The following is a 69975-nucleotide window of genomic DNA, read 5'->3' on the forward strand; positions in this document are numbered from 1 at the left end:
CGGGTAGTGGTCTCGAGCACAGGAGTCCAGCTCCAGACAATTGGTTTAGTGAACTCTGGGAGGGCCTGTGTCGGGTAGTGGACTCGAGCTCCAGACAATTGGTTTAGTGAACTCTGGGAGGGCCTGTGTAGGGTAGTGGACTCGAGCTCCAGACAATGGGTTTCGTGAACTCTGGGAGGGCCTGTGTCAGGTAGAGGACTCGAGCTCAGGACTCGAGCTCCAGACAATGGGTTTAGTGAACTCTCAGAGGGCCTGTGTCGGGTAGTGGACTCGAGCTCCAGACAATGGGTTTAGTGAACCCTGGGAGGGCCTGTGTCGGTTAGTGGACTCGAGCTCCAGACAATGGGTTTAGTGAACTCTGGGAGGGCCTGTGTGGGGTAGTGGACTCGAGCACAGGACTCGAGCTCCAGACAATGGGTTTAGTGAATACTGGGAGGGCCTGTGACGGGTAGTAAACTCGAGCACAGGACTCGAGCTCCAGACAATGGGTTTAGTGAACTCTGGGAGGGCCTGTGTCAGGTAGTGGACTCGAGCACAGGACTCGAGCTCCAGACAATGGGTTTAGTGAACTCTGGGAGGGCCTGTGTGGCGTAGTGGACTCGAGCTCCAGACAATGGGTTTAGTGAACTCTGGGAGGGTCAGTGTCGGGTAGTGGACTCGAGCACAGGACTCGAGCTCCAGACAATGGGTTTAGTGAACTCTGGCAGGGCCTGTGTGGGGTAGTGGACTCGAGCTCCAGACAATGGGTTTAGTGAACTCTGGGAGGGCCGGTGTGGGGTAGTGGACTCGAGCACAGGACTCCAGCTCCAGACAATGGGTTTAGTGAACTCTGGGAGGGCCTGTGTCGGGTAGAGGACTCCAGCTCCAGTCAATGGGTTTAGTGAACTCTGGGAGGGCCAGTGTCGGGCAGTGGACTCGAGCACAGGACTCCAGCTCCAGACAATGGGTTTAGTGAACTCTGGGAGGGCCTGTGTCGGGTAGAGGACTCCAGCTCCAGTCAATGGGTTTAGTGAACTCTGGGAGGGCCAGTGTCGGGCAGTGGACTCGAGCACAGGACTCCAGCTCCAGACAATGGGTTTAGTGAACTCTGGGAGGGCCTGTGTCGGCTAGTGGTCTCGAGCACAGGACTCCAGCTCCAGACAATGGGTTTAGTGAACTCTGGGAGGGCCTGTGTCGGGTAGTGGACTCGAGCTCCAGACAATTGGTTTAGTGAACTCTGGGAGGGCCTGTGTAGGGTAGTGGAATCGAGCTCCAGACAATGGGTTTCATGAACTCTGGGAGGGCCTGTGTCAGGTAGAGGACTCGAGCTCAGGACTCGAGCTCCAGACAATGGGTTTAGTGAACTCGGGGAGGGCCTGTGTCGGGTAGTGGACTCGAGCTCCAGACAATGGGTTTAGTGAACTCTGGGAGGGCCTGTGTCGGGTAGTGGACTCGAGCTCCAGACAATGGGTTCAGGGAACTCTGGGAGGGCCTGTGTCGGGTAGTGGACTCGAGCTCCAGACAATGTGTTTAGTGAACTCTTGGAGGGCCTGTGTCGGGGAGTGGACTCTAGCTCCAGACAACGGGTTGAGGGAACTCTGGGAGGGCCTGTGTCGGGTAATGGACTCGAGCACAGGACTCGAGCTCCAGACAATGGGTTTAGTGAACTCTGGGAGGGCCGGTGTCGGGTAGTGGACTCGAGCACAGGACTCCAGCTCCAGACAATGGGTTTAGTGAACACTGGGAGGGCCTGTGTGGGGTAGTGCACTCGAGCACAGGACTCCAGCTCCAGACAATGGGTTTAGTGAACTCTGGGAGGGCCTGTGTCGGGTAGTGGATTCGAGCTCCAGACAATGTGTTTAGTGAACTCTGGGAGGGCCTGTGTCGTGTAGTGGACTCGAGCTCCAGACAATGGGTTTAGTGAACTCTGGGAGGGCCTGTGTCGGGTAGTGGACTCGAGCTCCAGACAATGGGTTCAGTGAACTCTGGGAGGGCCTGTGTCGTCTAGTGGACTCGAGCACAGGACTCGAGCTCCAGACAATGGGTTTAGTGAACTCTGGGAGGGCCTGTGTCGTGTAGTGGACTCGAGCTCCAGACAATGAGTTTAGTGAACTCTGGGAGGGCCTGTGTCGGGTAGTGGACTCGAGCTCCAGACAATGGGTTTAGTGAACTCTGGCAGGGCCTGTGTCGGGTAGTGGACTCGAGCACAGGACTCGAGCTCCAGACAATGGGTTTATTGAACTCTGGGAGGGCCTGTGTGGGGTAGTGGACTCGAGCTCCAGACAATGGGTTCAGTGAACTCTGGGAGGGCCTGAGTCGGGTAGTGGACTAGAGCTCCAGACAATGGGTTGAGGGAACTCTGGGAGGTCCTGTGTCGGGTAGTGGACTCCAGCTCCAGACAATGGGTTTAGTGAACTCTGGGAGGGCCTGTGTCGGGTAGTGGACTCCAGCTCCAGACAATGGGTTTAGTGAACTCTGGGAGGGCCTGTGTCCGGTAGTGGACTCGAGCACAGGACTCCAGCTCCAGACAACGGGTTTAGTGAACTCTGTCGGGGGCCTGTGTCGGGTAGTGGACTCGAGCACAGGACTCGAGCTCCAGACAATGGGTTTAATGAACTCTGGGAGGGCCTGTGTGGGGTAGTGGACTCGAGCACAGGACTCGAGCTCCAGACAATGGGTTTAGTGAATACTGGGAGGGCCTGTGTCGGGTAGTAAACTCGAGCACAGGACTCGAGCTCCAGACAATGGGTTTAGTGAACTCTGGGAGGGTCAGTGTCGGGTAGTGGACTCAAGCACAGGACTCGAGCTCCAGACAATGGGTTCAGTGAACTCTGGGAGGGCCTGTGTGGGGTAGTGTACTCGAGCTCCAGACAATGGGTTTAGTGAACTCTGGGAGGGCCGGTGTGGGGTAGTGGACTCGAGCACAGGACTCCAGCTCCAGACAATGGGTTTAGTGAACTCTGGGAGGGCCTGTGTCGGGTAGTGGTCTCGAGCACAGGAGTCCAGCTCCAGACAATTGGTTTAGTGAACTCTGGGAGGGCCTGTGTCGGGTAGTGGACTCGAGCTCCAGACAATTGGTTTAGTGAACTCTGGGAGGGCCTGTGTAGGGTAGTGGACTCGAGCTCCAGACAATGGGTTTCGTGAACTCTGGGAGGGCCTGTGTCAGGTAGAGGACTCGAGCTCAGGACTCGAGCTCCAGACAATGGGTTTAGTGAACCCTGGGAGGGCCTGTGTCGGTTAGTGGACTCGAGCTCCAGACAATGTGTTTAGTGAACTCTTGGAGGGCCTGTGTCGGGGAGTGGACTCTAGCTCCAGACAATGGGTTCAGGGAACTCTGGGAGGGCCTGTGTCGGGTAGTGGACTCGAGCTCCAGACAATGGGTTGAGGGAACTCTGGGAGGGGCTGTGTGGGGTAGTGCACTCGAGCACAGGACTCGAGCTCCAGGCAATGGGTTTATTGAACTCTGGGAGGGCCTGTGTTGGTTAGTGGACTCCAGCTCCAGACAATGGGTTTAGTGATCTCTGGGAGGGCCTGTGTCGGGTAGTGGACTCCAGCTCCAGACAATGGGTTTAGTGAACTCTGGGAGGGCCTGTGTCGGGTAGCGGACTCCAGCTCCAGACAATGGGTTTATTGAACTCTGGGAGGGCCTGTGTCGGTTAGTGGACTCCAGCTCCAGACAATGGGTTTAGTGAACTCTGGGAGGGCCTGTGTCAGGTAGCGGACTCGAGCTCCAGACAATGGGTTTAGTGAAGTCTGGGAGGGCCTATGTCGGTTAGAGGACTCCAGCTCCAGACAATGGGTTTAGTGAACTCTGGGATGGCCTGTATCGGGTAGAGGACTCCAGCTACAGACAATGGGTTTAGTGAACTCTGGGAGGGCCTGTGTGGGGTAGTGGACTCGAGCACAGGACTCGAGCTCCAGACAATGGGTTTAGTGAACTCTGGGAGGGCCTGTGTCGGGTAGTGGACTCGAGCACAGGACTCGAGCTCCAGACAATGGATTTAGAGACCTCTGGGAGGGACTGTTTCGGGTAGTGGACTCGAGCTCCAGACAATGGGTTTAGTGAACTCTGGGAGGGCCTGTGTCGGGTAGTGGTCTCGAGCACAGGAGTCCAGCTCCAGACAATTGGTTTAGTGAACTCTGGGAGGGCCTGTGTCGGGTAGTGGACTCGAGCTCCAGACAATTGGTTTAGTGAACTCTGGGAGGGCCTGTGTAGGGTAGTGGACTCGAGCTCCAGACAATGGGTTTCGTGAACTCTGGGAGGGCCTGTGTCAGGTAGAGGACTCGAGCTCAGGACTCGAGCTCCAGACAATGGGTTTAGTGAACTCTCAGAGGGCCTGTGTCGGGTAGTGGACTCGAGCTCCAGACAATGGGTTTAGTGAACCCTGGGAGGGCCTGTGTCGGTTAGTGGACTCGAGCTCCAGACAATGAGTTTAGTGAACTCTGGGAGTGCCTGTGTCGGGTAGTGGACTCGAGCTCCAGACAATGGGTTTAGTGAACTCTGGCAGGGCCTGTGTCGGGTAGTGGACTCGAGCACAGGACTCGAGCTCCAGACAATGGGTTTATTGAACTCTGGGAGGGCCTGTGTGGGGTAGTGGACTCGAGCTCCAGACAATGGGTTCAGTGAACTCTGGGAGGGCCTGAGTCGGGTAGTGGACTAGAGCTCCAGACAATGGGTTGAGGGAACTCTGGGAGGTCCTGTGTCGGGTAGTGGACTCCAGCTCCAGACAATGGGTTTAGTGAACTCTGGGAGGGCCTGTGTCGGGAAGTGGACTCCAGCTCCAGACAATGGGTTTAGTGAACTCTGGGAGGGCCTGTGTCCGGTAGTGGACTCGAGCACAGGACTCCAGCTCCAGACAACGGGTTTAGTGAACTCTGTCGGGGGCCTGTGTCGGGTAGTGGACTCGAGCACAGGACTCGAGCTCCAGACAATGGGTTTAATGAACTCTGGGAGGGCCTGTGTGGGGTAGTGGACTCGAGCACAGGACTCGAGCTCCAGACAATGGGTTTAGTGAATACTGGGAGGGCCTGTGTCGGGTAGTAAACTCGAGCACAGGACTCGAGCTCCAGACAATGGGTTTAGTGAACTCTGGGAGTGTCAGTGTCGGGTAGTGGACTCAAGCACAGGACTCGAGCTCCAGACAATGGGTTCAGTGAACTCTGGGAGGGCCTGTGTGGGGTAGTGTACTCGAGCTCCAGACAATGGGTTTAGTGAACTCTGGGAGGGCCGGTGTGGGGTAGTGGACTCGAGCACAGGACTCCAGCTCCAGACAATGGGTTTAGTGAACTCTGGGAGGGCCTGTGTCGGGTAGTGGTCTCGAGCACAGGAGTCCAGCTCCAGACAATTGGTTTAGTGAACTCTGGGAGGGCCTGTGTCGGGTAGTGGACTCGAGCTCCAGACAATTGGTTTAGTGAACTCTGGGAGGGCCTGTGTAGGGTAGTGGACTCGAGCTCCAGACAATGGGTTTCGTGAACTCTGGGAGGGCCTGTGTCAGGTAGAGGACTCGAGCTCAGGACTCGAGCTCCAGACAATGGGTTTAGTGAACTCTCAGAGGGCCTGTGTCGGGTAGTGGACTCGAGCTCCAGACAATGGGTTTAGTGAACCCTGGGAGGGCCTGTGTCGGTTAGTGGACTCGAGCTCCAGACAATGGCTTCAGGGAACTCTGGGAGGGCCTGTGTCGGGTAGTGGACTCGAGCTCCAGACAATGTGTTTAGTGAACTCTTGGAGGGCCTGTGTCGGGGAGTGGACTCTAGCTCCAGACAATGGGTTCAGGGAACTCTGGGAGGGCCTGTGTCGGGTAGTGGACTCGAGCTCCAGACAATGGGTTGAGGGAACTCTGGGAGGGCCTGTGTGGGGTAGTGCACTCGAGCACAGGACTCGAGCTCCAGGCAATGGGTTTAGTGAACTCTCAGAGGGCCTGTGTCGGTTAGTGGACTCGAGCTCCAGACAATGGCTTCAGGGAACTCTGGGAGGGCCTGTGTCGGGTAGTGGACTCGAGCTCCAGACAATGTGTTTAGTGAACTCTTGGAGGGCCTGTGTCGGGGAGTGGACTCTAGCTCCAGACAATGGGTTCAGGGAACTCTGGGAGGGCCTGTGTCGGGTAGTGGACTCGAGCTCCAGACAATGGGTTGAGGGAACTCTGGGAGGGCCTGTGTGGGGTAGTGCACTCGAGCACAGGACTCGAGCTCCAGGCAATGGGTTTATTGAACTCTGGGAGGGCCTGTGTTGGTTAGTGGACTCCAGCTCCAGACAATGGGTTTAGTGAACTCTGGGAGGGCCTGTGTCGGGTAGTGGACTCCAGCTCCAGACAATGGGTTTAGTGAACTCTGGGAGGGCCTGTGTCGGGTAGCGGACTCCAGCTCCAGACAATGGGTTTAGTGAACTCTGGGAGGGCCTTTGTCGGGTAGTGGACTCCAGCTCCAGACAATGGGTTTAGTGAACTCTGGGAGGGCCTGTGTCGGGTAGTGGACTCGAGCTCCAGACAATGGGTTTCGTGAACTCTGGGAGGGCCTGTGTCAGGTAGAGGACTCGAGCTCAGGACTCGAGCTCCAGACAATGTGTTTAGTGAACTCTCAGAGGGCCTGTGTCGGTTAGTGGACTCGAGCTCCAGACAATGGCTTCAGGGAACTCTGGGAGGGCCTGTGTCGGGTAGTGGACTCGAGCTCCAGACAATGTGTTTAGTGAACTCTTGGAGGGCCTGTGTCGGGGAGTGGACTCTAGCTCCAGACAATGGGTTCAGGGAACTCTGGGAGGGCCTGTGTCGGGTAGTGGACTCGAGCTCCAGACAATGGGTTGAGGGAACTCTGGGAGGGCCTGTGTGGGGTAGTGCACTCGAGCACAGGACTCGAGCTCCAGGCAATGGGTTTATTGAACTCTGGGAGGGCCTGTGTTGGTTAGTGGACTCCAGCTCCAGACAATGGGTTTAGTGAACTCTGGGAGGGCCTGTGTCGGGTAGTGGACTCCAGCTCCAGACAATGGGTTTAGTGAACACTGGGAGGGCCTGTGTCGGGTAGCGGACTCCAGCTCCAGACAATGGGTTTATTGAACTCTGGGAGGGCCTGTGTCGGTTAGTGGACTCCAGTTCCAGACAATGGGTTTAGTGAACTCTGGGAGGGCCTGTGTCGGGTAGTGGACTCGAGCTCCAGACAATGGGTTCAGTGAACTCTGGGAGGGCCTGAGTCGGGTAGTGGACTAGAGCTCCAGACAATGGGTTGAGGGAACTCTGGGAGGTCCTGTGTCGGGTAGTGGACTCCAGCTCCAGACAATGGGTTTAGTGAACTCTGGGAGGGCCTGTGTCGGGTAGTGGACTCCAGCTCCAGACAATGGGTTTAGTGAACTCTGGGAGGGCCTGTGTCCGGTAGCGGACTCGAGCACAGGACTCCAGCTCCAGACAACGGGTTTAGTGAACTCTGTCGGGGGCCTGTGTCGGGTAGTGGACTCGAGCACAGGACTCGAGCTCCAGACAATGAGTTTAATGAACTCTGGGAGGGCCTGTGTGGGGTAGTGGACTCGAGCACAGGACTCGAGCTCCAGACAATGGGTTTAGTGAATACTGGGAGGGCCTGTGTCGGGTAGTAAACTCGAGCACAGGACTCGAGCTCCAGACAATGGGTTTAGTGAACTCTGGGAGGGTCAGTGTCGGGTAGTGGACTCAAGCACAGGACTCGAGCTCCAGACAATGGGTTCAGTGAACTCTGGGAGGGCCTGTGTTGGGTAGTGTACTCGAGCTCCAGACAATGGGTTTAGTGAACTCTGGGAGGGCCGGTGTGGGGTAGTGGACTCGAGCACAGGACTCCAGCTCCAGACAATGGGTTTAGTGAACTCTGGGAGGGCCTGTGTCGGGTAGTGGTCTCGAGCACAGGAGTCCAGCTCCAGACAATTGGTTTAGTGAACTCTGGGAGGGCCTGTGTCGGGTAGTGGACTCGAGCTCCAGACAATTGGTTTAGTGAACTCTGGGAGGGCCTGTGTAGGGTAGTGGACTCGAGCTCCAGACAATGGGTTTCGTGAACTCTGGGAGGGCCTGTGTCAGGTAGAGGACTCGAGCTCAGGACTCGAGCTCCAGACAATGGGTTTAGTGAACTCTCAGAGGGCCTGTGTCGGGTAGTGGACTCGAGCTACAGACAATGGGTTTAGTGAACCCTGGGAGGGCCTGTGTCGGTTAGTGGACTCGAGCTCCAGACAATGGCTTCAGGGAACTCTGGGAGGGCCTGTGTCGGGTAGTGGACTCGAGCTCCAGACAATGTGTTTAGTGAACTCTTGGAGGGCCTGTGTCGGGGAGTGGACTCTAGCTCCAGACAATGGGTTCAGGGAACTCTGGGAGGGCCTGTGTCGGGTAGTGGACTCGAGCTCCAGACAATGGGTTGAGGGAACTCTGGGAGGGCCTGTGTCGGGTAATGGACTCGAGCACAGGACTCGAGCTCCAGACAATGGGTTTAGTGAACTCTGGGAGGGCCGGTGTCGGGTAGTGGACTCGAGCACAGGACTCCAGCTCCAGACAATGGGTTTAGTGAACACTGGGAGGGCCTGTGTCGGGTAGTGGACTCGAGCTCCAGACAATGTGTTTACTGAACTCTGGGAGGGCCTGTGTCGTGTAGTGGACTCGAGCTCCAGACAATGGGTTTAGTGAACTCTGGGAGGGCCTGTGTCGGGTAGTGGACTCGAGCTCCAGACAATGGGTTCAGTGAACTCTGGGAGGGCCTGTGTCGGGTAGTGGACTCGAGCACAGGACTCGAGCTCCAGACAATGCGTTTAATGAACTCTGGGAGGGCCTGTGTGGGGTAGTGGACTCGAGCACAGGACTCGAGCTCCAGACAATGGGTTTAGTGAATACTGGGAGGGCCTGTGTCGGGTAGTAAACTCGAGCACAGGACTCGAGCTCCAGACAATGGGTTTAGTGAACTCTGGGAGGGTCAGTGTCGGGTAGTGGACTCAAGCACAGGACTCGAGCTCCAGACAATGGGTTCAGTGAACTCTGGGAGGGCCTGTGTGGGGTAGTGTACTCGAGCTCCAGACAATGGGTTTAGTGAACTCTGGGAGGGCCTGTGTCCGGTAGTGGACTCGAGCACAGGACTCCAGCTCCAGACAACGGGTTTAGTGAACTCTGTCGGGGGCCTGTGTCGGGTAGTGGACTCGAGCACAGGACTCGAGCTCCAGACAATGGGTTTAGTGAACTCTGGGAGGGCCTGTGTGGGGTAGTGGACTCGAGCTCCAGACAATGGGTTTAGTGAATACTGGGAGGGCCTGTGTCGGGTAGTAAACTCGAGCACAGGACTCGAGCTCCAGACAATGGGTTTAGTGAACTCTGGGAGGGTCAGTGTCGGGTAGTGGACTCAAGCACAGGACTCGAGCTCCAGACAATGGGTTCAGTGAACTCTGGGAGGGCCTGTGTGGGGTAGTGTACTCGAGCTCCAGACAATGGGTTTAGTGAACTCTGGGAGGGCCGGTGTGGGGTAGTGGACTCGAGCACAGGACTCCAGCTCCAGACAATGGGTTTAGTGAACTCTGGGAGGGCCTGTGTCGGGTAGTGGTCTCGAGCACAGGAGTCCAGCTCCAGACAATGGGTTTAGTGAACTCTGGGAGGGCCTGTGTCGGGTAGTGGACTCGAGCTCCAGACAATTGGTTTAGTGAACTCTGGGAGGGCCTGTGTAGGGTAGTGGACTCGAGCTCCAGACAATGGGTTTAGTGAACTCTGGGAGGGCCTGTGTCAGGTAGAGGACTCGAGCTCAGGACTCGAGCTCCAGACAATGGGTTTAGTGAACTCTCAGAGGGCCTGTGTCGGGTAGTGGACTCGAGCTCCAGACAATGGGTTTAGTGAACCCTGGGAGGGCCTGTGTCGGTTAGTGGACTCGAGCTCCAGACAATGGGTTTAGTGAACTCTGGGAGGGCCTGTGTGGGGTAGTGGACTCGAGCACAGGACTCGAGCTCCAGACAATGGGTTTAGTGAATACTGGGAGGGCCTGTGACGGGTAGTAAACTCGAGCACAGGACTCGAGCTCCAGACAATGGGTTTAGTGAACTCTGGGAGGGCCTGTGTCAGGTAGTGGACTCGAGCACAGGACTCGAGCTCCAGACAATGGGTTTAGTGAACTCTGGGAGGGCCTGTGTGGCGTAGTGGACTCGAGCTCCAGACAATGGGTTTAGTGAACTCTGGGAGGGTCAGTGTCGGGTAGTGGACTCGAGCACAGGACTCGAGCTCCAGACAATGGGTTTAGTGAACTCTGGCAGGGCCTGTGTGGGGTAGTGGACTCGAGCTCCAGACAATGGGTTTAGTTAACTCTGGGAGGGCCGGTGTGGGGTAGTGGACTCGAGCACAGGACTCCAGCTCCAGACAATGGGTTTAGTGAACTCTGGGAGGGCCTGTGTCGGGTAGAGGACTCCAGCTCCAGTCAATGGGTTTAGTGAACTCTGGGAGGGCCAGTGTCGGGCAGTGGACTCGAGCACAGGACTCCAGCTCCAGACAATGGGTTTAGTGAACTCTGGGAGGGCCTGTGTCGGGTAGAGGACTCCAGCTCCAGTCAATGGGTTTAGTGAACTCTGGGAGGGCCAGTGTCGGGCAGTGGACTCGAGCACAGGACTCCAGCTCCAGACAATGGGTTTAGTGAACTCTGGGAGGGCCTGTGTCGGCTAGTGGTCTCGAGCACAGGACTCCAGCTCCAGACAATGGGTTTAGTGAACTCTGGGAGGGCCTGTGTCGGGTAGTGGACTCGAGCTCCAGACAATTGGTTTAGTGAACTCTGGGAGGGCCTGTGTAGGGTAGTGGAATCGAGCTCCAGACAATGGGTTTCATGAACTCTGGGAGGGCCTGTGTCAGGTAGAGGACTCGAGCTCAGGACTCGAGCTCCAGACAATGGGTTTAGTGAACTCGGGGAGGGCCTGTGTCGGGTAGTGGACTCGAGCTCCAGACAATGGGTTTAGTGAACTCTGGGAGGGCCTGTGTCGGGTAGTGGACTCGAGCTCCAGACAATGGGTTCAGGGAACTCTGGGAGGGCCTGTGTCGGGTAGTGGACTCGAGCTCCAGACAATGTGTTTAGTGAACTCTTGGAGGGCCTGTGTCGGGGAGTGGACTCTAGCTCCAGACAACGGGTTGAGGGAACTCTGGGAGGGCCTGTGTCGGGTAATGGACTCGAGCACAGGACTCCAGCTCCAGACAATGGGTTTAGTGAACACTGGGAGGGCCTGTGTGGGGTAGTGCACTCGAGCACAGGACTCCAGCTCCAGACAATGGGTTTAGTGAACTCTGGGAGGGCCTGTGTCGGGTAGTGGATTCGAGCTCCAGACAATGTGTTTAGTGAACTCTGGGAGGGCCTGTGTCGTGTAGTGGACTCGAGCTCCAGACAATGGGTTTAGTGAACTCTGGGAGGGCCTGTGTCGGGTAGTGGACTCGAGCTCCAGACAATGGGTTCAGTGAACTCTGGGAGGGCCTGTGTCGTCTAGTGGACTCGAGCACAGGACTCGAGCTCCAGACAATGGGTTTAGTGAACTCTGGGAGGGCCTGTGTCGTGTAGTGGACTCGAGCTCCAGACAATGAGTTTAGTGAACTCTGGGAGGGCCTGTGTCGGGTAGTGGACTCGAGCTCCAGACAATGGGTTTAGTGAACTCTGGCAGGGCCTGTGTCGGGTAGTGGACTCGAGCACAGGACTCGAGCTCCAGACAATGGGTTTATTGAACTCTGGGAGGGCCTGTGTGGGGTAGTGGACTCGAGCTCCAGACAATGGGTTCAGTGAACTCTGGGAGGGCCTGAGTCGGGTAGTGGACTAGAGCTCCAGACAATGGGTTGAGGGAACTCTGGGAGGTCCTGTGTCGGGTAGTGGACTCCAGCTCCAGACAATGGGTTTAGTGAACTCTGGGAGGGCCTGTGTCGGGTAGTGGACTCCAGCTCCAGACAATGGGTTTAGTGAACTCTGGGAGGGCCTGTGTCCGGTAGTGGACTCGAGCACAGGACTCCAGCTCCAGACAACGGGTTTAGTGAACTCTGTCGGGGGCCTGTGTCGGGTAGTGGACTCGAGCACAGGACTCGAGCTCCAGACAATGGGTTTAATGAACTCTGGGAGGGCCTGTGTGGGGTAGTGGACTCGAGCACAGGACTCGAGCTCCAGACAATGGGTTTAGTGAATACTGGGAGGGCCTGTGTCGGGTAGTAAACTCGAGCACAGGACTCGAGCTCCAGACAATGGGTTTAGTGAACTCTGGGAGGGTCAGTGTCGGGTAGTGGACTCAAGCACAGGACTCGAGCTCCAGACAATGGGTTCAGTGAACTCTGGGAGGGCCTGTGTGGGGTAGTGTACTCGAGCTCCAGACAATGGGTTTAGTGAACTCTGGGAGGGCCGGTGTGGGGTAGTGGACTCGAGCACAGGACTCCAGCTCCAGACAATGGGTTTAGTGAACTCTGGGAGGGCCTGTGTCGGGTAGTGGTCTCGAGCACAGGAGTCCAGCTCCAGACAATTGGTTTAGTGAACTCTGGGAGGGCCTGTGTCGGGTAGTGGACTCGAGCTCCAGACAATTGGTTTAGTGAACTCTGGGAGGGCCTGTGTAGGGTAGTGGACTCGAGCTCCAGACAATGGGTTTCGTGAACTCTGGGAGGGCCTGTGTCAGGTAGAGGACTCGAGCTCAGGACTCGAGCTCCAGACAATGGGTTTAGTGAACTCTCAGAGGGCCTGTGTCGGGTAGTGGACTCGAGCTCCAGACAATGGGTTTAGTGAACCCTGGGAGGGCCTGTGTCGGTTAGTGGACTCGAGCTCCAGACAATGGGTTTAGTGAACTCTGGGAGGGCCTGTGTGGGGTAGTGGACTCGAGCACAGGACTCGAGCTCCAGACAATGGGTTTAGTGAATACTGGGAGGGCCTGTGACGGGTAGTAAACTCGAGCACAGGACTCGAGCTCCAGACAATGGGTTTAGTGAACTCTGGGAGGGCCTGTGTCAGGTAGTGGACTCGAGCACAGGACTCGAGCTCCAGACAATGGGTTTAGTGAACTCTGGGAGGGCCTGTGTGGCGTAGTGGACTCGAGCTCCAGACAATGGGTTTAGTGAACTCTGGGAGGGTCAGTGTCGGGTAGTGGACTCGAGCACAGGACTCGAGCTCCAGACAATGGGTTTAGTGAACTCTGGCAGGGCCTGTGTGGGGTAGTGGACTCGAGCTCCAGACAATGGGTTTAGTGAACTCTGGGAGGGCCGGTGTGGGGTAGTGGACTCGAGCACAGGACTCCAGCTCCAGACAATGGGTTTAGTGAACTCTGGGAGGGCCTGTGTCGGGTAGAGGACTCCAGCTCCAGTCAATGGGTTTAGTGAACTCTGGGAGGGCCAGTGTCGGGCAGTGGACTCGAGCACAGGACTCCAGCTCCAGACAATGGGTTTAGTGAACTCTGGGAGGGCCTGTGTCGGGTAGAGGACTCCAGCTCCAGTCAATGGGTTTAGTGAACTCTGGGAGGGCCAGTGTCGGGCAGTGGACTCGAGCACAGGACTCCAGCTCCAGACAATGGGTTTAGTGAACTCTGGGAGGGCCTGTGTCGGCTAGTGGTCTCGAGCACAGGACTCCAGCTCCAGACAATGGGTTTAGTGAACTCTGGGAGGGCCTGTGTCGGGTAGTGGACTCGAGCTCCAGACAATTGGTTTAGTGAACTCTGGGAGGGCCTGTGTAGGGTAGTGGAATCGAGCTCCAGACAATGGGTTTCATGAACTCTGGGAGGGCCTGTGTCAGGTAGAGGACTCGAGCTCAGGACTCGAGCTCCAGACAATGGGTTTAGTGAACTCGGGGAGGGCCTGTGTCGGGTAGTGGACTCGAGCTCCAGACAATGGGTTTAGTGAACTCTGGGAGGGCCTGTGTCGGGTAGTGGACTCGAGCTCCAGACAATGGGTTCAGGGAACTCTGGGAGGGCCTGTGTCGGGTAGTGGACTCGAGCTCCAGACAATGTGTTTAGTGAACTCTTGGAGGGCCTGTGTCGGGGAGTGGACTCTAGCTCCAGACAACGGGTTGAGGGAACTCTGGGAGGGCCTGTGTCGGGTAATGGACTCGAGCACAGGACTCGAGCTCCAGACAATGGGTTTAGTGAACTCTGGGAGGGCCGGTGTCGGGTAGTGGACTCGAGCACAGGACTCCAGCTCCAGACAATGGGTTTAGTGAACACTGGGAGGGCCTGTGTGGGGTAGTGCACTCGAGCACAGGACTCCAGCTCCAGACAATGGGTTTAGTGAACTCTGGGAGGGCCTGTGTCGGGTAGTGGATTCGAGCTCCAGACAATGTGTTTAGTGAACTCTGGGAGGGCCTGTGTCGTGTAGTGGACTCGAGCTCCAGACAATGGGTTTAGTGAACTCTGGGAGGGCCTGTGTCGGGTAGTGGACTCGAGCTCCAGACAATGGGTTCAGTGAACTCTGGGAGGGCCTGTGTCGTCTAGTGGACTCGAGCACAGGACTCGAGCTCCAGACAATGGGTTTAGTGAACTCTGGGAGGGCCTGTGTCGTGTAGTGGACTCGAGCTCCAGACAATGAGTTTAGTGAACTCTGGGAGGGCCTGTGTCGGGTAGTGGACTCGAGCTCCAGACAATGGGTTTAGTGAACTCTGGCAGGGCCTGTGTCGGGTAGTGGACTCGAGCACAGGACTCGAGCTCCAGACAATGGGTTTATTGAACTCTGGGAGGGCCTGTGTGGGGTAGTGGACTCGAGCTCCAGACAATGGGTTCAGTGAACTCTGGGAGGGCCTGAGTCGGGTAGTGGACTAGAGCTCCAGACAATGGGTTGAGGGAACTCTGGGAGGTCCTGTGTCGGGTAGTGGACTCCAGCTCCAGACAATGGGTTTAGTGAACTCTGGGAGGGCCTGTGTCGGGTAGTGGACTCCAGCTCCAGACAATGGGTTTAGTGAACTCTGGGAGGGCCTGTGTCCGGTAGTGGACTCGAGCACAGGACTCCAGCTCCAGACAACGGGTTTAGTGAACTCTGTCGGGGGCCTGTGTCGGGTAGTGGACTCGAGCACAGGACTCGAGCTCCAGACAATGGGTTTAATGAACTCTGGGAGGGCCTGTGTGGGGTAGTGGACTCGAGCACAGGACTCGAGCTCCAGACAATGGGTTTAGTGAATACTGGGAGGGCCTGTGTCGGGTAGTAAACTCGAGCACAGGACTCGAGCTCCAGACAATGGGTTTAGTGAACTCTGGGAGGGTCAGTGTCGGGTAGTGGACTCAAGCACAGGACTCGAGCTCCAGACAATGGGTTCAGTGAACTCTGGGAGGGCCTGTGTGGGGTAGTGTACTCGAGCTCCAGACAATGGGTTTAGTGAACTCTGGGAGGGCCGGTGTGGGGTAGTGGACTCGAGCACAGGACTCCAGCTCCAGACAATGGGTTTAGTGAACTCTGGGAGGGCCTGTGTCGGGTAGTGGTCTCGAGCACAGGAGTCCAGCTCCAGACAATTGGTTTAGTGAACTCTGGGAGGGCCTGTGTCGGGTAGTGGACTCGAGCTCCAGACAATTGGTTTAGTGAACTCTGGGAGGGCCTGTGTAGGGTAGTGGACTCGAGCTCCAGACAATGGGTTTCGTGAACTCTGGGAGGGCCTGTGTCAGGTAGAGGACTCGAGCTCAGGACTCGAGCTCCAGACAATGGGTTTAGTGAACCCTGGGAGGGCCTGTGTCGGTTAGTGGACTCGAGCTCCAGACAATGTGTTTAGTGAACTCTTGGAGGGCCTGTGTCGGGGAGTGGACTCTAGCTCCAGACAATGGGTTCAGGGAACTCTGGGAGGGCCTGTGTCGGGTAGTGGACTCGAGCTCCAGACAATGGGTTGAGGGAACTCTGGGAGGGGCTGTGTGGGGTAGTGCACTCGAGCACAGGACTCGAGCTCCAGGCAATGGGTTTATTGAACTCTGGGAGGGCCTGTGTTGGTTAGTGGACTCCAGCTCCAGACAATGGGTTTAGTGATCTCTGGGAGGGCCTGTGTCGGGTAGTGGACTCCAGCTCCAGACAATGGGTTTAGTGAACTCTGGGAGGGCCTGTGTCGGGTAGCGGACTCCAGCTCCAGACAATGGGTTTATTGAACTCTGGGAGGGCCTGTGTCGGTTAGTGGACTCCAGCTCCAGACAATGGGTTTAGTGAACTCTGGGAGGGCCTGTGTCAGGTAGCGGACTCGAGCTCCAGACAATGGGTTTAGTGAAGTCTGGGAGGGCCTATGTCGGTTAGAGGACTCCAGCTCCAGACAATGGGTTTAGTGAACTCTGGGATGGCCTGTATCGGGTAGAGGACTCCAGCTACAGACAATGGGTTTAGTGAACTCTGGGAGGGCCTGTGTGGGGTAGTGGACTCGAGCACAGGACTCGAGCTCCAGACAATGGGTTTAGTGAACTCTGGGAGGGCCTGTGTCGGGTAGTGGACTCGAGCACAGGACTCGAGCTCCAGACAATGGATTTAGAGACCTCTGGGAGGGACTGTTTCGGGTAGTGGACTCGAGCTCCAGACAATGGGTTTAGTGAACTCTGGGAGGGCCTGTGTCGGGTAGTGGACTCCACCTCCAGAGAATGGGTTTATTGAACTCTGGGAGGGCCTGTGTCGGTTAGTGGACTCCAGCTACAGACAATGGGTTTAGTGAACTCTGGGAGGGCCTGGGTCGGGTAGTGGACTCGAGCACCAGACAATGGGTTTAGTGAACTCTGGGAGGGCCTGGGTCGGGTAGTGGACTCGAGCTCCAGACAATGGGTTTAGTGAACTCTGGGAGGGCCTGTGTCGGGTAGTGGACTCGAGCACAGGACTCCAGCTCCAGACAATGGGTTTAGTGAACTCTGGGAGGGCCTGGGTCGGGTAGTGGACTCGAGCTCCAGACAATGGGTTGAGGGAACTCTGGGAGGGCCTGTGTCGGGTAGTGGACTCGAACTCCAGACAATGGGTTTAGTGAACTCTGGGAGGGCCTGTGTCGCGCAATGGACTCGAGCACAGGACACGAGCTCCAGACAATGAGTTTAGTGAACTTTGGGAGGGCCTGTGTGGGGTAGTGGACTCGCGCTCCAGACAATGGGTTTAGTGAACTCTGGGAGGGCCTGTGTCGTGTAGTGGACTCGAGCACAGGACTCGAGCTCCAGACAATGGATTTAGTGAACTCTGGGAGGGACTGTTTCGGGTAGTGGACTCGAGCTCCAGACAATGGGTTTATTGAACTCTGGGAGGGCCTGTGTCGGTTAGTGGACTCCAGCTCCAGACAATGGGTTTAGTGAACTCTGGGAGGGCCTGTGTGGGGTAGTGGACTCGAGCACAGGACTCGAGCTCCAGACAATGGGTTTAGTGAACTCTGGGAGGGCCTGTGTCGGGTACTTGACTCGAGCTCCAGACAATGGGTTTAGTGAACTCTGGGAGGGCCTGTGTGTGGTAGTGGACTCGAGCACAGGACTCCAGCTCCAGACAATGGGTTGAGGGAACTCTGGAGGGCCTGTGTCGGGTAGTGGACTCGAGCTCCAGACAATGGGTTCAGTGAACTCTGGGAGGGCGTGTGTCGCGCAATGGACTCGAGCACAGGACACGAGCTCCAGACAATGAGTTTAGTGAACTCTGGGAGGGCCTGTGTGGGGTAGTGGACTCGAGCTCCAGGCAATGGGTTCAGTGAACTCTGGGAGGGCCTGAGTCGGGTAGTGGACTAGAGCTCCAGACAATGGGCTGAGGGAACTCTGGGAGGTCCTGTGTCGGGTAGTGGACTCCAGCTCCAGACAATGGGTTTAGTGAACTCTGGGAGGGCCTGTGTCGGGTAGTGGACTCCAGCTCCAGACAATGGGTTTAGTGAACTCTGGGAGGGCCTGTGTCCGGTAGTGGACTCGAGCACAGGACTCCAGCTCCAGACAATGGGTTTAGTGAACTCTGGGAGGGCCTGTGTGGGGTAGTGGACTCGAGCACAGGACTCGAGCTCCAGACAATGGGTTTAGTGAATACTGGGAGGGCCTGTGTCGGGTAGTAAACTCGAGCACAGGACTCGAGCTCCAGACAATGGGTTTAGTGAACTCTGGGAGGGTCAGTGTCGGGTAGTGGACTCAAGCACAGGACTCGAGCTCCAGACAATGGGTTTAGTGAACTCTTGGAGGGCCTGTGTCGGGGAGTGGACTCTAGCTCCAGACAATGGGTTCAGGGAACTCTAGGAGGGCCTGTGTCGGGTAGTGGACTCGAGCTCCAGACAATGTGTTTAGTGAACTCTTGGAGGGCCTGTGTCGGGGAGTGGACTCTAGCTCCAGACAATGGGTTCAGGGAACTCTGGGAGGGCCTGTGTCGGGTAGTGGACTCGAGCTCCAGACAATGGGTTGAGGGAACTCTGGGAGGGCCTGTGTCGGGTAATGGACTCGAGCACAGGACTCGAGCTCCATACAATGGGTTTAGTGAACTCTGGGAGGGCCGGTGTCGGGTAGTGGACTCGAGCACAGGACTCCAGCTCCAGACAATGGGTTTAGTGAACACTGGGAGGACCTGTGTCGGGTAGTGGACTCGAGCTCCAGACAATGTGTTTACTGAACTCTGGGAGGGCCTGTGTCGTGTAGTGGACTCGAGCTCCAGACAATGGGTTTAGTGAACTCTGGGAGGGCCTGTGTCGGGTAGTGGACTCGAGCTCCAGACAATGGGTTCAGTGAACTCTGGGAGGGCCTGTGTCGTCTAGTGGCCTCGAGCACAGGACTCGAGCTCCAGACAATGGGTTTAGTGAACTCTGGGAGGGCCTGTGTCGTGTAGTGGACTCGAGCTCCAGACAATGAGTTTAGTGAACTCTGGGAGGGCCTGTGTCGGGTAGTGGACTCGAGCTCCAGACAATGGGTTTAGTGAACTCTGGGAGGGCCTGTATCGGGTAGTGGACTCGAGCACAGGACTCGAGCTCCAGACAATGGGTTTATTGAACTCTGGGAGGGCCTGTGTGGGGTAGTGCACTCGAGCACAGGACTCGAGCTCCAGGCAATGGGTTTATTGAACTCTGGGAGGGCCTGAGTTGGTTAGTGGACTCCAGCTCCAGACAATGGGTTTAGTGAACTCTGGGAGGGCCTGTGTCGGGTAGTGGACTCCAGCTCCAGACAATGGGTTTAGTGAACTCTGGGAGGGCCTGTGTCGGGTAGCGGACTCCAGCTCCAGACAATGGGTTTATTGAACTCTGGGAGGGCCTGTGTCGGTTAGTGGACTCCAGCTCCAGACAATGGGTTTAGTGAACTCTGGGAGGGCCTGTGTCGGGTAGTGGACTCCAGCTCCAGACAATGGGTTTAGTGAACTCTGGGAGGGCCTGTGTCGGGTAGCGGACTCCAGCTCCAGACAATGGGTTTATTGAACTCTGGGAGGGCCTGTGTCGGTTAGTGGACTCCAGCTCCAGACAATGGGTTTAGTGAACTCTGGGAGGGCCTGTGTCGGGTAGCGGACTCCAGCTCCAGACAATGGGTTTATTGAACTCTGGGAGGGCCTGTGTCGGTTAGTGGACTCCAGCTCCAGACAATGGGTTTAGTGAACTCTGGGAGGGCCTGTGTCAGGTAGCGGACTCGAGCTCCAGACAATGGGTTTAGTGAAGTCTGGGAGGGCCTATGTCGGTTAGCGGACTCCAGCTCCAGACAATGGGTTTAGTGAACTCTGGGAGGGCCTGTATCGGGTAGAGGACTCCAGCTACAGACAATGGGTTTAGTGAACTCTGGGAGGGCCTGTGTGGGGTAGTGGACTCGAGCACAGGACTCGAGCTCCAGACAATGGGTTTAGTGAACTCTGGGAGGGCCTGTGTCGGGTAGTGGACTCGAGCACAGGACTCGAGCTCCAGACAATGGATTTAGTGACCTCTGGGAGGGACTGTTTAGGGTAGTGGACTCGAGCTCCAGACAATGGGTTTAGTGAACTCTGGGAGGGCCTGTGTCGGGTAGTAGACTCGAGCACCAGACAATGGGTTTAGTGAACTCTGGGAGGGCCTGTGTCGGGTACTTGACTCGAGCTCCAGACAATGGGTTTAGTGAACTCTGGGAGGGCCTGTGTGAGGTAGTGGACTCGAGCACAGGACTCCAGCTCCAGACAATGGGTTGAGGGAACTCTGGGAGGGCCTGTGTCGGGTAGTGGACTCGAACTCCAGACAATGGGTTCAGTGAACTCTGGGAGGGCCTGTGTCGGGTAGTGGACTCGAGCACAGGACTCGAGCTCCAGACAATGGATTTAGTGACCTCTGGGAGGGACTGTTTCGGGTAGTGGACTCGAGCTCCAGACAATGGGTTTATTGAACTCTGGGAGGGCCTGTGTCGGTTAGTGGACTCCAGCTCCAGACAATGGGTTTAGTGAACTCTGGGAGGGCCTGTGTGGGGTAGTGGACTCGAGCACAGGACTCGAGCTCCAGACAATGGGTTTAGTGAACTCTGGGAGGGCCTGTGTGGGGTAGTGGACTCGAGCACAGGACTCGAGCTCCAGACAATGGGTTTAGTGAACTCTGGGAGGGCCTGTTTCGGGTACTTGACTCGAGCTCCAGACAATGGGTTTAGTGAACTCTGGGAGGGCCTGTGTGGGGTAGTGGACTCGAGCACAGGACTCGAGCTCCAGACAATGGGTTTATTGAACTCTGGGAGGACCTGTGTCGGTTAGTGGACTCCAGCTCCAGACAATGGGTTTAGTGAACTCTGGGAGGGCCTGTGTGGGGTAGTGGCCTCGAGCACAGGACTCCAGCTCCAGACAATGGGTTTAGTGAACTCTGGGAGGGCCTGTGTGGGGTAGTGGACTCGAGCACAGGACTCGAGCTCCAGACAATGGGTTTAGTGAACTCTGGGAGGGCCTGTGTCGGGTAGTGGACTCGAGCACAGGACTCCAGCTCCAGACAGTGGGTTTTGTGAACTCTGGGAGGGCCTGTGTCGGGTACTTGACTCGAGCTCCAGACAATGGGTTCAGTGAACTCTGGGAGGGCCTGTGTCGCGCAATGGACTCGAGCACAGGACACGAGCTCCAGACAATGAGTTTAGTGAACTCTGGGAGGGCCTGTGTGGGGTAGTGGACTCGAGCTCCAGACAATGGGTTCAGTGAACTCTGGGAGGGCCTGAGTCGGGTAGTGGACTAGAGCTCCAGACAATGGGTTGAGGGAACTCTGGGAGGTCCTGTGTCGGGTAGTGGACTCCAGCTCCAGACAATGGGTTTAGTGAACTCTGGGAGGGCCTGTGTCGGGTAGTGGACTCCAGCTCCAGACAATGGGTTTAGTGAACTCTGGGAGGGCCTGTGTCCGGTAGTGGACTCGAGCACAGGACTCCAGCTCCAGACAACGGGTTTAGTGAACTCTGTCGGGGGCCTGTGTCGGGTAGTGGACTCGAGCACAGGACTCGAGCTCCAGACAATGGGTTTAGTGAACTCTGGGAGGGCCTGTGTGGGGTAGTGGACTCGAGCACAGGACTCGAGCTCCAGACAATGGGTTCAGTGAACTCTGGGAGGACCTGTGTGGGGTAGTGTACTCGAGCTCCAGACAATGGGTTCAGTGAACTCTGGGAGGGCCGGTGTGGGGTAGTGGTCTCGAGCACAGGACTCCAGCTCCAGACAATGGGTTTAATGAACTCTGGGAGGGCCTGTGTCGGGTAGAGGACTCCAGCTCCAGTCAATGGGTTCAGTGAACTCTGGGAGGGCCTGTGTCGTCTAGTGGACTCGAGCACAGGACTCGAGCTCAGGACAATGGGTTTTGTGAACTCTGGGAGGGCCTGTGTCGTGTAGTGGACTCGAGCTCCAGACAATGAGTTTAGTGAACTCTGGGAGGGCCTGTGTCGGGTAGTGGACTCGAGCTCCAGACAATGGGTTTAGTGAACTCTGGGAGGGCCTGTATCGGGTAGTGGACTCGAGCACAGGACTCGAGCTCCAGACAATGGGTTTATTGAACTCTGGGAGGGCCTGTGTGGGGTAGTGCACTCGAGCACAGGACTCGAGCTCCAGGCAATGGGTTTATTGAACTCTGGGAGGGCCTGAGTTGGTTAGTGGACTCCAGCTCCAGACAATGGGTTTAGTGAACTCTGGGAGGGCCTGTGTCGGGTAGTGGACTCCAGCTCCAGACAATGGGTTTAGTGAACTCTGGGAGGGCCTGTGTCGGGTAGCGGACTCCAGCTCCAGACAATGGGTTTATTGAACTCTGGGAGGGCCTATGTCGGTTAGTGGACTCCAGCTCCAGACAATGGGTTTAGTGAACTCTGGGAGGGCCTGTGTCGGGTAGTGGACTCCAGCTCCAGACAATGGGTTTAGTGAACTCTGGGAGGGCCTGTGTCGGGTAGCGGACTCCAGCTCCAGACAATGGGTTTATTGAACTCTGGGAGGGCCTGTGTCGGTTAGTGGACTCCAGCTCCAGACAATGGGTTTAGTGAACTCTGGGAGGGCCTGTGTCAGGTAGTGGACTCGAGCTCCAGACAATGGGTTTAGTGAAGTCTGGGAGGGCCTATGTCGGTTAGCGGACTCCAGCTCCAGACAATGGGTTTAGTGAACTCTGGGAGGGCCTGTATCGGGTAGAGGACTCCAGCTACAGACAATGGGTTTAGTGAACTCTGGGAGGGCCTGTGTGGGGTAGTGGACTCGAGCACAGGACTCGAGCTCCAGACAATGGGTTTAGTGAACTCTGGGAGGGCCTGTGTCGGGTAGTGGACTCGAGCACAGGACTCGAGCTCCAGACAATGGGTTTTGTGAACTCTGGGAGGGCCTGTGTCGGGTAGTGGACTCGAGCACAGGACTCGAGCTCCAGACAATGGGTTTTGTGAACTCTGGGAGGGCCTGTGTCGGGTACTTGACTCCAGCTCCAGACAATGGGTTTAGTGAACTCTGGGAGGGCCTGTGTCGGGTAGTGGACTCGAGCACAGGACTCGAGCTCCAGACAATGGGTTTAGTGAACTCTGGGAGGGCCTGTGTCGGGTAGTGGACTCGAGCTCCAGACAATGGGTTTAGTGAACTCTGGGAGGGCCTGTGTCGGGTACTTGACTCGAGCTCCAGACAATGGGTTTAGTGGGAGGGCCTGTGTCGGGTACTTGACTCGAGCTCCAGACAATGGGTTTAGTGAACTCTGGGAGGGCCAGTGTCGGGTAGTGGACTTGAGCACAGGACTCGAGCTCCAGACAATGGGTTTATTGAACTCTGGGAGAGCCTGTGTGGTGTAGTGGACTCGAGCTCCAGACAATGGGTTCAGTGAACTCTGGGAGGGCCTGAGTCGGGTAGTGGACTAGAGCTCCAGACAATGGGTTGAGGGAACTCTGGGAGGTCCTGTGTCGGGTAGTGGACTCCAGCTCCAGACAATGGGTTTAGTGAACTCTGGGAGGGCCTGTGTCGGGTAGAGGACTCCAGCTCCAGACAATGGGTTTAGTGAACTCTGGGAGGGCCTGTGTCCGGTAGTGGACTCGAGCACAGGACTCCAGCTCCAGACAACGGGTTTAGTGAACTCTGTCGGCGGCCTGTGTCGGGTAGTGGACTCGAGCACAGGACTCGAGCTCCAGACAATGGGTTTAGTGAACTCTGGGAGGGCCTGTGTGGGGTAGTGGACTCGAGCACAGGACTCGAGCTCCAGACAATGGGTTTAGTGAATACTGGGAGGGCCTGTGTCGGGTAGTAAACTCGAGCACAGGACTCGAGCTCCAGACAGTGGGTTTAGTGAACTCTGGGAGGGTCAGTGTCGGGTAGTGGACTCAAGCACAGGACTCGAGCTCCAGACAATGGGTTCAGTGAACTCTGGGAGGGCCTGTGTCGGGTAGTGTACTCGAGCTCCAGACAATGGGTTTAGTGAACTCTGGGAGGGCCGGTGTGGGGTAGTGGACTCGAGCACAGGACTCCGTCTCCAGACAATGGGTTTAGTGAACTCTGGGAGGGCCTGTGTCGGGTAGTGGTCTCGAGCACAGGAGTCCAGCTCCAGACAATGGGTTTAGTGAACTCTGGGAGGGCCTGTGTCGGGTAGTGGACTCGAGCTCCAGACAATTGGTTTAGTGAACTCTCAGAGGGCCTGTGTCGGGTAGTGGACTCGAGCTCCAGACAATGGGTTTAGTGAACCCTGGGAGGGCCTGTGTCGGTTAGTGGACTCGAGCTCCAGACAATGGCTTCAGGGAACTCTGGGAGGGCCTGTGTCGGGTAGTGGACTCGAGCTCCAGACAATGTGTTTAGTGAACTCTTGGAGGGCCTGTGTCGGGGAGTGGACTCGAGCACAGGACTCGAGCTCCAGACAATGGGTTCAGGGAACTCTGGGAGGGCCTGTGTCGGGTAGTGGACTCGAGCACAGGACTCGAGCTCCAGACAATGGGTTTAGTGAACTCTGGGAGGGCCTGTGTCGTGTAGTGGACTCGAGCTCCAGACAATGAGTTAAGTGAACTCTGGGAGGGCCTGTGTCGGGTAGTGGACTCCAGCTCCAGACAATGGGTTTAGTGAACTCTGGGAGGGCCTGTATCGGGTAGAGGACTCCAGCTACAGACAATGGGTTTAGTGAACTCTGGGAGGGCCTGTGTGGGGTAGTGGACTCGAGCACAGGACTCGAGCTCCAGACAATGGGTTTAGTGAACTCTGGGAGGGTCAGTGTCGGGTAGTGGACTCGAGCACAGGACTCGAGCTCCAGACAATGGGTTTAGTGAACGCTGGGAGGGCCTGTGTGGGGTAGTGGACTCGAGCACAGGACTCCAGCTCCAGACAATGGGTTTAGTGAACTCTGGGAGGGCCTGTGTCGGGTAGAGGACTCCAGCTCCAGTCAATGGGTTTAGTGAACTCTGGGAGGGCCAGTGTCGGGCAGTGGACTCGAGCACAGGACTCCAGCTCCAGACAATGGGTTTAGTGAACTCTGGGAGGGCCTGTGTCGGGTAGAGGACTCCAGCTCCAGTCAATGGGTTTAGTGAACTCTGGGAGGGCCAGTGTCGGGCAGTGGACTCGAGCACAGGACTCCAGCTCCAGACAATGGGTTTAGTGAACTCTGGGAGGGCCTGTGTCGGCTAGTGGTCTCGAGCACAGGACTCCAGCTCCGGACAATGGGTTTAGTGAACTCTGGGAGGGCCTGTGTCGGGTAGTGGACTCGAGCTCCAGACTATGGGTTCAGTGAACTCTGGGAGGGCCTGTGTCGTCTAGTGGACTCGAGCACAGGACTCGAGCTCCAGACAATGGGTTTAGTGAACTCTGGGAGGGCCTGTGTCGTGTAGTGGACTCGAGCTCCAGACAATGAGTTTAGTGAACTCTGGGAGGGCCTGTGTCGGGTAGTGGACTCGAGCTCCAGACCATGAGTTTAGTGAACTCTGGGAGGGCCTGTGTCGGGTAGTGGACTCGAGCACAGGACTCCAGCTCCAGACAATGGGTTTATTGAACTCTGGGAGGGCCTCTGTGGGGTAGTGGACTCGAGCTCCAGACAATGGGTTCAGTGAACTCTGGGAGGGCCTGAGTCGGGTAGTGGACTAGAGCTCCAGACAATGGGTTGAGGGAACTCTGGGAGGGCCTGTGTCGTGTAGTGGACTCCAGCTCCAGACAATGGGTTTAGTGAACTCTGGGAGGGCCTGTGTCGGGTAGTGGACTCCAGCTCCAGACAACGGGTTTAGTGAACTCTGTCGGGGGCCTGTGTCGGGTAGTGGACTCGAGCACATGACTCGAGCTCCAGACAATGGGTTTAGTGAACTCTGGGAGGGCCTGTGTGGGGTAGTGGACTCGAGCACAGGACTCGAGCTCCAGACAATGGGTTTAGTGAATACTGGGAGGGCCTGTGTCGGGTAGTAAACTCGAGCACAGGACTCGAGCTCCAGACAATGGGTTTAGTGAACTCTGGGAGGGCCTGTGTCAGGTAGTGGACTCGAGCACAGGACTCGAGCTCCAGACAATGGGTTTAGTGAACTCTGGGAGGGCCTGTGTGGGGTAGTGGACTCGAGCTCCAGACAATGGGTTTAGTGAACTCTGGGAGGGTCAGTGTCGGGTAGTGGACTCGAGCACAGGACTCGAGCTCCAGACAATGGGTTTAGTGAACTCTGGGAGGGCCTGTGTGTGGTAGTGGACTCGAGCACAGGACTCCAGCTCCAGACAATGGGTTTAGTGAACTCTGGGAGGGCCTGTGTCGGGTAGAGGACTCCAGCTCCAGTCAATGGGTTTAGTGAACTCTGGGAGGGCCAGTGTCGGGCAGTGGACTCGAGCACAGGACTCCAGCTCCAGACAATGGGTTTAGTGAACTCTGGGAGGGCCTGTATCGGGTAGAGGACTCCAGCTGCAGACAATGGGTTTAGTGAACTCTGGGAGGGCCTGTGTGGGGTAGTGGACTCGAGCACAGGACTCGAGCTCCAGACAATGGGTTTAGTGAACTCTGGGAGGGCCTGTGTCGGGTAGTGGACTCGAGGACAGGACTCGAGCTCCAGACAATGGATTTAGTGAACTCTTGGAGGGCCTGTTTCGGGTAGTGGACTCGAGATCCAGACAATGGGTTTATTGAACTCTGGGAGGGCCTGTGTCGGTTAGTGGACTCCAGCTCCAGACAATGGGTTTAGTGAACTCTGGGAGGGGCAGTGTGGGGTAGTGGACTCGAGCACAGGACTCGAGCTCCAGACAATGGGTTTAGTGAACTCTGGGAGGGCCTGTGTCGGGTACTTGACTCGAGCTCCAGACAATGGGTTTAGTGAACTCTGGGAGGGCCTGTGTCGCGCAATGGACTCGAGCACAGGACACGAGCTCCAGACAATGTGTTTAGTGAACTCTGGGAGGGCCTGTGTGGGGTAGTGGACTCGAGCTCCAGACAATGGTTTTAGTGAACTCTGGGAGGGCCTGTGTCGGGTAATGGACTCGAGCACAGGACTCGAGCTCCAGACAATGGGTTTAGTGAACTCTGGGAGGGCCGGTGTCGGGTAGTGGACTCGAGCACAGGACTCCATCTCCAGACAATGGGTTTAGTGAACTCTGGGTGGGCCTGTGTCGGGTAGTGGACTCGAGCTCCTGACAATGGGTTCAGTGAACTCTGGGAGGGCCTGAGTCGGGTAGTGGACTAGAGCTCCAGACAATGGGTTGAGGGAACTCTGGGAGGTCCTGTGTCGGGTAGTGGACTCCAGCTCCAGACAATGGGTTTAGTGAACTCTGGGTGGGCCTGTGTCGGGTAGTGGACTCGAGCTCCTGACAATGGGTTCAGTGAACTCTGGGAGGGCCTGAGTCGGGTAGTGGACTAGAGCTCCAGACAATGGGTTGAGGGAACTCTGGGAGGTCCTGTGTCGGGTAGTGGACTCCAGCTCCAGACAATGGGTTTAGTGAACTCTGGGAGGGCCTGTGTCGGGTAGTGGACTCGATCTCCAGACAATGGGTTTAGTGAACTCTGGGAGGGCCTGTGTAGGGTAGTGGAATCGAGCTCCAGACAATGGGTTTCGTGAACTCTGGGAGGGCCTGTGTCAGGTAGAGGACTCGAGCTCAGGACTCGAGCTCCAGACAATGGGTTTAGTGAACTCTGGGAGGGCCTGTGTCGGGTAGTGGACTCGAGCTCCAGACAATGGGTTTAGTGAACTCTGGGAGGGCCTGTGTCGGGTAGTGGACTCGAGCTCCAGACAATGGGTTCAGGGAATTCTGGGAGGGCCTGTGTCGGGTAGTGGACTCGAGCTCCAGACAATGTGTTTAGTGAACTCTTGGAGGGCCTGTGTCGGGGAGTGGACTCTAGCTCCAGACAACGGGTTGAGGGAACTCTGGGAGGGCCTGTGTCGGGTAATGGACTCGAGCACAGGACTCGAGCTCCAGACAATGGGTTTAGTGAACTCTGGGAGGGCCGGTGTCGGGTAGTGGACTCGAGCACTGGACTCCAGCTCGAGACAATGGGTTTAGTGAACACTGGGAGGGCCTGTGTGGGGTAGTGCACTCGAGCACAGGACTCCAGCTCCAGACAATGGGTTTAGTGAACTCTGGGAGGGCCTGTGTCGGGTAGCGGATTCGAGCTCCAGACAATGTGTTTAGTGAACTCTGGGAGGGCCTGTGTCGTGTAGTGGACTCGAGCTCCAGACCATGGGTTTAGTGAACTCTGGGAGGGCCTGTGTCGGGTAGTGGACTCGAGCTCCAGACAATGGGTTCAGTGAACTCTGGGAGGGCCTGTGTCGTCTAGTGGACTCGAGCACAGGACTCGAGCTCCAGACAATGGGTTTAGTGAACTCTGGGAGGGCCTGTGTCGTGTAGTGGACTCGAGCTCCAGACAATGAGTTTAGTGAACTCTGGGAGGGCCTGTGTCGGGTAGTGGACTCGAGCTCCAGACAATGGGTTTAGTGAACTCTGGGAGGGCCTGTGTCGGGTAGTGGACTTGAGCACAGGACTCGAGCTCCAGACAATGGGTTTATTGAACTCTGGGAGAGCCTGTGTGGTGTAGTGGACTCGAGCTCCAGACAATGGGTTCAGTGAACTCTGGGAGGGCCTGAGTCGGGTAGTGGACTAGAGCTCCAGACAATGGGTTGAGGGAACTCTGGGAGGTCCTGTGTCGGGTAGTGGACTCCAGCTCCAGACAATGGGTTTAGTGAACTCTGGGAGGGCCTGTGTCGGGTAGTGGACTCCAGCTCCAGACAATGGGTTTAGTGAACTCTGGGAGGGCCTGTGTCCGGTAGTGGACTCGAGCACAGGACTCCAGCTCCAGACAACGGGTTTAGTGAACTCTGTCGGGGGCCTGTGTCGGGTAGTGGACTCGAGCACAGGACTCGAGCTCCAGACAATGGGTTTAGTGAACTCTGGGAGGGCCTGTGTGGGGTAGTGGACTCGAGCACAGGACTCGAGCTCCAGACAATGGGTTTAGTGAATACTGGGAGGGCCTGTGTCGGGTAGTAAACTCGAGCACAGGACTCGAGCTCCAGACAGTGGGTTTAGTGAACTCTGGGAGGGTCAGTGTCGGGTAGTGGACTCAAGCACAGGACTCGAGCTCCAGACAATGGGTTCAGTGAACTCTGGGAGGGCCTGTGTGGGGTAGTGTACTCGAGCTCCAGACAATGGGTTTAGTGAACTCTGGGAGGGCCGGTGTGGGGTAGTGGACTCGAGCACAGGACTCCGTCTCCAGACAATGGGTTTAGTGAACTCTGGGAGGGCCTGTGTCGGGTAGTGGTCTCGAGCACAGGAGTCCAGCTCCAGACAATGGGTTTAGTGAACTCTGGGAGGGCCTGTGTCGGGTAGTGGACTCGAGCTCCAGACAATTGGTTTAGTGAACTCTCAGAGGGCCTGTGTCGGGTAGTGGACTCGAGCTCCAGACAATGGGTTTAGTGAACCCTGGGAGGGCCTGTGTCGGTTAGTGGACTCGAGCTCCAGACAATGGCTTCAGGGAACTCTGGGAGGGCCTGTGTCGGGTAGTGGACTCGAGCTCCAGACAATGTGTTTAGTGAACTCTTGGAGGGCCTGTGTCGGGGAGTGGACTCGAGCACAGGACTCGAGCTCCAGACAATGGGTTCAGGGAACTCTGGGAGGGCCTGTGTCGGGTAGTGGACTCGAGCACAGGACTCGAGCTCCAGACAATGGGTTTAGTGAACTCTGGGAGGGCCTGTGTCGTGTAGTGGACTCGAGCTCCAGACAATGAGTTTAGTGAACTCTGGGAGGGCCTGTGTCGGGTAGTGGACTCCAGCTCCAGACAATGGGTTTAGTGAACTCTGGGAGGGCCTGTATCGGGTAGAGGATTCCAGCTACAGACAATGGGTTTAGTGAACTCTGGGAGGGCCTGTGTGGGGTAGTGGACTCGAGCACAGGACTCGAGCTCCAGACAATGGGTTTAGTGAACTCTGGGAGGGCCTGTGTCGGGTAGTGGACTCGAGGACAGGACTCGAGCTCCAGACAATGGATTTAGTGAACTCTTGGAGGGCCTGTTTCGGGTAGTGGACTCGAGCTCCAGACAATGGGTTTATTGAACTCTGGGAGGGCCTGTGTCGGTTAGTGGACTCCAGCTCCAGACAATGGGTTTAGTGAACTCTGGAAGGGGCTGTGTGGGGTAGTGGACTCGAGCACAGGACTCGAGCTCCAGACAATGGGTTTAGTGAACTCTGGGAGGGCCTGTGTCGGGTACTTGACTCGAGCTCCAGACAATGGGTTTAGTGAACTCTGGGAGGGCCTGTGTCGCGCAATGGACTCGAGCACAGGACACGAGCTCCAGACAATGTGTTTAGTGAACTCTGGGAGGGCCTGTGTGGGGTAGTGGACTCGAGCTCCAGACAATGGTTTTAGTGAACTCTGGGAGGGCCTGTGTCGGGTAATGGACTCGAGCAGAGGACTCGAGCTCCAGACAATGGGTTTAGTGAACTCTGGGAGGGCCGGTGTCGGGTAGTGGACTCGAGCACAGAACTCCATCTCCAGACAATGGGTTTAGTGAACTCTGGGTGGGCCTGTGTCGGGTAGTGGACTCGAGCTCCTGACAATGGGTTCAGTGAACTCTGGGAGGGCCTGAGTCGGGTAGTGGACTAGAGCTCCAGACAATGGGTTGAGGGAACTCTGGGAGGTCCTGTGTCGGGTAGTGGACTCCAGCTCCAGACAATGGGTTTAGTGAACTCTGGGTGGGCCTGTGTCGGGTAGTGGACTCGAGCTCCTGACAATGGGTTCAGTGAACTCTGGGAGGGCCTGAGTCGGGTAGTGGACTAGAGCTCCAGACAATGGGTTGAGGGAACTCTGGGAGGTCCTGTGTCGGGTAGTGGACTCCAGCTCCAGACAATGGGTTTAGTGAACTCTGGGAGGGCCTGTGTCGGGTAGTGGACTCCAGCTCCAGACAATGGGTTTAGTGAACTCTGGGAGGGCCTGTGTCCGGTAGTGGACTCGAGCACAGGACTCCAGCTCCAGACAACGGGTTTAGTGAACTCTGTCGGGGGCCTGTGTCGGGTAGTGGACTCGAGCACAGGACTCGAGCTCCAGACAATGGGTTTAGTGAACTCTGGGAGGGCCTGTGTCGGGTAGTGGACTCGAGCTCCAGACAATGGGTTCAGTGAACTCTGGGAGGGCCTGTGTCGTCTAGTGGACTCGAGCACAGGACTCGAGCTCCAGACAATGGGTTTAGTGAACTCTGGGAGGGCCTGTGTCGTGTAGTGGACTCGAGCTCCAGACAATGAGTTTAGTGAACTCTGGGAGGGCCTGTGTCGGGTAGTGGACTCGAGCTCCAGACAATGGGTTTAGTGAACTCTGGGAGGGCCTGTGTCGGGTAGTGGACTCGAGCACAGGACTCGAGCTCCAGACAATGGGTTCAGTGAAGTCTGGGAGGGCCTATGTCGGTTAGTGGACTCCAGCTCCAGACAATGGGTTTAGTGAACTCTGGGAGGGCCTGTATCGGGTAGAGGACTCCAGCTACAGACAATGGGTTTAGTGAACTCTGGGAGGGCCTGTGTGGGGTAGTGGACTAGAGCACAGGACTCGAGCACCAGACAATGGGTTTAGTGAACTCTGGGAGGGCCTGTATCGGGTTGTGGACTCGAGCACAGGACTCGAGCTCCAGACAATGGATTTAGTGAACTCTGGGAGGGCCTGTTTCGGGTAGTGGACTCGAGCTCCAGACAATGGGTTTATTGAACTCTGGGAGGGCCTGTGTCGGTTAGTGGACTCGAGCACAGGACTCGAGCTCCAGACAATCGGTTTAGTGAACTCTGGGAGGGCCTGTGTCGGGTAGTGGACTCGAGCTCCAGACAATGGGTTCAGGGAACTCTGGGAGGGCCTGTGTCGGGTAGTGGACTCGAGATCCAGACAATGTGTTTAGTGAACTCTTGGAGGGCCTGTGTCGGGGAGTGGACTCTAGCTCCAGACAATGGGTTCAGGGAACTCTGGGAGGGCCTGTGTCGGGTAGTGGACTCGAGCTCCAGACAATGGGTTGAGGGAACTCTGGGAGAGCCGGTGTCGGGTAGTGGACTCGAGCACAGGACTCCAGCTCCAGACAATGGGGTTAGTGAACACTGGGAGGGCCTGTGTGGGGTAGTGCACTCGAGCACAGGACTCCAGCTCCAGACAATGGGTTTAGTGAACTCTGGGAGGGCCTGTGTCGGGTAGTGGACTCGAGCTCCAGACAATGGGTTCAGTGAACTTTGGGAGGGCCTGTGTCGTCTAGTGGACTCGAGCACAGGACTCGAGCTCCAGACAATGGGTTTAGTGAACTCTGGGAGGGCCTGTGTCGTGTAGTGGACTCGAGCTCCAGACAATGAGTTTAGTGGACTCTGGGAGGGCCTGTGTCGGGTAGTGGACTCGAGCTCCAGACAATGGGTTTAGTGAACTCTGGGAGGGCCTGTGTCGGGTAGTGGACTCGAGCACAGGACTCGAGCTCCAGACAATGGGTTTATTGAACTCTGGGAGGGCCTCTATGGGGTAGTGGACTCGAGCTCCAGACAATGGGTTCAGTGAACTCTGGGAGGGCCTGAGTCGGGTAGTGGACTAGAGCTCCAGACAATGGGTTGAGGGAACTCTGGGAGGGCCTGTGTCGGGTAGTGGACTCCAGCTCCAGACAATGGGTTTAGTGAACTCTGGGAGGGCCTGTGTCGGGTAGTGGACTCCAGCTCCAGACAACGGGTTTAGTGAACTCTGTCGGGGGCCTGTGTCGGGTAGTGGACTCGAGCTCCAGACAATGGGTTTAGTGAACTCTGGGAGGGCCTGTGTGGGGTAGTGGACTCGAGCACAGGACTCGAGCTCCAGACAATGGGTTTAGTGAACTCTGGGAGGGCCTGTGTCAGGTAGTGGAATCGAGCACAGGACTCGAGCTCCAGACAATGGGTTTAGTGAACTCTGGGAGGGCCTGTGTGGGGTAGTGGACTCGAGCTCCAGACAATGGGTTTAGTGAACTCTGGGAGGGTCAGTGTCGGGTAGTGGAGTCGAGCACAGGACTCGAGCTCCAGACAATGGGTTTAGTGAACTCTGGGAGGGCCTGTGTGGGGTAGTGGACTCGAGCACAGGACTCCAGCTCCAGACAATGGGTTTAGTGAACTCTGGGAGGGCCTGTGTCGGTTTGAGGACTCCAGCTCCAGTCAATGGGTTTAGTGAACTCTGGGAGGGCCAGTGTCGGGCAGTGGACTCGAGCACAGGACTCCAGCTCCAGACAATGGGTTTAGTGAACTCTGGGAGGGCCTGTGTCGGGTAGAGGACTCCAGCTCCAGTCAATGGGTTTAGTGAACTCTGGGAGGGCCAGTGTCGGGCAGTGGACTCGAGCACAGGACTCCAGCTCCAGACAATGGGTTTAGTGAACTCTGGGAGGGCCTGTGTCGGCTAGTGGTCTCGAGCACAGGACTCCAGCTCCGGACAATGGGTTTAGTGAACTCTGGGAGGGCCTGTGTCGGGTAGTGGACTCGAGCTCCAGACAATTGGTTTAGTGAACTCTGGGAGGCCCTGTGTAGGGTAGTGGAATCGAGCTCCAGACAATGGGTTTCGTGAACTCTGGGAGGGCCTGTGTCAGGTAGAGGACTCGAGCTCAGGACTCGAGCTCCAGACAATGGGTTTAGTGAACTCTTGGAGGGCCTGTGTCGGGTAGTGGACTCGAGCTCCAGACAATGGGTTTAGTGAACTCTGGGAGGGCCTGTGTCGGGTAGTGGACTCGAGCTCCAGACAATGGGTTCAGGGAACTCTGGGAGGGCCTGTGTCGGGTAGTGGACTCGAGCTCCAGACAATGTGTTTAGTGAACTCTTGGAGGGCCTATGTCGGGGAGTGGACTCTAGCTCCAGACAACGGGTTGAGGGAACTCTGGGAGGGCCTGTGTCGGGTAATGACCTCGAGCACAGGACTCGAGCTCCAGACAATGGGTTTAGTGAACTCTGGGAGGGCCGGTGTCGGGTAGTGGACTCGAGCACTGGACTCCAGCTCGAGACAATGGGTTTAGTGAACACTGGGAGGGCCTGTGTGGGGTAGTGCACTCGAGCACAGGACTCCAGCTCCAGACAATGGGTTTAGTGAACTCTGGGAGGGCCTGTGTCGGGTAGTGGATTCGAGCTCCAGACAATGTGTTTAGTGAACTCTGGGAGGGCCTGTGTCGTGTAGTGGACTCGAGCTCCAGACAATGGGTTTAGTGAACTCTGGGAGGGCCTGTGTCGGGTAGTGGACTCGAGCTCCAGACAATGGGTTCAGTGAACTCTGGGAGGGCCTGTGTCGGTTAGTGGACTCCAGCTCCAGACAATGGGTTTACTGAACTCTGGGAGGGCCTGTGTGGGGTAGTGGACTCGAGCATAGGACTCGAGCTCCAGACAATCGGTTTAGTGAACTCTGGGAGGGCCAGTGTCGGGTAGTGGACTCGAGCTCCAGACAATGGGTTCAGGGAACTCTGGGAGGGCCTGTGTCGGGTAGTGGACTCGAGCTACAGACAATGCGTTGAGGGAACTCTGGGAGTGCCTGTGTCGGGTAATGGACTCGAGCACAGGACTCGAGCTCCAGACAATGGGTTTAGTGAACTCTGGGAGGGCCGGTGTCGGGTAGTGGACTCGAGCACAGGACTCGAGCTCCAGACAATGGGTTTAGTGAACTCTGGGAGGGCCTGTGTGGGGTAGTGGACTCGAGCACAGGACTCGAGCTCCAGACAATGGGTTTAGTGAACTCTGGGAGGGCCTGTGTCGGGTAGTGGACTCCAGCTCCAGACAACGGGTTTAGTGAACTCTGTCGGGGGCCTGTGTCGGGTAGTGGACTCGAGCACAGGACTCGAGCTCCAGACAATGGGTTTAGTGAACTCTGGGAGGGCCTGTGTGGGGTAGAGGACTCGAGCACAGGACTCGAGCTCCAGACAATGGGTTTAGTGAATACTGGGAGGGCCTGTGTCGGGTAGTAAACTCGAGCACAGGACTCGAGCTCCAGACAATGGGTTTAGTGAACTCTGGGAGGGGCTGTGTCAGGTAGTGGACTCGAGCACAGGACTCGAGCTCCAGACAATGGGTTTAGTGAACTCTGGGAGGGCCTGTGTGGGGTAGTGGACTCGAGCTCCAGACAATGGGTTTAGTGAACTCTGGGAGGGTCAGTGTCGGGTAGTGGACTCGAGCACAGGACTCGAGCTCCAGACAATGGGTTTAGTGAACTCTGGGAGGGCCTGTGTGGGGTAGTGGACTCGAGCACAGGACTCCAGCTCCAGACAATGGGTTTAGTGAACTCTGGGAGGGCCTGTGTAGGGCAGAGGACTCCAGCTCCAGTCAATGGGTTTAGTGAACTCTGGGAGGGCCAGTGTCGGGCAGTGGACTCGAGCACAGGACTCCAGCTCCAGACAATGGGTTTAGTGAACTCTGGGAGGGCCTGTGTCGGGTAGAGGACTCCAGCTCCAGTCAATGGGTTTAGTGAACTCTGGGAGGGCCAGTGTCGGGCAGTGGACTCGAGCACAGGACTCCAGCTCCAGACAATGGGTTTAGTGAACTCTGGGAGGGCCAGTGTCGGGCAGTGGACTCGAGCACAGGACTCCAGCTCCAGACAATGGGTTTAGTGAACTCTGGGAGGGCCTGTGTCGGCTAGTGGTCTCGAGCACAAGACTCCAGCTCCGGACAATGGGTTTAGTGAACTCTGGGATGGCCTGTGTCGGGTAGTGGACTCGAGCTCCAGACTATGGGTTCAGTGAACTCTGGGAGGGCCTGTGTCGTCTAGTGGACTCGAGCACAGGACTCGAGCTCCAGACAATGGGTTTAGTGAACTCTGGGAGGGCCTGTGTCGTGTAGTGGACTCGAGCTCCAGACAATGAGTTTAGTGAACTCTGGGAGGGCCTGTGTCGGGTAGTGGACTCGAGTACAGGACTCGAGCTCCAGACAATGGGTTTATTGAACTCTGGGAGGGCCTCTGTGGGGTAGTGGACTCGAGCTCCAGACAATGGGTTCAGTGAACTCTGGGAGGGCCTGAGTCGGGTAGTGGACTAGAGCTCCAGACAATGGGTTGAGGGAACTCTGGGAGGGCCTGTGTCGGGTAGTGGACTCCAGCTCCAGACAATGGGTTTAGTGAACTCTGGGAGGGCCTGTGTCGGGTAGTGGACTCCAGCTCCAGACAATGGGTTTAGTGAACTCTGGGAGGGCCTGTGTGGGGTAGTGGACTCGAGCACAGGACTCGAGCTCCAGACAATGGGTTTAGTGAATACTGGGAGGGCCTGTGTCGGGTAGTAAACTCGAGCACAGGACTCGAGCTCCAGACAATGGGTTTAGTGAACTCTGGGAAAGCCTGTGTCAGGTAGTGGACTCGAGCACAGGACTCGAGCTCCAGACAATGGGTTTAGTGAACTCTGGGAGGGCCTGTGTGGGGTAGTGGACTCGAGCTCCAGACAATGGGTTTAGTGAACTCTGGGAGGGTCAGTGTCGGGTAGTGGACTCGAGCACAGGACTCGAGCTCCAGACAATGGGTTTAGTGAACTCTGGGAGGGCCTGTGTGGGGTAGTGGACTCGAGTACAGGACTCCAGCTCCAGACAATGGGTTTAGTGAACTCTGGGAGGGCCTGTGTCGGGTAGAGGACTCCAGCTCCAGTCAATGGGTTTAGTGAACTCTGGGAGGGCCGGTGTCGGGTAGTGGACTCGAGCACTGGACTCCAGCTCGAGACAATGGGTTTAGTGAACACTGGGAGGGCCTGTGTGGGGTAGTGCACTCGAGCACTGGACTCCAGCTCCAGACAATGGGTTTAGTGAACTCTGGGAGGGCCTGTGTCGGGTAGTGGATTCGAGCTCCAGACAATGTGTTTAGTGAACTCTGGGAGGGCCTGTGTCGTGTAGTGGACTCGAGCTCCAGACAATGGGTTTAGTGAACTCTGGGAGGGCCTGTGTCGGGTAGTGGACTCGAGCTCCAGACAATGGGTTCAGTGAACTCTGGGAGGGCCTGTGTCGGTTAGTGGACTCCAGCTCCAGACAATGGGTTTACTGAACTCTGGGAGGGCCTGTGTGGGGTAGTGGACTCGAGCATAGGACTCGAGCTCCAGACAATCGGTTTAGTGAACTCTGGGAGGGCCAGTGTCGGGTAGTGGACTCGAGCTCCAGACAATGGGTTCAGGGAACTCTGGGAGGGCCTGTGTCGGGTAGTGGACTCGAGCTCCAGACAATGCGTTGAGGGAACTCTGGGAGTGCCTGTGTCGGGTAATGGACTCGAGCACAGGACTCGAGCTCCAGACAATGGGTTTAGTGAACTCTGGGAGGGCCGGTGTCGGGTAGTGGACTCGAGCACAGGACTCGAGCTCCAGACAATGGGTTTAGTGAACTCTGGGAGGGCCTGTGTGGGGTAGTGGACTCGAGCACAGGACTCGAGCTCCAGACAATGGGTTTAGTGAACTCTGGGAGGGCGTGTGTCGGGTAGTGGACTCCAGCTCCAGACAACGGGTTTAGTGAACTCTGTCGGGGGCCTGTGTCGGGTAGTGGACTCGAGCACAGGACTCGAGCTCCAGACAATGGGTTTAGTGAACTCTGGGAGGGCCTGTGTGGGGTAGAGGACTCGAGCACAGGACTCGAGCTCCAGACAATGGGTTTAGTGAATACTGGGAGGGCCTGTGTCGGGTAGTAAACTCGAGCACAGGACTCGAGCTCCAGACAATGGGTTTAGTGAACTCTGGGAGGGGCTGTGTCAGGTAGTGGACTCGAGCACAGGACTCGAGCTCCAGACAATGGGTTTAGTGAACTCTGGGAGGGCCTGTGTGGGGTAGTGGACTCGAGCTCCAGACAATGGGTTTAGTGAACTCTGGGAGGGTCAGTGTCGGGTAGTGGACTCGAGCACAGGACTCGAGCTCCAGACAATGGGTTTAGTGAACTCTGGGAGGGCCTGTGTGGGGTAGTGGACTCGAGCACAGGACTCCAGCTCCAGACAATGGGTTTAGTGAACTCTGGGAGGGCCTGTGTAGGGCAGAGGACTCCAGCTCCAGTCAATGGGTTTAGTGAACTCTGGGAGGGCCAGTGTCGGGCAGTGGACTCGAGCACAGGACTCCAGCTCCAGACAATGGGTTTAGTGAACTCTGGGAGGGCCTGTGTCGGGTAGAGGACTCCAGCTCCAGTCAATGGGTTTAGTGAACTCTGGGAGGGCCAGTGTCGGGCAGTGGACTCGAGCACAGGACTCCAGCTCCAGACAATGGGTTTAGTGAACTCTGGGAGGGCCTGTGTCGGCTAGTGGTCTCGAGCACAAGACTCCAGCTCCGGACAATGGGTTTAGTGAACTCTGGGATGGCCTGTGTCGGGTAGTGGACTCGAGCTCCAGACTATGGGTTCAGTGAACTCTGGGAGGGCCTGTGTCGTCTAGTGGACTCGAGCACAGGACTCGAGCTCCAGACAATGGGTTTAGTGAACTCTGGGAGGGCCTGTGTCGTGTAGTGGACTCGAGCTCCAGACAATGAGTTTAGTGAACTCTGGGAGGGCCTGTGTCGGGTAGTGGACTCGAGTACAGGACTCGAGCTCCAGACAATGGGTTTATTGAACTCTGGGAGGGCCTCTGTGGGGTAGTGGACTCGAGCTCCAGACAATGGGTTCAGTGAACTCTGGGAGGGCCTGAGTCGGGTAGTGGACTAGAGCTCCAGACAATGGGTTGAGGGAACTCTGGGAGGGCCTGTGTCGGGTAGTGGACTCCAGCTCCAGACAATGGGTTTAGTGAACTCTGGGAGGGCCTGTGTCGGGTAGTGGACTCCAGCTCCAGACAATGGGTTTAGTGAACTCTGGGAGGGCCTGTGTGGGGTAGTGGACTCGAGCACAGGACTCGAGCTCCAGACAATGGGTTTAGTGAATACTGGGAGGGCCTGTGTCGGGTAGTAAACTCGAGCACAGGACTCGAGCTCCAGACAATGGGTTTAGTGAACTCTGGGAAAGCCTGTGTCAGGTAGTGGACTCGAGCACAGGACTCGAGCTCCAGACAATGGGTTTAGTGAACTCTGGGAGGGCCTGTGTGGGGTAGTGGACTCGAGCTCCAGACAATGGGTTTAGTGAACTCTGGGAGGGTCAGTGTCGGGTAGTGGACTCGAGCACAGGACTCGAGCTCCAGACAATGGGTTTAGTGAACTCTGGGAGGGCCTGTGTGGGGTAGTGGACTCGAGTACAGGACTCCAGCTCCAGACAATGGGTTTAGTGAACTCTGGGAGGGCCTGTGTCGGGTAGAGGACTCCAGCTCCAGTCAATGGGTTTAGTGAACTCTGGGAGGGCCAGTGTCGGGCAGTGGACTCGAGCACAGGACTCCAGCTCCAGACAATGGGTTTAGTGAACTCTGGGAGGGCCTGTGTCGGGTAGAGGACTCCAGCTCCAGTCAATGGGTTTAGTGAACTCTGGGAGGGCCAGTGTCGGGCAGTGGACTCGAGCACAGGACTCCAGCTCCAGACAATGGGTTTAGTGAACTCTGGGAGGGCCTGTGTCGGCTAGTGGTCTCGAGCACAGGACTCTAGCTCCGGACTATGGGTTTAGTGAACTCTGGGAGGGCCTGTGTCGGGTAGTGGACTAGAGCTCCAGACAATTGGTTTAGTGAACTCTGGGAGGGCCTGTGTAGGGTAGTGGAATCGAGCTCCAGACAATGGGTTTCGTGAACTCTGGGAGGGCCTGTGTCAGGTAGAGGACTCGAGCTCAGGCCTCGAGCTCCAGACAATGGGTTTAGTGAACTCTGGGAGGGCCTGTGTCGGGTAGTGGACTCGAGCTCCAGACAATGGGTTTAGTGAACTCTGGGAGGGCCTGTGTCGGGTAGTGGACTCGAGCTCCAGACAATGGGTTCAGGGAACTCTGGGAGGGCCTGTGTCGGGTAGTGGACTCGAGCTCCAGACAATGTGTTTAGTGAACTCTTGGAGGGCCTGTGTCGGGGAGTGGACTCTAGCTCCAGACAACGGGTTGAGGGAACTCTGGGAGGGCCTGTGTCGGGTAATGGACTCGAGCACAGGACTCGAGCTCCAGACAATGGGTTTAGTGAACTCTGGGAGGGCCGGTGTCGGGTAGTGGACTCGAGCACTGGACTCCAGCTCGGGACAATGGGTTTAGTGAACACTGGGAGGGCCTGTGTGGGGTAGTGCACTCGAGCACAGGACTCCAGCTCCAGACAATGGGTTTAGTGAACTCTGGGAGGGCCTGTGTCGGGTAGTGGATTCGAGCTCCAGACAATGTGTTTAGTGAACTCTGGGAGGGCCTGTGTCGTGTAGTGGACTCGAGCTCCAGACAATGGGTTTAGTGAACTCTGGGAGGGCCTGTGTCGGGTAGTGGACTCGAGCTCCAGACAATGGGTTCAGTGAACTCTGGGAGGGCCTGTGTCGTCTAGTGGACTCGAGCACAGGACTCGAGCTCCAGACAATGGGTTTAGTGAACTCTGGGAGGGCCTGTGTCGTGTAGTGGACTCGAGCTCCAGACAATGAGTTTAGTGAACTCTGGGAGGGCCTGTGTCGGGTAGTGGACTCGAGCTCCAGACAATGGGTTTAGTGAACTCTGGGAGGGCCTGTATCGGGTAGTGGACTTGAGCACAGGACTCGAGCTCCAGACAATGGGTTTATTGAACTCTGGGAGGGCCTGTGTGGTGTAGTGGACTCGAGCTCCAGACAATGGGTTCAGTGAACTCTGGGAGGGCCTGAGTCGGGTAGTGGACTAGAGCTCCAGACAATGGGTTGAGGGAACTCTGGGAGGTCATGTGTCGGGTAGTGGACTCCAGCTCCAGACAATGGGTTTAGTGAACTCTGGGAGGGCCTGTGTCGGGTAGTGGACTCCAGCTCCAGACAATGGGTTTAGTGAACTCTGGGAGGGCCTGTGTCCGGTAGTGGACTCGAGCACAGGACTCCAGCTCCTGACAACGGGTTTAGTGAACTCTGTCGGGGGCCTGTGTCGGGTAGTGGACTCGAGCACAGGACTCGAGCTCCAGACAATGGGTTTAGTGAACTCTGGGAGGGCCTGTGTGGGGTAGTGGACTCGAGCACAGGACTCGAGCTCCAGACAATGGGTTTAGTGAATACTGGGAGGGCCTGTGTCGGGTAGTAAACTCGAGCACAGGACTCGAGCTCCAGACAATGGGTTTAGTGAACTCTGGGAGGGTCAGTGTCGGGTAGTGGACTCAAGCACAGGACTCGAGCTCCAGACAATGGGTTCAGTGAACTCTGGGAGGGCCTGTGTGGGGTAGTGTACTCGAGCTCCAGACAATGGGTTTAGTGAACTCTGGGAGGGCCGGTGTGGGGTAGTGGACTCGAGCACAGGACTCCGTCTCCAGACAATGGGTTTAGTGAACTCTGGGAGGGCCTGTGTCGGGTAGTGGTCTCGAGCACAGGAGTCCAGCTCCAGACAATGGGTTTAGTGAACTCTGGGAGGGCCTGTGTCGGGTAGTGGACTCGAGCTCCAGACAATTGGTTTAGTGAACTCTGGGAGGGCCTGTGTAGGGTAGTGGAATCGAGCTCCAGACAATGGGTTTCGTGAACTCTGGGAGGGCCTGTGTCAGGTAGAGGACTCGAGCTCCAGACAATGGGTTTAGTGAACTCTCAGAGGGCCTGTGTCGGGTAGTGGACTCGAGCTCCAGACAATGGGTTTAGTGAACCCTGGGAGGGCCTGTGTCGGTTAGTGGACTCGAGCTCCAGACAATGGCTTCAGGGAACTCTGGGAGGGCCTGTGTCGGGTAGTGGACTCGAGCTCCAGACAATGTGTTTAGTGAACTCTTGGAGGGCCTGTGTCGGGGAGTGGACTCTAGCTCCAGACAATGGGTTCAGGGAACTCTGGGAGGGCCTGTGTCGGGTAGTGGACTCGAGCACAGGACTCGAGCTCCAGACAATGGGTTTAGTGAACTCTGGGAGGGCCTGTGTCGTGTAGTGGACTCGAGCTCCAGACAATGAGTTTAGTGAACTCTGGGAGGGCCTGTGTCGGGTAGTGGACTCCAGCTCCAGACAATGGGTTTAGTGAACTCTGGGAGGGCCTGTATCGGGTAGAGGACTCCAGCTACAGACAATGGGTTTAGTGAACTCTGGGAGGGCCTGTGTGGGGTAGTGGACTCGAGCACAGGACTCGAGCTCCAGACAATCGGTTTAGTGAACTCTGGGAGGGCCTGTGTCGGGTAGTGGACTCGAGCTCCAGACAATGGGTTCAGTGAACTCTGGGAGGGCCTGTGTCGCGCAATGGACTCGAGCACAGGACACGAGCTCCAGACAATGTGTTTAGTGAACTCTGGGAGGGCCTGTGTGGGGTAGTGGACTCGAGCTCCAGACAATGGTTTTAGTGAACTCTGGGAGGGCCTGTGTCGGGTAATGGACTCGAGCACAGGACTCGAGCTCCAGACAATGGGTTTAGTGAACTCTGGGAGGGCCTGTGTCGGGTAGTGGACTCGAGCTCCAGACAATTGGTTTAGTGAACTCTGGGAGGGCCTGTGTAGGGTAGTGGACTCGAGCTCCAGACAATGGGTTTCGTGAACTCTGGGAGGGCCTGTGTCAGGTAGAGGACTCGAGCTCCAGACAATGGGTTTAGTGAACTCTCAGAGGGCCTGTGTCGGGTAGTGGACTCGAGCTCCAGACAATGGGTTTAGTGAACCCTGGGAGGGCCTGTGTCGGTTAGTGGACTCGAGCTCCAGACAATGGCTTCAGGGAACTCTGGGAGGGCCTGTGTCGGGTAGTGGACTCGAGCTCCAGACAATGTGTTTAGTGAACTCTTGGAGGGCCTGTGTCGGGGAGTGGACTCTAGCTCCAGACAATGGGTTCAGGGAACTCTGGGAGGGCCTGTGTCGGGTAGTGGACTCGAGCACAGGACTCGAGCTCCAGACAATGGGTTTAGTGAACTCTGGGAGGGCCTGTGTCGTGTAGTGGACTCGAGCTCCAGACAATGAGTTTAGTGAACTCTGGGAGGGCCTGTGTCGAGTAGTGGACTCCAGCTCCAGACAATGGGTTTAGTGAACTCTGGGAGGGCCTGTATCGGGTAGAGGACTCCAGCTACAGACAATGGGTTTAGTGAACTCTGGGAGGGCCTGTGTGGGGTAGTGGACTCGAGCACAGGACTCGAGCTCCAGACAATGGGTTTAGTGAACTCTGGGAGGGCCTGTGTCGGGTAGTGGACTCGAGCACAGGACTCGAGCTCCAGACAATGGATTTAGTGAACTCTTGGAGGGCCTGTTTCGGGTAGTGGACTCGAGCTCCAGACAATGGGTTTATTGAACTCTGGGAGGGCCTGTGTCGGTTAGTGGACTCCAGCTCCAGACAATGGGCTAAGTGAACTCTGGGAGGGGCTGTGTGGGGTAGTGGACTCGAGCACAGGACTCGAGCTCCAGACAATGGGTTTAGTGAACTCTGGGAGGGCCTGTGTCGGGTAGTGGACTCTAGCACCAGACAATGGGTTTAGTGAACACTGGGAGGGCCTGTGTCGGGTAGTGGACTCCAGCTCCAGACAATGGGTTTAGTGAACTCTGGGAGGGGCTGTGTGGGGTAGTGGACTCGAGCACTGGACTCGAGCTCCAGACAATGGGTTTAGTGAACTCTGGGAGGGCCTGTGTCGGGTAGTGGACTCCAGCTCCAGACAATGGGTTGAGGGAACTCTGGGAGGGCCTGTGTCGGGTAGTGGACTCGAGCACAGGACTCGAGCTCCAGACAATGGGTTTAGTGAACTCTGGGAGGGCCGGTGTCGGGTAGTGGACTCGAGCACTGGACTCCAGCTCGGGACAATGGGTTTAGTGAACACTGGGAGGGCCTGTGTGGGGTAGTGCACTCGAGCACAGGACTCCAGCTCCAGACAATGGGTTTAGTGAACTCTGGGAGGGCCTGTGTCGGGTAGTGGATTCGAGCTCCAGACAATGTGTTTAGTGAACTCTGGGAGGGCCTGTGTCGTGTAGTGGACTCGAGCTCCAGACAATGGGTTTAGTGAACTCTGGGAGGGCCTGTGTCGGGTAGTGGACTCGAGCTCCAGACAATGGGTTCAGTGAACTCTGGGAGGGCCTGTGTCGTCTAGTGGACTCGAGCACAGGACTCGAGCTCCAGACAATGGGTTTAGTGAACTCTGGGAGGGCCTGTGTCGTGTAGTGGACTCGAGCTCCAGACAATGAGTTTAGTGAACTCTGGGAGGGCCTGTGTCGGGTAGTGGACTCGAGCTCCAGACAATGGGTTTAGTGAACTCTGGGAGGGCCTGTATCGGGTAGTGGACTTGAGCACAGGACTCGAGCTCCAGACAATGGGTTTATTGAACTCTGGGAGGGCCTGTGTGGTGTAGTGGACTCGAGCTCCAGACAATGGGTTCAGTGAACTCTGGGAGGGCCTGAGTCGGGTAGTGGACTAGAGCTCCAGACAATGGGTTGAGGGAACTCTGGGAGGTCATGTGTCGGGTAGTGGACTCCAGCTCCAGACAATGGGTTTAGTGAACTCTGGGAGGGCCTGTGTCGGGTAGTGGACTCCAGCTCCAGACAATGGGTTTAGTGAACTCTGGGAGGGCCTGTGTCCGGTAGTGGACTCGAGCACAGGACTCCAGCTCCTGACAACGGGTTTAGTGAACTCTGTCGGGGGCCTGTGTCGGGTAGTGGACTCGAGCACAGGACTCGAGCTCCAGACAATGGGTTTAGTGAACTCTGGGAGGGCCTGTGTGGGGTAGTGGACTCGAGCACAGGACTCGAGCTCCAGACAATGGGTTTAGTGAATACTGGGAGGGCCTGTGTCGGGTAGTAAACTCGAGCACAGGACTCGAGCTCCAGACAATGGGTTTAGTGAACTCTGGGAGGGTCAGTGTCGGGTAGTGGACTCAAGCACAGGACTCGAGCTCCAGACAATGGGTTCAGTGAACTCTGGGAGGGCCTGTGTGGGGTAGTGTACTCGAGCTCCAGACAATGGGTTTAGTGAACTCTGGGAGGGCCGGTGTGGGGTAGTGGACTCGAGCACAGGACTCCGTCTCCAGACAATGGGTTTAGTGAACTCTGGGAGGGCCTGTGTCGGGTAGTGGTCTCGAGCACAGGAGTCCAGCTCCAGACAATGGGTTTAGTGAACTCTGGGAGGGCCTGTGTCGGGTAGTGGACTCGAGCTCCAGACAATTGGTTTAGTGAACTCTGGGAGGGCCTGTGTAGGGTAGTGGAATCGAGCTCCAGACAATGGGTTTCGTGAACTCTGGGAGGGCCTGTGTCAGGTAGAGGACTCGAGCTCCAGACAATGGGTTTAGTGAACTCTCAGAGGGCCTGTGTCGGGTAGTGGACTCGAGCTCCAGACAATGGGTTTAGTGAACCCTGGGAGGGCCTGTGTCGGTTAGTGGACTCGAGCTCCAGACAATGGCTTCAGGGAACTCTGGGAGGGCCTGTGTCGGGTAGTGGACTCGAGCTCCAGACAATGTGTTTAGTGAACTCTTGGAGGGCCTGTGTCGGGGAGTGGACTCTAGCTCCAGACAATGGGTTCAGGGAACTCTGGGAGGGCCTGTGTCGGGTAGTGGACTCGAGCACAGGACTCGAGCTCCAGACAATGGGTTTAGTGAACTCTGGGAGGGCCTGTGTCGTGTAGTGGACTCGAGCTCCAGACAATGAGTTTAGTGAACTCTGGGAGGGCCTGTGTCGGGTAGTGGACTCCAGCTCCAGACAATGGGTTTAGTGAACTCTGGGAGGGCCTGTATCGGGTAGAGGACTCCAGCTACAGACAATGGGTTTAGTGAACTCTGGGAGGGCCTGTGTGGGGTAGTGGACTCGAGCACAGGACTCGAGCTCCAGACAATCGGTTTAGTGAACTCTGGGAGGGCCTGTGTCGGGTAGTGGACTCGAGCTCCAGACAATGGGTTCAGTGAACTCTGGGAGGGCCTGTGTCGCGCAATGGACTCGAGCACAGGACACGAGCTCCAGACAATGTGTTTAGTGAACTCTGGGAGGGCCTGTGTGGGGTAGTGGACTCGAGCTCCAGACAATGGTTTTAGTGAACTCTGGGAGGGCCTGTGTCGGGTAATGGACTCGAGCACAGGACTCGAGCTCCAGACAATGGGTTTAGTGAACTCTGGGAGGGCCTGTGTCGGGTAGTGGACTCGAGCTCCAGACAATTGGTTTAGTGAACTCTGGGAGGGCCTGTGTAGGGTAGTGGACTCGAGCTCCAGACAATGGGTTTCGTGAACTCTGGGAGGGCCTGTGTCAGGTAGAGGACTCGAGCTCCAGACAATGGGTTTAGTGAACTCTCAGAGGGCCTGTGTCGGGTAGTGGACTCGAGCTCCAGACAATGGGTTTAGTGAACCCTGGGAGGGCCTGTGTCGGTTAGTGGACTCGAGCTCCAGACAATGGCTTCAGGGAACTCTGGGAGGGCCTGTGTCGGGTAGTGGACTCGAGCTCCAGACAATGTGTTTAGTGAACTCTTGGAGGGCCTGTGTCGGGGAGTGGACTCTAGCTCCAGACAATGGGTTCAGGGAACTCTGGGAGGGCCTGTGTCGGGTAGTGGACTCGAGCACAGGACTCGAGCTCCAGACAATGGGTTTAGTGAACTCTGGGAGGGCCTGTGTCGTGTAGTGGACTCGAGCTCCAGACAATGAGTTTAGTGAACTCTGGGAGGGCCTGTGTCGAGTAGTGGACTCCAGCTCCAGACAATGGGTTTAGTGAACTCTGGGAGGGCCTGTATCGGGTAGAGGACTCCAGCTACAGACAATGGGTTTAGTGAACTCTGGGAGGGCCTGTGTGGGGTAGTGGACTCGAGCACAGGACTCGAGCTCCAGACAATGGGTTTAGTGAACTCTGGGAGGGCCTGTGTCGGGTAGTGGACTCGAGCACAGGACTCGAGCTCCAGACAATGGATTTAGTGAACTCTTGGAGGGCCTGTTTCGGGTAGTGGACTCGAGCTCCAGACAATGGGTTTATTGAACTCTGGGAGGGCCTGTGTCGGTTAGTGGACTCCAGCTCCAGACAATGGGCTAAGTGAACTCTGGGAGGGGCTGTGTGGGGTAGTGGACTCGAGCACAGGACTCGAGCTCCAGACAATGGGTTTAGTGAACTCTGGGAGGGCCTGTGTCGGGTAGTGGACTCTAGCACCAGACAATGGGTTTAGTGAACACTGGGAGGGCCTGTGTCGGGTAGTGGACTCTAGCACCAGACAATGGGTTTAGTGAACACTGGGAGGGCCTGTGTCGGGTAGTGGACTCCAGCTCCAGACAATGGGTTTAGTGAACTCTGGGAGGGGCTGTGTGGGGTAGTGGACTCGAGCACTGGACTCGAGCTCCAGACAATGGGTTTAGTGAACTCTGGGAGGGCCTGTGTCGGGTAGTGGACTCCAGCTCCAGACAATGGGTTGAGGGAACTCTGGGAGGGCCTGTGTCGGGTAGTGGACTCGAGCTCCAGACAATGGGTTCAGTGAACTCTGGGAGGGCCTGTGTCGCGCAATGGACTCGAGCACAGGACACGAGCTCCAGACAATGTGTTTAGTGAACTCTGGGAGGGCCTGTGTGGGGTAGTGGACTCGAGCTCCAGACAATGGTTTTAGTGAACTCTGGGAGGGCCTGTGTCGGGTAATGGACTCGAGCACAGGACTCGAGCTCCAGACAATGGGTTTAGTGAACTCTGGGAGGGCCGGTGTCGAGTAGTGGACTCGAGCACAGGACTCCATCTCCAGACAATGGGTTTAGTGAACACTGGGAGGGCCTGTGTGGGGTAGTGCACTCGAGCACAGGACTCCAGCTCCAGACAATAGGTTTAGTGAACTCTGGGTGGGCCTGTGTCGGGTAGTGGACTCGAGCTCCTGACAATGGGTTCAGTGAACTCTGGGAGGGCCTGAGTCGGGTAGTGGACTAGAGCTCCAGACAATGGGTTGAGGGAACTCTGGGAGGTCCTGTGTCGGGTAGTGGACTCCAGCTCCAGACAATGGGTTTAGTGAACTCTGGGAGGGCCTGTGTCGGGTAGTGGACTCCAGCTCCAGACAATGGGTTTAGTGAACTCTGGGAGGGCCTGTGTCCGGTAGTGGACTCGAGCACAGGACTCCAGCTCCAGACAACGGGTTTAGTGAACTCTGTCGGGGGCCTGTGTCGGGTAGTGGACTCGAGCACAGGACTCGAGCTCCAGACAATGGGTTTAGTGAACTCTGGGAGGGCCTGTGTCGGGTAGTGGACTCGAGCTCCAGACAATGGGTTTAGTGAACTCTGGGAGGGCCTGTGTCGTGTAGTGGACTCGAGCTCCAGACAATGAGTTTAGTGAACTCTGGGAGGGCCTGTGTCGGGTAGTGGACTCGAGCTCCAGGCAATGGGTTTAGTGAATTCTGGGAGGGCCTGTGTCGGGTAGTGGACTCGAGCACAGGACTCGAGCTCCAGACAATGGGTTCAGTGAAGTCTGGGAGGGCCTATGTCGGTTAGTGGACTCCAGCTCCAGACAATGGGTTTAGTGAACTCTGGGAGGGCCTGTATCGGGTAGAGGACTCCAGCTACAGACAATGGGTTTAGTGAACTCTGGGAGGGCCTGTGTGGGGTAGTGGACTCGAGCACAGGACTCGAGCACCAGACAATGGGTTTAGTGAACTCTGGGAGGGCCTGTGTCGGGTAGTGGACTCGAGCACAGGACTCGAGCTCCAGACAATGGATTTAGTGAACTCTGGGAAGGCCTGTTTCGGGTAGTGGACTCGAGCTCCAGACAATGGGTTTATTGAACTCTGGGAGGGCCTGTGTCGGTTAGTGGACTCCAGCTCCAGACAATGGGTTTACTGAACTCTGGGAGGGCCTGTGTGGGGTAGTGGACTCGAGCACAGGACTCGAGCTCCAGACAATCGGTTTAGTGAACTCTGGGAGGGCCTGTGTCGGGTAGTGGACTCGAGCTCCAGACAATGGGTTCAGTGAACTCTGGGAGGGCCTGTGTCGCGCAATGGACTCGAGCACAGGACACGAGCTCCAGACAATGTGTTTAGTGAACTCTGGGAGGGCCTGTGTGGGGTAGTGGACTCGAGCTCCAGACAATGGTTTTAGTGAACTCTGGGAGGGCCTGTGTCGGGTAATGGACTCGAGCACAGGACTCGAGCTCCAGACAATGGGTTTAGTGAACTCTGGGAGGGCCGGTGTCGAGTAGTGGACTCGAGCACAGGACTCCATCTCCAGACAATGATGTCTGGAGATCAGACAATTGTGGAGTGGACTCGAGCTCCAGACAATGGTTTTAGTGAACTCTGGGAGGGCCTGTGTCGTCTAGTGGACTCGAGCACAGGACTCGAGCTCCAGACAATGGGTTTAGTGAACTCTGGGAGGGCCTGTGTCGTGTAGTGGACTCGAGCTCCAGACAATGAGTTTAGTGAACTCTGGGAGGGCCTGTGTCGGGTAGTGGACTCGAGCTCCAGACAATGGGTTTAGTGAATTCTGGGAGGGCCTGTGTCGGGTAGTGGACTCGAGCACAGGACTCGAGCTCCAGACAATGGGTTCAGTGAAGTCTGGGAGGGCCTATGTCGGTTAGTGGACTCGAGCTCCAGACAATGGCTTCAGGGAACTCTGGGAGGGCCTGTGTCGGTTAGTGGACTCGAGCTCCAGACAATGGGTTTAGTGAACCCTGGGAGGGCCTGTGTCGGTTAGTGGACTCGAGCTCCAGACAATGGCTTCAGGGAACTCTGGGAGGGCCTGTGTCGGGTAGTGGACTCGAGCTCCAGACAATGTGTTTAGTGAACTCTTGGAGGGCCTGTGTCGGGGAGTGGACTCTAGCTCCAGACAATGGGTTCAGGGAACTCTGGGAGGGCCTGTGTCGGGTAGTGGACTCGAGCACAGGACTCGAGCTCCAGACAATGGGTTTAGTGAACTCTGGGAGGGCCTGTGTCGTGTAGTGGACTCGAGCTCCAGACAATGAGTTTAGTGAACTCTGGGAGGGCCTGTGTCGAGTAGTGGACTCCAGCTCCAGACAATGGGTTTAGTGAACTCTGGGAGGGCCTGTATCGGGTAGAGGACTCCAGCTACAGACAATGGGTTTAGTGAACTCTGGGAGGGCCTGTGTGGGGTAGTGGACTCGAGCACAGGACTCGAGCTCCAGACAATGGGTTTAGTGAACTCTGGGAGGGCCTGTGTCGGGTAGTGGACTCGAGCACAGGACTCGAGCTCCAGACAATGGATTTAGTGAACTCTTGGAGGGCCTGTTTCGGGTAGTGGACTCGAGCTCCAGACAATGGGTTTATTGAACTCTGGGAGGGCCTGTGTCGGTTAGTGGACTCCAGCTCCAGACAATGGGTAAGTGAACTCTGGGAGGGGCTGTGTGGGGTAGTGGACTCGAGCACAGGACTCGAGCTCCAGACAATGGGTTTAGTGAACTCTGGGAGGGCCTGTGTCGGGTAGTGGACTCGAGCACAGGACTCGAGCACCAGACAATGGGTTTAGTGAACACTGGGAGGGCCTGTGTCGGGTAGTGGACTCTAGCACCAGACAATGGGTTTAGTGAACACTGGGAGGGCCTGTGTCGGGTAGTGGACTCTAGCACCAGACAATGGGTTTAGTGAACACTGGGAGGGCCTGTGTCGGGTAGTGGACTCTAGCTCCAGACAATGGGTTTAGTGAACTCTGGGAGGGGCTGTGTGGGGTAGTGGACTCGAGCACAGGACTCGAGCTCCAGACAATGGGTTTAGTGAACTCTGGGAGGGCCTGTGTCGGGTAGTGGACTCCAGCTCCAGACAATGGGTTGAGGGAACTCTGGGAGGGCCTGTGTCGGGTAGTGGACTCGAGCTCCAGACAATGGGTTCAGTGAACTCTGGGAGGGCCTGTGTCGCGCAATGGACTCGAGCACAGGACACGAGCTCCAGACAATGTGTTTAGTGAACTCTGGGAGGGCCTGTGTGGGGTAGTGGACTCGAGCTCCAGACAATGGTTTTAGTGAACTCTGGGAGGGCCTGTGTCGGGTAATGGACTCGAGCACAGGACTCGAGCTCCAGACAATGGGTTTAGTGAACTCTGGGAGGGCCGGTGTCGAGTAGTGGACTCGAGCACAGGACTCCATCTCCAGACAATGGGTTTAGTGAACACTGGGAGGCCCTGTGTGGGGTAGTGCACTCGAGCACAGGACTCCAGCTCCAGACAATAGGTTTAGTGAACTCTGGGTGGGCCTGTGTCGGGTAGTGGACTCGAGCTCCTGACAATGGGTTCAGTGAACTCTGGGAGGGCCTGAGTCGGGTAGTGGACTAGAGCTCCAGACAATGGGTTGAGGGAACTCTGGGAGGTCCTGTGTCGGGTAGTGGACTCCAGCTCCAGACAATGGGTTTAGTGAACTCTGGGAGGGCCTGTGTCGGGTAGTGGACTCCAGCTCCAGACAATGGGTTTAGTGAACTCTGGGAGGGCCTGTGTCCGGTAGTGGACTCGAGCACAGGACTCCAGCTCCAGACAACGGGTTTAGTGAACTCTGTCGGGGGCCTGTGTCGGGTAGTGGACTCGAGCACAGGACTCGAGCTCCAGACAATGGGTTTAGTGAACTCTGGGAGGGCCTGTGTCGGGTAGTGGACTCGAGCTCCAGACAATGGGTTTAGTGAACTCTGGGAGGGCCTGTGTCGTGTAGTGGACTCGAGCTCCAGACAATGAGTTTAGTGAACTCTGGGAGGGCCTGTGTCGGGTAGTGGACTCGAGCTCCAGACAATGGGTTTAGTGAATTCTGGGAGGGCCTGTGTCGGGTAGTGGACTCGAGCACAGGACTCGAGCTCCAGACAATGGGTTCAGTGAAGTCTGGGTGGGCCTATGTCGGTTAGTGGACTCCAGCTCCAGACAATGGGTTTAGTGAACTCTGGGAGGGCCTGTATCGGGTAGAGGACTCCAGCTACAGACAATGGGTTTAGTGAACTCTGGGAGGGCCTGTGTGGGGTAGTGGACTCGAGCACAGGACTCGAGCACCAGACAATGGGTTTAGTGAACTCTGGGAGGGCCTGTGTCGGGTAGTGGACTCGAGCACAGGACTCGAGCTCCAGACAATGGATTTAGTGAACTCTGGGAAGGCCTGTTTCGGGTAGTGGACTCGAGCTCCAGACAATGGGTTTATTGAACTCTGGGAGGGCCTGTGTCGGTTAGTGGACTCCAGCTCCAGACAATGGGTTTACTGAACTCTGGGAGGGCCTGTGTGGGGTAGTGGACTCGAGCACAGGACTCGAGCTCCAGACAATCGGTTTAGTGAACTCTGGGAGGGCCTGTGTCGGGTAGTGGACTCGAGCTCCAGACAATGGGTTCAGTGAACTCTGGGAGGGCCTGTGTCGCGCAATGGACTCGAGCACAGGACACGAGCTCCAGACAATGTGTTTAGTGAACTCTGGGAGGGCCTGTGTGGGGTAGTGGACTCGAGCTCCAGACAATGGTTTTAGTGAACTCTGGGAGGGCCTGTGTCGGGTAATGGACTCGAGCACAGGACTCGAGCTCCAGACAATGGGTTTAGTGAACTCTGGGAGGGCCGGTGTCGAGTAGTGGACTCGAGCACAGGACTCCATCTCCAGACAATGATGTCTGGAGATCAGACAATTGTGGAGTGGACTCGAGCTCCAGACAATGGTTTTAGTGAACTCTGGGAGGGCCTGTGTCGTCTAGTGGACTCGAGCACAGGACTCGAGCTCCAGACAATGGGTTTAGTGAACTCTGGGAGGGCCTGTGTCGTGTAGTGGACTCGAGCTCCAGACAATGAGTTTAGTGAACTCTGGGAGGGCCTGTGTCGGGTAGTGGACTCGAGCTCCAGACAATGGGTTTAGTGAATTCTGGGAGGGCCTGTGTCGGGTAGTGGACTCGAGCACAGGACTCGAGCTCCAGACAATGGGTTCAGTGAAGTCTGGGAGGGCCTATGTCGGTTAGTGGACTCCAGCTCCAGACAATGGGTTTAGTGAACTCTGGGAGGGCCTGTATCGGGTAGAGGACTCCAGCTACAGACAATGGGTTTAGTGAACTCTGGGAGGGCCTGTGTGGGGTAGTGGACTCGAGCACAGGACTCGAGCACCAGACAATGGGTTTAGTGAACTCTGGGAGGGCCTGTGTCGGGTAGTGGACTCGAGCACAGGACTCGATCTCCAGACAATGGATTTAGTGAACTCTGGGAGGGCCTGTTTCGGGTAGTGGACTCGAGCTCCAGACAATGGGTTTATTGAACTCTGGGAGGGCCTGTGTCGGTTAGTGGACTCCAGCTCCAGACAATGGGTTTACTGAACTCTGGGAGGGCCTGTGTGGGGTAGTGGACTCGAGCACAGGACTCGAGCTCCAGACAATCGGTTTAGTGAACTCTGGGAGGGCCTGTGTCGGGTAGTGGACTCGAGCTCCAGACAATGGGTTCAGGGAACTCTGGGAGGGCCTGTGTCGGGTAGTGGACTCGAGATCCAGACAATGTGTTTAGTGAACTCTTGGAGGGCCTGTGTCGGGGAGTGGACTCTAGCTCCAGACAATGGGTTCAGGGAACTCTGGGAGGGCCAGTGTCGGGTAGTGGACTCGAGCTCCAGACAATGGGTTGAGGGAACTCTGGGAGGGCCGGTGTCGCGTAGTGGACTCGAGCACAGGACTCCAGCTCCAGACAATGGGTTTAGTGAACACTGGGAGGGCCTGTGTGGGGTAGTGCACTCGAGCACAGGACTCCAGCTCCAGACAATGGGTTTAGTGAACTCTGGGAGGGCCTGTGTCGGGTAGTGGACTCGAGCTCCAGACAATGTGTTTAGTGAACTCTGGGAGGGCCTGTGTCGTGTAGTGGACTCGAGCTCCAGACAATGGGTTTAGTGAACTCTGGGAGGGCCTGTGTCGGGTAGTGGACTCGAGCTCCAGACAATGGGTTCAGTGAACTCTGGGAGGGCCTGTGTCGTCTAGTGGACTCGAGCACAGGACTCGAGCTCCAGACAATGGGTTTAGTGAACTCTGGGAGGGCCTGTGTCGTGTAGTGGACTCGAGCTCCAGACAATGAGTTTAGTGAACTCTGGGAGGGCCTGTGTCGGGTAGTGGACTCGAGCTCCAGACAATGGGTTTAGTGAACTCTGGGAGGGCCTGTGTCGGGTAGTGGACTCGAGCACAGGACTCGAGCTCCAGACAATGTGTTTATTGAACTCTGGGAGGGCCTCTGTGGGGTAGTGGACTCGAGCTCCAGACAATGGGTTCAGTGAACTCTGGGAGGGCCTGAGTCGGGTAGTGGACTAGAGCTCCAGACAATGGGTTGAGGGAACTCTGGGAGGGCCTGTGTCGGGTAGTGGACTCCAGCTCCAGACAATGGGTTTAGTGAACTCTGGGAGGGCCTGTGTCGGGTAGTGGACTCCAGCTCCAGACAACGGGTTTAGTGAACTCTGTCGGGGGCCTGTGTCGGGTAGTGGACTCGAGCACAGGACTCGAGCTCCAGACAATGGGATTAGTGAACTCTGGGAGGGCCTGTGTGGGGTAGTGGACTCGAGCACAGGACTCGAGCTCCAGACAATGGGTTTAGTGAATACTGGGAGGGCCTGTGTTGGGTAGTAAACTCGAGCACAGGACTCGAGCTCCAGACAATGGGTTTAGTGAACTCTGGGAGGGCCTGTGTCAGGTAGTGGACTCGAGCACAGGACTCGAGCTCCAGACAATGGGTTTAGTGAACTCTGGGAGGGCCTGTGTGGGGTAGTGGACTCGAGCTCCAGACAATGGGTTTAGTGAACTCTGGGAGGGTCAGTGTCGGGTAGTGGACTCGAGCACAGGACTCGAGCTCCAGACAATGGGTTTAGTGAACTCTGGGAGGGCCTGTGTGGGGTAGTGGACTCGAGCACAGGACTCCAGCTCCAGACAATGGGTTTAGTGAACTCTGGGAGGGCCTGTGTCGGGTAGAGGACTCCAGCTCCAGTCAATGGGTTTAGTGAACTCTGGGAGGGCCAGTGTCGGGCAGTGGACTCGAGCACAGGACTCCAGCTCCAGACAATGGGTTTAGTGAACTCTGGGAGGGCCTGTGTCGGGTAGAGGACTCCAGCTCCAGTCAATGGGTTTAGTGAACTCTGGGAGGGCCAGTGTCGGGCAGTGGACTCGAGCACAGGACTCCAGCTCCAGACAATGGGTTTAGTGAACTCTGGGAGGGCCTGTGTCGGCTAGTGGTCTCGAGCACAGGACTCCAGCTCCGGACAATGGGTTTAGTGAACTCTGGGAGGGCCTGTGTCGGTTAGTGGACTCGAGCTCCAGACAATTGGTTTAGTGAACTCTGGGAGGGCCTGTGTAGGGTGGTGGAATCGAGCTCCAGACAATGGGTTTCGTGAACTCTGGGAGGGCCTGTGTCAGGTAGAGGACTCGAGCTCAGGACTCGAGCTCCAGACAATGGGTTTAGTGAACTCTTGGAGGGCCTGTGTCGGGTAGTGGACTCGAGCTCCAGACAATGGGTTTAGTGAACTCTGGGAGGGCCTGTGTCGGGTAGTGGACTCGAGCTCCAGACAATGGGTTCAGGGAACTCTGGGAGGGCCTGTGTCGGGTAGTGGACTCGAGCTCCAGACAATGTGTTTAGTGAACTCTTGGAGGGCCTGTGTCGGGGAGTGGACTCTAGCTCCAGACAACGGGTTGAGGGAACTCTGGGAGGGCCTGTGTCGGGTAATGGACTCGAGCACAGGACTCGAGCTCCAGACAATGGGTTTAGTGAACTCTGGGAGGGCCGGTGTCGGGTAGTGGACTCGAGCACTGGACTCCAGCTCGAGACAATGGGTTTAGTGAACACTGGGAGGGCCTGTGTGGGGTAGTGCACTCGAGCACAGGACTCCAGCTCCAGACAATGGGTTTAGTGAACTCTGGGAGGGCCTGTGTCGGGTAGTGGATTCGAGCTCCAGACAATGTGTTTAGTGAACTCTGGGAGGGCCTGTGTCGTGTAGTGGACTCGAGCTCCAGACAATGTGTTTAGTGAACTCTGGGAGGGCCTGTGTCGTGTAGTGGACTCGAGCTCCAGACAATGGGTTTAGTGAACTCTGGGAGGGCCTGTGTCGGCTAGTGGTCTCGAGCACAGGACTCCAGCTCCGGACAATGGGTTTAGTGAACTCTGGGAGGGCCTGTGTCGGTTAGTGGACTCGAGCTCCAGACAATTGGTTTAGTGAACTCTGGGAGGGCCTGTGTAGGGTGGTGGAATCGAGCTCCAGACAATGGGTTTCGTGAACTCTGGGAGGGCCTGTGTCAGGTAGAGGACTCGAGCTCAGGACTCGAGCTCCAGACAATGGGTTTAGTGAACTCTTGGAGGGCCTGTGTCGGGTAGTGGACTCGAGCTCCAGACAATGGGTTTAGTGAACTCTGGGAGGGCCTGTGTCGGGTAGTGGACTCGAGCTCCAGACAATGGGTTCAGGGAACTCTGGGAGGGCCTGTGTCGGGTAGTGGACTCGAGCTCCAGACAATGTGTTTAGTGAACTCTTGGAGGGCCTGTGTCGGGGAGTGGACTCTAGCTCCAGACAACGGGTTGAGGGAACTCTGGGAGGGCCTGTGTCGGGTAATGGACTCGAGCACAGGACTCGAGCTCCAGACAATGGGTTTAGTGAACTCTGGGAGGGCCGGTGTTGGGTAGTGGACTCGAGCACTGGACTCCAGCTCGAGACAATGGGTTTAGTGAACACTGGGAGGGCCTGTGTGGGGTAGTGCACTCGAGCACAGGACTCCAGCTCCAGACAATGGGTTTAGTGAACTCTGGGAGGGCCTGTGTCGGGTAGTGGATTCGAGCTCCAGACAATGTGTTTAGTGAACTCTGGGAGGGCCTGTGTCGTGTAGTGGACTCGAGCTCCAGACAATGGGTTTAGTGAACTCTGGGAGGGCCTGTGTCGGGTAGTGGACTCGAGCTCCAGACAATGGGTTCAGTGAACTCTGGGAGGGCCTGTGTCGGTTAGTGGACTCCAGCTCCAGACAATGGGTTTACTGAACTCTGGGAGGGCCTGTGTGGGGTAGTGGACTCGAGCACAGGACTCGAGCTCCAGACAATCGGTTTAGTGAACTCTGGGAGGGCCAGTGTCGGGTAGTGGACTCGAGCTCCAGACAATGGGTTCAGGGAACTCTGGGAGGGCCTGTGTCGGGTAGTGGACTCGAGATCCAGACAATGTGTTTAGTGAACTCTTGGAGGGCCTGTGTCGGGGAGTGGACTCTAGCTCCAGACAATGGGTTCAGGGAACTCTGGGAGGGCCTGTGTCGGGTAGTGGACTCGAGCTCCAGACAATGCGTTGAGGGAACTCTGGGAGGGCCTGTGTCGGGTAATGGACTCGAGCACAGGACTCGAGCTCCAGACAATGGGTTTAGTGAACTCTGGGACGGCCGGTGTCGGGTAGTGGACTCGAGCACAGGACTCCAGCTCCAGACAATGGGTTTAGTGAACACTGGGAGGGCCTGTGTGGGGAAGTGCACTCGAGCACAGGACTCCAGCTCCAGACAATGGGTTTAGTGAACTCTGGGAGGGCCTATGTCGGGTAGTGGACTCGAGCTCCAGACAATGTGTTTAGTGAACTCTGGGAGGGCCTGTGTCGTGTAGTGGACTCGAGCTCCAGACAATGGGTTTAGTGAACTCTGGGAGGGCCTGTGTCGTGTAGTGGACTCGAGCTCCAGACAATGAGTTTAGTGAACTCTGGGAGGGCCTGTGTCGGGTAGTGGACTCGAGCTCCAGACAATGGGTTTAGTGAACTCTGGGAGGGCCTGTGTCGGGTAGTGAACTCGAGCACAGGACTCGAGCTCCAGACAATGGGTTTATTGAACTCTGGGAGTGCCTCTGTGTGGTAGTGGACTCGAGCTCCAGACAATGGGTTCAGTGAACTCTGGGAGGGCCTGAGTCGGGTAGTGGACTAGAGCTCCAGACAATGGGTTGAGGGAACTCTGGGAGGGCCTGTGTCGGGTAGTGGACTCCAGCTCCAGACAATGGGTTTAGTGAACTCTGGGAGGGCCTGTGTCGGGTAGTGGACTCCAGCTCCAGACAACGGGTTTAGTGAACTCTGTCGGGGGCCTGTGTCGGGTAGTGGACTCGAGCACAGGACTCGAGCTCCAGACAATGGGTTTAGTGAACTCTGGGAGGGCCTGTGTGGGGTAGTGGACTCGAGCACAGGACTCGAGCTCCAGACAATGGGTTTAGTGAATACTGGGAGGGCCTGTGTTGGGTAGTAAACTCGAGCACAGGACTCGAGCTCCAGACAATGGCTTTAGTGAACTCTGGGAGGGCCTGTGTCAGGTAGTGGACTCGAGCACAGGACTCGAGCTCCAGACAATGGGTTTAGTGAACTCTGGGAGGGCCTGTGTGGGGTAGTGGACTCGAGCTCCAGACAATGGGTTTAGTGAACTCTGGGAGGGTCAGTGTCGGGTAGTGGACTCGAGCACAGGACTCGAGCTCCAGACAATGGGTTTAGTGAACTCTGGGAGGGCCTGTGTGGGGTAGTGGACTCGAGCACAAGACTCCAGCTCCAGACAATGGGTTTAGTGAACTCTGGGAGGGCCTGTGTCGGGTAGAGGACTCCAGCTCCAGTCAATGGGTAGTGAACTCTGGGAGGGCCAGTGTCGGGCAGTGGACTCGAGCACAGGGCTCCAGCTCCAGAGAATGGGTTTAGTGAACTCTGGGAGGGCCTGTGTCGGGTAGAGGACTCCAGCTCCAGTCAATGGGTTTAGTGAACTCTGGGAGGGCCTGTTTCGGGTAGTGGACTCGAGCTCCAGACAATGGGTTTATTGAACTCTGGGAGGGCCTGTGTCGGTTAGTGGACTCCAGCTCCAGACAATGGGTTTACTGAACTCTGGGAGGGCCTGTGTGGGGTAGTGGACTCGAGCACAGGACTCGAGCTCCAGACAATCGGTTTAGTGAACTCTGGGAGGGCCTGTGTCGGGTAGTGGACTCGAGCTCCAGACAATGGGTTCAGTGAACTCTGGGAGGGCCTGTGTCGCGCAATGGACTCGAGCACAGGACACGAGCTCCAGACAATGTGTTTAGTGAACTCTGGGAGGGCCTGTGTCGGGTAGTGGACTCGAGCTCCAGACAATGGTTTTAGTGAACTCTGGGAGGGCCTGTTTCGGGTAATGGACTCGAGCACAGGACTCGAGCTCCAGACAATGGGTTTAGTGAACACTGGGAGGGCCGGTGTCGAGTAGTGGACTCGAGCACAGGACTCCATCTCCAGACAATGGGTTTAGTGAACACTGGGAGGGCCTGTGTGGGGTAGTGCACTCGAGCACAGGACTCCAGCTCCAGACAATAGGTTTAGTGAACTCTGGGTGGGCCTGTGTCGGGTAGTGGACTCGAGCTCCTGACAATGGGTTCAGTGAACTCTGGGAGGGCCTGAGTCGGGTAGTGGACTAGAGCTCCAGACAATGGGTTTAGTGAATTCTGGGAGGGCCTGTGTCGGGTAGTGGACTCGAGCACAGGACTCGAGCTCCAGACAATGGGTTCAGTGAAGTCTGGGAGGGCCTATGTCGGTTAGTGGACTCCAGCTCCAGACAATGGGTTTAGTGAACTCTGGGAGGGCCTGTATCGGGTAGAGGACTCCAGCTACAGACAATGGGTTTAGTGAACTCTGGGAGGGCCTGTGTGGGGTAGTGGACTCGAGCACAGGACTCGAGCACCAGACAATGGGTTTAGTGAACTCTGGGAGGGCCTGTGTCGGGTAGTGGACTCGAGCACAGGACTCGAGCTCCAGACAATGGATTTAGTGAACTCTGGGAGGGCCTGTTTCGGGTAGTGGACTCGAGCTCCAGACAATGGGTTTATTGAACTCTGGGAGGGCCTGTGTCGGTTAGTGGACTCCAGCTCCAGACAATGGGTTTACTGAACTCTGGGAGGGCCTGTGTGGGGTAGTGGACTCGAGCACAGGACTCGAGCTCCAGACAATCGGTTTAGTGAACTCTGGGAGGGCCTGTGTCGGGTAGTGGACTCGAGCTCCAGACAATGGGTTCAGGGAACTCTGGGAGGGCCTGTGTCGGGTAGTGGACTCGAGATCCAGACAATGTGTTTAGTGAACTCTTGGAGGGCCTGTGTCGGGGAGTGGACTCTAGCTCCAGACAATGGGTTCAGGGAACTCTGGGAGGGCCTGTGTCGGGTAGTGGACTCGAGCTCCAGACAATGGGTTGAGGGAACTCTGGGAGGGCCGGTGTCGCGTAGTGGACTCGAGCACAGGACTCCAGCTCCAGACAATGGGTTTAGTGAACACTGGGAGGGCCTGTGTGGGGTAGTGCACTCGAGCACAGGACTCCAGCTCCAGACAATGGGTTTAGTGAACTCTGGGAGGGCCTGTGTCGGGTAGTGGACTCGAGCTCCAGACAATGTGTTTAGTGAACTCTGGGAGGGCCTGTGTCGTGTAGTGGACTCGAGCTCCAGACAATGGGTTTAGTGAACTCTGGGAGGGCCTGTGTCGGGTAGTGGACTCGAGCTCCAGACAATGGGTTCAGTGAACTCTGGGAGGGCCTGTGTCGTCTAGTGGACTCGAGCACAGGACTCGAGCTCCAGACAATGGGTTTAGTGAACTCTGGGAGGGCCTGTGTCGTGTAGTGGACTCGAGCTCCAGACAATGAGTTTAGTGAACTCTGGGAGGGCCTGTGTCGGGTAGTGGACTCGAGCTCCAGACAATGGGTTTAGTGAACTCTGGGAGGGCCTGTGTCGGGTAGTGGACTCGAGCACAGGACTCGAGCTCCAGACAATGTGTTTATTGAACTCTGGGAGGGCCTCTGTGGGGTAGTGGACTCGAGCTCCAGACAATGGGTTCAGTGAACTCTGGGAGGGCCTGAGTCGGGTAGTGGACTAGAGCTCCAGACAATGGGTTGAGGGAACTCTGGGAGGGCCTGTGTCGGGTAGTGGACTCCAGCTCCAGACAATGGGTTTAGTGAACTCTGGGAGGGCCTGTGTCGGGTAGTGGACTCCAGCTCCAGACAACGGGTTTAGTGAACTCTGTCGGGGGCCTGTGTCGGGTAGTGGACTCGAGCACAGGACTCGAGCTCCAGACAATGGGTTTAGTGAACTCTGGGAGGGCCTGTGTGGGGTAGTGGACTCGAGCACAGGACTCGAGCTCCAGACAATGGGTTTAGTGAATACTGGGAGGGCCTGTGTTGGGTAGTAAACTCGAGCACAGGACTCGAGCTCCAGACAATGGGTTTAGTGAACTCTGGGAGGGCCTGTGTCAGGTAGTGGACTCGAGCACAGGACTCGAGCTCCAGACAATGGGTTTAGTGAACTCTGGGAGGGCCTGTGTGGGGTAGTGGACTCGAGCTCCAGACAATGGGTTTAGTGAACTCTGGGAGGGTCAGTGTCGGGTAGTGGACTCGAGCACAGGACTCGAGCTCCAGACAATGGGTTTAGTGAACTCTGGGAGGGCCTGTGTGGGGTAGTGGACTCGAGCACAGGACTCCAGCTCCAGACAATGGGTTTAGTGAACTCTGGGAGGGCCTGTGTCGGGTAGAGGACTCCAGCTCCAGTCAATGGGTTTAGTGAACTCTGGGAGGGCCAGTGTCGGGCAGTGGACTCGAGCACAGGACTCCAGCTCCAGACAATGGGTTTAGTGAACTCTGGGAGGGCCTGTGTCGGGTAGAGGACTCCAGCTCCAGTCAATGGGTTTAGTGAACTCTGGGAGGGCCAGTGTCGGGCAGTGGACTCGAGCACAGGACTCCAGCTCCAGACAATGGGTTTAGTGAACTCTGGGAGGGCCTGTGTAGGGTGGTGGAATCGAGCTCCAGACAATGGGTTTCGTGAACTCTGGGAGGGCCTGTGTCAGGTAGAGGACTCGAGCTCAGGACTCGAGCTCCAGACAATGGGTTTAGTGAACTCTTGGAGGGCCTGTGTCGGGTAGTGGACTCGAGCTCCAGACAATGGGTTTAGTGAACTCTGGGAGGGCCTGTGTCGGGTAGTGGACTCGAGCTCCAGACAATGGGTTCAGGGAACTCTGGGAGGGCCTGTGTCGGGTAGTGGACTCGAGCTCCAGACAACGGGTTGAGGGAACTCTGGGAGGGCCTGTGTCGGGTAATGGACTCGAGCACAGGACTCGAGCTCCAGTCAATGGGTTTAGTGAACTCTTGGAGGGCCTGTGTCGGGGAGTGGACTCTAGCTCCAGACAACGGGTTGAGGGAACTCTGGGAGGGCCTGTGTCGGGTAATGGACTCGAGCACAGGACTCGAGCTCCAGTCAATGGGTTTAGTGAACTCTGGGAGGGCCGGTGTCGGGTAGTGGACTCGAGCACTGGACTCCAGCTCGAGACAATGGGTTTAGTGAACACTGGGAGGGCCTGTGTGGGGTAGTGCACTCGAGCACAGGACTCCAGCTCCAGACAATGGGTTTAGTGAACTCTGGGAGGGCCTGTGTCGGGTAGTGGATTCGAGCTCCAGACAATGTGTTTAGTGAACTCTGGGAGGGCCTGTGTCGTGTAGTGGACTCGAGCTCCAGACAATGGGTTTAGTGAACTCTGGGAGGGCCTGTGTCGGGTAGTGGACTCGAGCTCCAGACAATGGGTTCAGTGAACTCTGGGAGGGCCTGTGTCGGTTAGTGGACTCCAGCTCCAGACAATGGGTTTACTGAACTCTGGGAGGGCCTGTGTGGGGTAGTGGACTCGAGCACAGGACTCGAGCTCCAGACAATCGGTTTAGTGAACTCTGGGAGGGCCAGTGTCGGGTAGTGGACTCGAGCTCCAGACAATGGGTTCAGGGAACTCTGGGAGGGCCTGTGTCGGGTAGTGGACTCGAGATCCAGACAATGTGTTTAGTGAACTCTTGGAGGGCCTGTGTCGGGGAGTGGACTCTAGCTCCAGACAATGGGTTCAGGGAACTCTGGGAGGGCCTGTGTCGGGTAGTGGACTCGAGCTCCAGACAATGCGTTGAGGAAACTCTGGGAGGGCCTGTGTCGGGTAATGGACTCGAGCACAGGACTCGAGCTCCAGACAATGGGTTTAGTGAACTCTGGGAGGGCCGGTGTCGGGTAGTGGACTCGAGCACAGGACTCCAGCTCCAGACAATGGGTTTAGTGAACACTGGGAGGGCCTGTGTGGGGAAGTGCACTCGAGCACAGGACTCCAGCTCCAGACAATGGGTTTAGTGAACTCTGGGAGGGCCTGTGTCGGGTAGTGGACTCGAGCTCCAGACAATGTGTTTAGTGAACTCTGGGAGGGCCTGTGTCGTGTAGTGGACTCGAGCTCCAGACAATGGGTTTAGTGAACTCTGGGAGGGCCTGTGTCGTGTAGCGGACTCGAGCTCCAGACAATGAGTTTAGTGAACTCTGGGAGGGCCTGTGTCGGGTAGTGGACTCGAGCTCCAGACAATGGGTTTAGTGAACTCTGGGAGGGCCTGTGTCGGGTAGTGGACTCGAGCACAGGACTCGAGCTCCAGACAATGGGTTTATTGAACTCTGGAAGGGCCTCTGTGTGGTAGTGGACTCGAGCTCCAGACAATGGGTTCAGTGAACTCTGGGAGGGCCTGAGTCGGGTAGTGGACTAGAGCTCCAGACAATGGGTTGAGGGAACTCTGGGAGGGCCTGTGTCGGGTAGTGGACTCCAGCTCCAGACAATGGGTTTAGTGAACTCTGGGAGGGCCTGTGTCGGGTAGTGGACTCCAGCTCCAGACAACGGGTTTAGTGAACTCTGTCGGGGGCCTGTGTCGGGTAGTGGACTCGAGCACAGGACTCGAGCTCCAGACAATGGGTTTAGTGAACTCTGGGAGGGCCTGTGTGGGGTAGTGGACTCGAGCACAGGACTCGAGCTCCAGACAATGGGTTTAGTGAATACTGGGAGGGCCTGTGTTGGGTAGTAAACTCGAGCACAGGACTCGAGCTCCAGACAATGGGTTTAGTGAACTCTGGGAGGGCCTGTGTCAGGTAGTGGACTCGAGCACAGGACTCGAGCTCCAGACAATGGGTTTAGTGAACTCTGGGAGGGCCTGTGTGGGGTAGTGGACTCGAGCTCCAGACAATGGGTTTAGTGAACTCTGGGAGGGTCAGTGTCGGGTAGTGGACTCGAGCACAGGACTCGAGCTCCAGACAATGGGTTTAGTGAACTCTGGGAGGGCCTGTGTGGGGTAGTGGACTCGAGCACAGGACTCCAGCTCCAGACAATGGGTTTAGTGAACTCTGGGAGGGCCTGTGTCGGGTAGAGGACTCCAGCTCCAGTCAATGGGTAGTGAACTCTGGGAGGGCCAGTGTCGGGCAGTGGACTCGAGCACAGGGCTCCAGCTCCAGAGAATGGGTTTAGTGAACTCTGGGAGGGCCTGTGTCGGGTAGAGGACTCCAGCTCCAGTCAATGGGTTTAGTGAACTCTGGGAGGGCCAGTGTCGGGCAGTGGACTCGAGCACAGGACTCCAGCTCCAGACAATGGGTTTAGTGAACTCTGGGAGGGCCTGTGTCGGCTAGTGGTCTCGAGCACAGGACTCCAGCTCCGGACAATGGGTTTAGTGAACTCTGGGAGGGCCTGTGTCGGGTAGTGGACTCGAGCTCCAGACAATTTGTTTAGTGAACTCTGGGAGGGCCTGTGTAGGGTAGTGGAATCGAGCTCCAGACAATGGGTTTCGTGAACTCTGGGAGGGCCTGTGTCAGGTAGAGGACTCGAGCTCAGTACTCGAGCTCCAGACAATGGGTTTAGTGAACTCTGGGAGGGCCTGTGTCGGGTAGTGGACTCGAGCTCCAGACAATGGGTTTAGTGAACTCTGGGAGGGCCTGTGTCGGGTAGTGGACTCGAGCTCCAGACAATGGGTTCAGGGAACTCTGGGAGGGCCTGTGTCGGGTAGTGGACTCGAGCTCCAGACAATGTGTTTAGTGAACTCTTGGAGGGCCTGTATCGGGGAGTGGACTCTAGCTCCAGACAACGGGTTGAGGGAACTCTGGGAGGGCCTGTGTCGGGTAATGGACTCGAGCACAGGACTCGAGCTCCAAACAATGGGTTTAGTGAACTCTGGGAGGGCCGGTGTCGGGTAGTGGACTCGAGCACTGGACTCCAGCTCGAGACAATGGGTTTAGTGAACACTGGGAGGGCCTGTGTGGGGTAGTGCACTCGAGCACAGGACTCCAGCTCCAGACAATGGGTTTAGTGAACTCTGGGAGGGCCTGTGTCGGGTAGTGGATTCGAGCTCCAGACAATGTGTTTAGTGAACTCTGGGAGGGCCTGTGTCGTGTAGTGGACTCGAGCTTCAGACAATGGGTTTAGTGAACTCTGGGAGGGCCTGTGTCGGGTAGTGGACTCGAGCTCCAGACAATGGGTTCAGTGAACTCTGGGAGGGCCTGTGTCGTCTAGTGGACTCGAGCACAGGACTCGAGCTCCAGACAATGGGTTTAGTGAACTCTGGGAGGGCCTGTGTCGGGTAGTGGACTCGAGCACAGGACTCGAGCTCCAGACAATGGGTTTATTGAACTCTCGGAGGGCCTGTGTGGGGTAGTGGACTCGAGCTCCAGACAATGGGTTCAGTGAACTCTGGGAGGGCCTGAGTCGGGTAGTGGACTAGAGCTCCAGACAATGGGTTGAGGGAACTCTGGGAGGTCCTGTGTCGGGTAGTGGACTCCAGCTCCAGACAATGGGTTTAGTGAACTCTGGGAGGGCCTGTGTCGCGTAGTGGACTCCAGCTCCAGACAATGGGTTTAGTGAACTCTGGGAGGGCCTGTGTCCGGTAGTGGACTCGAGCACAGGACTCCAGCTCCAGACAACGGGTTTAGTGAACTCTGTCGGGGGCCTGTGTCGGGTAGTGGACTCGAGCACAGGACTCGAGCTCCAGACAATGGGTTTAGTGAACTCTGGGAGGGCCTGTGTCGTCTAGTGGACTCGAGCACAGGACTCGAGCTCCAGACAATGGGTTTAGTGAACTCTGGGAGGGCCTGTGTCGGGTAGTGGACTCGAGCACAGGACTCGAGCTCCAGACAATGGGTTTATTGAACTCTGGGAGGGCCTGTGTGGGGTAGTGGACTCGAGCTCCAGACAATGGGTTCAGTGAACTCTGGGAGGGCCTGAGTCGGGTAGTGGACTAGAGCTCCAGACAATGGGTTGAGGGAACTCTGGGAGGTCCTGTGTCGGGTAGTGGACTCCAGCTCCAGACAATGGGTTTAGTGAACTCTGGGAGGGCCTGTGTCGCGTAGTGGACTCCAGCTCCAGACAATGGGTTTAGTGAACTCTGGGAGGGCCTGTGTCCGGTAGTGGACTCGAGCACAGGACTCCAGCTCCAGACAACGGGTTTAGTGAACTCTGTCGGGGGCCTGTGTCGGGTAGTGGACTCGAGCACAGGACTCGAGCTCCAGACAATGGGTTTAGTGAACTCTGGGAGGGCCTGTGTCGTGTAGTGGACTCGAGCTCCAGACAATGAGTTTAGTGAACTCTGGGAGGGCCTGTGTCGGGTAGTGGACTCGAGCTCCAGACAATGGGTTTAGTGAACTCTGGGAGGGCCTGTGTCGGGTAGTGGACTCGAGCACAGGACTCGAGCTCCAGACAATGTGTTTATTGAACTCTGGGAGGGCCTCTGTGGGGTAGTGGACTCGAGCTCCAGACAATGGGTTCAGTGAACTCTGGGAGGGCCTGAGTCGGGTAGTGGACTAGAGCTCCAGACAATGGGTTGAGGGAACTCTGGGAGGGCCTGTGTCGGGTAGTGGACTCCAGCTCCAGACAATGGGTTTAGTGAACTCTGGGAGGGCCTGTGTCGGGTAGTGGACTCCAGCTCCAGACAACGGGTTTAGTGAACTCTGTCGGGGGCCTGTGTCGGGTAGTGGACTCGAGCACAGGACTCGAGCTCCAGACAATGGGTTTAGTGAACTCTGGGAGGGCCTGTGTGGGGTAGTGGACTCGAGCACAGGACTCGAGCTCCAGACAATGGGTTTAGTGAATACTGGGAGGGCCTGTGTTGGGTAGTAAACTCGAGCACAGGACTCGAGCTCCAGACAATGGGTTTAGTGAACTCTGGGAGGGCCTGTGTCAGGTAGTGGACTCGAGCACAGGACTCGAGCTCCAGACAATGGGTTTAGTGAACTCTGGGAGGGCCTGTGTGGGGTAGTGGACTCGAGCTCCAGACAATGGGTTTAGTGAACTCTGGGAGGGTCAGTGTCGGGTAGTGGACTCGAGCACAGGACTCGAGCTCCAGACAATGGGTTTAGTGAACTCTGGGAGGGCCTGTGTGGGGTAGTGGACTCGAGCACAGGACTCCAGCTCCAGACAATGGGTTTAGTGAACTCTGGGAGGGCCTGTGTCGGGTAGAGGACTCCAGCTCCAGTCAATGGGTTTAGTGAACTCTGGGAGGGCCAGTGTCGGGCAGTGGACTCGAGCACAGGACTCCAGCTCCAGACAATGGGTTTAGTGAACTCTGGGAGGGCCTGTGTCGGGTAGAGGACTCCAGCTCCAGTCAATGGGTTTAGTGAACTCTGGGAGGGCCAGTGTCGGGCAGTGGACTCGAGCACAGGACTCCAGCTCCAGACAATGGGTTTAGTGAACTCTGGGAGGGCCTGTGTAGGGTGGTGGAATCGAGCTCCAGACAATGGGTTTCGTGAACTCTGGGAGGGCCTGTGTCAGGTAGAGGACTCGAGCTCAGGACTCGAGCTCCAGACAATGGGTTTAGTGAACTCTTGGAGGGCCTGTGTCGGGTAGTGGACTCGAGCTCCAGACAATGGGTTTAGTGAACTCTGGGAGGGCCTGTGTCGGGTAGTGGACTCGAGCTCCAGACAATGGGTTCAGGGAACTCTGGGAGGGCCTGTGTCGGGTAGTGGACTCGAGCTCCAGACAATGTGTTTAGTGAACTCTTGGAGGGCCTGTGTCGGGGAGTGGACTCTAGCTCCAGACAACGGGTTGAGGGAACTCTGGGAGGGCCTGTGTCGGGTAATGGACTCGAGCACAGGACTCGAGCTCCAGACAATGGGTTTAGTGAACTCTGGGAGGGCCGGTGTCGGGTAGTGGACTCGAGCACTGGACTCCAGCTCGAGACAATGGGTTTAGTGAACACTGGGAGGGCCTGTGTGGGGTAGTGCACTCGAGCACAGGACTCCAGCTCCAGACAATGGGTTTAGTGAACTCTGGGAGGGCCTGTGTCGGGTAGTGGATTCGAGCTTCAGACAATGTGTTTAGTGAACTCTGGGAGGGCCTGTGTCGTGTAGTGGACTCGAGCTCCAGACAATGGGTTTAGTGAACTCTGGGAGGGCCTGTGTCGGGTAGTGGACTCGAGCTCCAGACAATGGGTTCAGTGAACTCTGGGAGGGCCTGTGTCGGTTAGTGGACTCCAGCTCCAGACAATGGGTTTACTGAACTCTGGGAGGGCCTGTGTGGGGTAGTGGACTCGAGCACAGGACTCGAGCTCCAGACAATCGGTTTAGTGAACTCTGGGAGGGCCAGTGTCGGGTAGTGGACTCGAGCTCCAGACAATGGGTTCAGGGAACTCTGGGAGGGCCTGTGTCGGGTAGTGGACTCGAGATCCAGACAATGTGTTTAGTGAACTCTTGGAGGGCCTGTGTCGGGGAGTGGACTCTAGCTCCAGACAATGGGTTCAGGGAACTCTGGGAGGGCCTGTGTCGGGTAGTGGACTCGAGCTCCAGACAATGCGTTGAGGGAACTCTGGGAGGGCCTGTGTCGGGTAATGGACTCGAGCACAGGACTCGAGCTCCAGACAATGGGTTTAGTGAACTCTGGGAGGGCCGGTGTCGGGTAGTGGACTCGAGCACAGGACTCCAGCTCCAGACAATGGGTTTAGTGAACACTGGGAGGGCCTGTGTGGGGAAGTGCACTCGAGCACAGGACTCCAGCTCCAGACAATGGGTTTAGTGAACTCTGGGAGGGCCTGTGTCGGGTAGTGGACTCGAGCTCCAGACAATGTGTTTAGTGAACTCTGGGAGGGCCTGTGTCGTGTAGTGGACTCGAGCTCCAGAAAATGGGTTTAGTGAACTCTGGGAGGGCCTGTGTCGTGTAGTGGACTCGAGCTCCAGACAATGAGTTTAGTGAACTCTGGGAGGGCCTGTGTCGGGTAGTGGACTCGAGCTCCAGACAATGGGTTTAGTGAACTCTGGGAGGGCCTGTGTCGGGTAGTGGACTCGAGCACAGGACTCGAGCTCCAGACAATGGGTTTATTGAACTCTGGGAGGGCCTCTGTGTGGTAGTGGACTCGAGCTCCAGACAATGGGTTCAGTGAACTCTGGGAGGGCCTGAGTCGGGTAGTGGACTAGAGCTCCAGACAATGGGTTGAGGGAACTCTGGGAGGGCCTGTGTCGGGTAGTGGACTCCAGCTCCAGACAATGGGTTTAGTGAACTCTGGGAGGGCCTGTGTCGGGTAGTGGACTCCAGCTCCAGACAACGGGTTTAGTGAACTCTGTCGGGGGCCTGTGTCGGGTAGTGGACTCGAGCACAGGACTCGAGCTCCAGACAATGGGTTTAGTGAACTCTGGGAGGGCCTGTGTGGGGTAGTGGACTCGAGCACAGGACTCGAGCTCCAGACAATGGGTTTAGTGAATACTGGGAGGGCCTGTGTTGGGTAGTAAACTCGAGCACAGGACTCGAGCTCCAGACAATGGGTTTAGTGAACTCTGGGAGGGCCTGTGTCAGGTAGTGGACTCGAGCACAGGACTCGAGCTCCAGACAATGGGTTTAGTGAACTCTGGGAGGGCCTGTGTGGGGTAGTGGACTCGAGCTCCAGACAATGGGTTTAGTGAACTCTGGGAGGGTCAGTGTCGGGTAGTGGACTCGAGCACAGGACTCGAGCTCCAGACAATGGGTTTAGTGAACTCTGGGAGGGCCTGTGTGGGGTAGTGGACTCGAGCACAGGACTCCAGCTCCAGACAATGGGTTTAGTGAACTCTGGGAGGGCCTGTGTCGGGTAGAGGACTCCAGCTCCAGTCAATGGGTAGTGAACTCTGGGAGGGCCAGTGTCGGGCAGTGGACTCGAGCACAGGGCTCCAGCTCCAGAGAATGGGTTTAGTGAACTCTGGGAGGGCCTGTGTCGGGTAGAGGACTCCAGCTCCAGTCAATGGGTTTAGTGAACTCTGGGAGGGCCAGTGTCGGGCAGTGGACTCGAGCACAGGACTCCAGCTCCAGACAATGGGTTTAGTGAACTCTGGGAGGGCCTGTGTCGGCTAGTGGTCTCGAGCACAGGACTCCAGCTCCGGACAATGGGTTTAGTGAACTCTGGGAGGGCCTGTGTCGGGTAGTGGACTCGAGCTCCAGACAATTTGTTTAGTGAACTCTGGGAGGGCCTGTGTAGGGTAGTGGAATCGAGCTCCAGACAATGGGTTTCGTGAACTCTGGGAGGGCCTGTGTCAGGTAGAGGACTCGAGCTCAGTACTCGAGCTCCAGACAATGGGTTTAGTGAACTCTGGGAGGGCCTGTGTCGGGTAGTGGACTCGAGCTCCAGACAATGGGTTTAGTGAACTCTGGGAGGGCCTGTGTCGGGTAGTGGACTCGAGCTCCAGACAATGGGTTCAGGGAACTCTGGGAGGGCCTGTGTCGGGTAGTGGACTCGAGCTCCAGACAATGTGTTTAGTGAACTCTTGGAGGGCCTGTATCGGGGAGTGGACTCTAGCTCCAGACAACGGGTTGAGGGAACTCTGGGAGGGCCTGTGTCGGGTAATGGACTCGAGCACAGGACTCGAGCTCCAAACAATGGGTTTAGTGAACTCTGGG

Source organism: Hemitrygon akajei, unplaced genomic scaffold (assembly GCF_048418815.1).
Source record: "Hemitrygon akajei unplaced genomic scaffold, sHemAka1.3 Scf000162, whole genome shotgun sequence".
NCBI classification, from domain to species: Eukaryota; Metazoa; Chordata; class Chondrichthyes; order Myliobatiformes; family Dasyatidae; genus Hemitrygon; species Hemitrygon akajei.